A 72,089-nucleotide genomic window follows, 5' to 3' on the forward strand; every position below is an offset into this window, starting at 1 on the left:
GTTTTCTTATTTTTTTTTGGGAAAACTAAGGCCGTCTTGAACATTTTGAATATCAAGAGCCTTCAATCTACACTAGTTTTATGGCATATATTTTTTTCAGGAAAATTTATTGATTAGTTTGGCCACAATTTGTCGACAAAAATCGCCTTAATTTGGCTCTCACCACTGGCGTATTCTTCCCCTTAAATTGTCCAAGGCTAATCACAAAAATATCGCACTCACTATAGTTGCTATTGAATAATGTGCAGGCAGTATAAAGAGAGGAACGATACAGTCTGAAGCTCTACTTAACACAACAAATTATGATGGATAGATATTTAAAACGGTGAAATGTATTCTGTGTAATGAAGCCAGATTTGAATGTTGCATTTATTTGGTAATATTTATTTTGTAATACAAATAAAAAATATACAGGAACCTGGTCCGCACAGTATAGTCTTAACGCAGAAAATTTTTCATCTGGACGAGAAAACACAACACAGTATAAACCACTTTAACAATCTGAAAAGGTTGTAATGATTTGAAGACATTACTTTTTCCGCCAAATATTTGAACCTGCGCAAACGGTAACAAATGTGGTCGTGATCGTCATCGAATCGGAGGAGCCCTACGTTGTGTCTTTCTTTTGGCGGAAAAAAGGTTCGGAATGCAAACGATGAGGGTTCCAGTTGGAAGAGTGCCGCAAATAAAACACACATGTGAGGGACGCCAAACTTTTATTTCATTTAATTATTTGATCCGCAATGACTTTGAATTTTTGAAGCGAGCAACGCAAGATGGCAACAAAACAAAATAAAAGGTATACACAAATAAACAGCATTAAACGATGCAACACAAAATACATAATTTACCAAAATCGAAATAGCAAACGGTGAATTTTTAAAGAAATAAAGACAAACAAGAAATTAGACACAATGCCAAATCTCACGTTGCACTCGCATACGCCAAACGAACCGACAAAGTGGATTTTTGAATTAAGGTGAATGAACGAATTTTTCCCGACAAAACACAAAAATAAACAAATTATAAAACGCGGTTATTGCAAAACGGGACCGATAAAACCCCCGTAAACGGTATCCCAAAGGCGGAATCTTTTCAAACTTCATAACAAATTTTTCTTAAACACGAATTACAATAAAATATTTCATTTCGGTACAGTTGAGATACGGGGACGCGCGGTTTCGTCACAAGTCGTTTAAATGGAGAGACAACAACTACAGAGTACATGTGTGAACATTACTACAACCTCTAACGCATGCGACACCCCCGCGCCCTATTTCTACATCCGCATGCCGGTCGGAAGGGAGATGACGGGACACACAACTTCCATGTGTGGACGTGAATCTCACGCGTAGGTTCGGAGGGGACGAGGCACACAACTTCCATGTGTGTACGTGAATCTCACGCGTAGATTCGGAGGGGACGAGGACAAAAAAAGGAAAAGAAATTACGCTGAGCGAACGAAACTACAACGTGCAGTGATCTACATAGTCCCAATCACCAATCAATGTCTATCGAAGTGCGGAACATTTATTACAACCCGTGACGAAACGAACGCTGATGTCACTCTAAACTGCTTTTCCAATTACATGACACAAACTTTTCTTCCGATACGAACAAATTATGATTTTAACAAATTTGTGAATTTAGCACGTCAGAATTTAATATTTACAATGCTGTTCTACCTGCAAAACATACCTGTAACAACAAAACACAGTCCTGGCTCGAACAAAGATTAGTGTAACGCGTGAGACAAAGGGAAAAAGTGGCGCCAAAATGGGACAGCTTCAATATCACTGATTTGCACCAAATCTCACGAGAAAACACTCCGTCTGTTAATTCGCGAATGAAAAGCGTTTAATTCAACAGCGGATGGCAGTAGCAAAAAAACACGAGATTTTTAAACAAAATACTCTGCACCCACAAAACACGTCTTGCCTCCGATGAGAGTGGAAAGCCAGCGCGCGCTTTTTTTTTCCCACCATCCCTTCAGTCACTTCTTGACCATGGCCTACTGGATTCCATTTTTGGTAAACGAACCAAGGCCTACTTGGTAGCCGTGAAATGGAATTTTGAATCGGGGCACTACAAGGTAATTAGTGAAACAAATACATGTATAAACAGAACGATACTAACCTTAAGTCCTACGGCGTAATTAATAATGAGATTATCTGAAAATTTAAGAGTGAACGGTTTTTTGAACACTATTGACATGATCATTAATAAATTTAAATTTTTTCGATTCAGACTGGTCCACCGTATTTCTGTATTAATTCTAAGTAACAGGTCTGTCTGTAATCAAATAAGTCTACATTTATCATAAACAAAATAACAGATGTATCTACCTCATTTTTCACTCTCTGTCCTATAAATATTAACGAACAAAATGTGGCCAAGCCGACAATTAAATACAGATGGCACCAACTCTGTAATATCTTTCCCTTCGGATTGTCTTCGTTCTAAAATAATCTTTGCTTATAGACACTTATGTCAGAATAAATGCAACTTACCAAGAAACAATAGAAAATACAGCATATAAATAAAAGAATTCCATTGAGAGCAAACAGAGGAATCCATTTTCGAATTTTTTTTACTCCTGCAGACGAGGCACTGAAACAAATTTTGCAGTAATTTACACAGCTGTAGAAATATTTACCTTATTAGCTCCACGTGTTTTTTGATACAAAATTTAATTCTATTTTCAACTTCCAATTGGTAGTGTTCATTTTTAAGAAGAGAACTATCATCTTCACTGTTATATTGAACAACGTTAGTGAGATTGGCAATATGTGTCACAAGTAAATACATTTGAAAGATCATTTGTTGTACATATACTATACAAAAACAGATGGGAACAATTCATCATCATAAAAGCTACTATAAAAAACGTGGATCTATAAATCCAATTCAAAAGAGAAGCGTACTCAAAAAAACATTTGTCAAAGAAGTACACTGCAAAAAACACATCTTCGTCATGGGTAACAGGCAGAACAAATAGAATTGCAGCTATTAGTGCCAATTCTAAATTGAGAATCACAAAAACTGTCCAAAACGCCGACTCGGTTTTAATTTTTGCCATTGTTTCTTTACCAGCACTATCCAGAGACCATGGTTTCGTGTTTTGTATACAGACCTCAGCCAAATCGCCATCTTGCAGTAGTGTTGTGATGCTGAGCATTCCCTAAATAATTTAACCTGTACTACCGAAAAAGGCAGATTAATTTAATCTTTTCCAAACCCTTTAAGAAAAGGTAAATTTCTTTTCCAGACAGTAAGCTTTCAAATCAACTTAATCTTTTCCTAATTATTTAATTTTAAGAAAAGATAAATTTATGGTCATAACGGTGAAAATAGTGTGTGGATGATAGTGTCAAGTCCATTTGTTATATCGTTGGAAGAAGAAGACTCCGACGAGTATTATTCGGACTCCGAAGATGAAAATTAATGTCATTAATTTTTATAAAATTCAAATAAAACCTATATTAAACTTACTACTTTAAATTTTAATTTTTAAACTTCAACGTGATCTACTGTTGGGTGCCGCTGAAATAACTCGGGGCGCTTTCTAATGTACCTGGCTTCAACCCCACCCACGATGGCCAAACTTCAACTGCAGTCCCTCCGTAAGATCCGTAGCAACGAAAAGTGGACTCTATTGTTAAAAATATAAGGTATACAATGTTTTCAAAATTCAGCTTATGGGAATTTGCCCATACTTGATGGCTTTACAACATATCGGACTTCCTTGGTTGAAAATACTATAGAATAAAAGTTTTATTTTGTCTATTTCTTTACACGGGAGAAGTTTGTTACCGTATACGCCAAAACACCCTGTATACGAAATGTTCTTGTTTTCAGTGCAGAAAACTCATCATCCGCCCCTGCCCAAAATTCAAAGCGTGATTTATTACTAAATTGTTTTTTTTTATTTCGCCATTTGCCCTGAAGTCTGTGAAGATTTCTTTTTCGGCAGTTGAGAGATCTTCGGGGATATTTTGAAATGGGTTCCTAACCCACTCGTATTTAATTTACTGCCAAAATTATCGTCAGCGATCATGCTTGGAAGCTGTGTAGGCAAAATGAAAAGAGATATTGAAAATATCTCACGTCATTCACTAGATATTGTTATGAATGTGACGCAGACGAAAAGTGGTGTTTCCTACTTGAATATTAGTTGAAAAAAACGAAAAAAATGAAGTCATTTCTCAACGTTAAAATTTCACGTTGTAGACAACCAACCCTACATGCTACCTGAGCTAACAGCTTACGGAAAGGGGACTATACAAGGGTACAAATTACATCGGCATATCACCCATTTTAATATTATGCAAATCTCTATCCTTTTTTTTTACGTGCAATAATAATTTCCAGTAATAATACACCATGAAATAAGCACAATTTTTTCCTTTATTTCATGTCAAAATTCACGATTTTTAGCTATTTACGTTACAAGACCGGTAGTAACGTTTTTATGGACGAGCTAGTGAATTACAGGTCGAGCCCGATAGGGCGAGACTTGTAAACTAGCGAGGCCATAATGCGTCTACCGGTCGTGTGACGTACAAGATTTTTTAGTATACTGAAACAATTATTATTCAACAGCAAATAGGTCATTTGGGATAATAATTTGAATAAAAAAAATTTGGCTTTGAAAAAGATTGCTATGCCTTGTTACTATGATAACAAACGATTCAACAAAATTCAGTTCATCGAAGTTTTTTTATGCGGTTTTTCATTTGCGCTGACTTCCTTCAATAAAATGAATTCTCACAAAGAAGAACCGAAGCAGGGTCAAGTTTTCTTCCCAGACCACCTTTTGAGGAAGGTAGATAGTGCGCGATCTAATTTATTGCCCCAAAAATCATCGGGAAGGTATTTGAAAGAGTACAAGGTGTTTTGCAATTGGAGACTAGGAAATAAAGTTGTTGGAATTGATGAAAGGGTAATGCTTGCCTTTTTTGAAGACCAATATCAGAATTCGAAACCCTCATGCTTGTGGTCCTATTATTCGATGATAAGGAGCTGCTTATTAATACACGAACAAGTGGATATTAAAAGGTTTGTTTCATCATTTTTTAACCTAAAATAATTACATTTATATATTAAACCATAGGTATGGAGAATTGCAGCAATATTTAAAACGAAAAACTGCGGGTTGTATGACAAAGAAATCAAAAATATTATCGCACCTTGATGTCACCAGATTTCTGAACCAAGCTGATGATGACACTTATCTACTTTTGAAGGTGATTATTAAAATCTATGTAGAACTTTTATGATGCCATTATTTCAAAATTTCAGGTTATATTAATTCTTGGTATCTTTGGAGGGTGCCGTCGGGATGAACTAATCAATCTTATCATTGATGACGTTAAAGATCACAATAATTTCATTAAGGTGTGCATTCCCAAAACAAAAACTGGAATTAGTCGTAGTTTTGTTATAACCGAAGATGAAGAAGGATGCGATCCCTGTGTTACAGTCAGAAAATACATCTCTCTGAGACCTGCCTATCTTACAAATAAGCGATTATTGATAGGATATAGAAATAAAAAGTGTGTGGCACAAGTTGTGGGAGTGCATACAGTCGGAAATGCCCCTAGAAAAATTGCAGAATATTTAGGACTCGCTGATACCAACCAGTACACTGGACATTGCTTCCGACGTTCATCCGCTTCTCTTTTAGTGGAAGGAGGAGGAGACTTAGGAACGCTCATGACGCATGGAGGATGGAAATCAGTAAATGTTGCAAGGGGCTATGTGGAACAATCAACACGAATGAAAACTAACATTGCAAAAAAAATTATGGGGTCATTTAATGAAACTCGAGAGTTTACAACTACATCCAGTGTTAGTACCCCACACACAGCTTGTGAAACTGTAGAAACTTCGGTAGAAAATAAGAACGATCAATTTTTGGCTTCAACGAGTTGTTCATCGTCATCTTTGATAAGAACACCTAGCTTGCCAGTTTGTAAAGAGAAAAAAGCAGAAGATTTGTTATTGGCCTCTGGAAACCATTTCAAAAATCTAAGTAATTGTACATTTAATTTTTATATAGGTAAATAAAAACCAATAAATCTGACAAATTATTTGACATTTGCTACCGGCCGCGGTGGAAAGTAAAACGGACTAGACCATAAACATGTGTCTACCGGACTCGTCGTCGAGCAGGTAGACATCTACTACCAGCACAGTATACTAAAAAATATTTTATTTTATACTGTCCGGTAGATGTTCGATTACATTATCCATTTGAGTCCGGTAGGGTAGTTATAACAGTATCAGAGACTGTTTTATTTATACAAATCAAATCTGACATTGAAAAGTGCAAAAGTCGAAAAACATTCACTTGAGTGCTTCGAAATGATCGAATTGTAATACGAAAGTTGATTAGCAACCACGAATGTCATTTTTTAAAATGGTTGCAAGTTGCTCGTCAGAAGTTGACGACTCATGTTGACATTTGATATAAAAATAAAAAAATGTGACACTAGTATTCGCCGTTGTCTTAAAAATTAAAAAAAAAAACATTTGAAGGACAATAAAAAATTATCGCTGTAATTCAAAAAATAAAGCCTTACGATTGGTCGAAAATGATGATGAATGAAATAATCACATACATATTATATCCCAAGTGCAAAATTTTTTATCGGAAATTTTTTTGCTAATGAACGAAAACATCCATAAATGAGGTCAGAAGACCAATTATTAGCAAATAAGAGCACGAGACGAAGTCGACCGAATAATTTATGGATGTTTGAGTTCATTAGCAAAAAAATTGCCGATATTAAAAATTTACACGAGAGGTATACGGCCGATTATTTCCTGAATAGAATGAAAACAAACGCATTATTTCCAATCCTTCTATTCAAAATAATTAAATTTAAAAAAAATCAGGTACCGGCATTTTTTATCAGATTATTGCACATTGCATTTTAGAGAAATTTTATCGGGTTATTTTTTGTTTTCTCGTTTTGATTGGTCAATATTTGTCACGCAATTGGTTGCTAAACAATTGAAGGAAATACTCATTGTAAAAAACAATAGCAACGGCCATTACCACAGGAAAAAAGATGATGCGATTTTCACAAAATACATAATATGATTTTTTATTTTTGCAATAAAATTATGATACAGAACAGACTTCTAGTATGAAATAATAGTATACTATTACTATTACATGAGCAAGTACAGAATAAGTAAAGAATAAAAATCGTTACTTGCGAGTACATAATACAGGGTTATTATAAATGTTTGTAGGCCATGAATTTGTGCCGCCTTGTTTCGATTCTGCACTGTATCTAGTGGAATATTGGTATGAGTGAGCTCCTGACCAACTGAAACGGTAAAAGTCGCTGTTAATGTCAAATCACTTGATTACCGCATTTTTTTCCTTCGAATCAAAATAAGTCTTTAGTAAAAGTTAAGAGTAAGAGTGTTAAGACCACAGACGACGACGATGAGTATACAACAGTGATCAAGGTTAGGTTAGTAAAATTCTGTAAGTTTCAAGTAAATTTATTTTCAGGTTAACTGTTCTCTTCCAAATTCTCTCTTCTAATTATCAGTTTCTCCTAAACACATTTTTTTAGGATAAAAAGGATTTTTAGGATTGCAATGGGGTACACCGTGGAACAGACTACTTTCATTATTATTTCATTTTATTAAAATGGTGTACGAGATGAAAACAGAATGCAATCATGTAAGGATCAATATCTCGCAAAGTTTCCTAATTTAGAGATAGAGGAACAATCTTTAATGACCCACATTCGATGGATTGTGAATAGACAAAACTAGAGATGCTTCAAAGGAAAAGTCATCGAGAAGGCTTCAAGTTGGTGAAGTTTTGAGAGAGAGAATGGAACAAAATCCCAGAACATCATTGCTGTCAGCACAGTCAGGTGTAGCACTGAGCACATGTCAGAAAATTGTGAAGAAAAGATTAAATTTGCACCCTTATAAAATGTCATTGTTTCAAGAACTGAAACCAGCAGATTATCCACGTCGTGTTGCATATTGCAGCTGGTTTTTAAACAACCTAAATGATAACAGAACTTTGGATTTGTCATTCTTTTCCAACAAGGCATGGTCCTGCAAGGGCGTAGCAATGATTTTTTGCTGGGGTGGGCCAGACTTTAAACCAGACAGATGATAGATATATATATTGCAGATGTATCTTGTTTTTAATGTGTTTTACTTTTATTCTGGAGTGGGCCAGAAGGATTCTGGGGTGGGCCGGGCCCACCTGGCCTCCCCCTTTACTACGCCCTTGTGGTCCTGCTGTAAGTTCATAACCTGATTGTACTCAGGGAGACGTTAGAAGTAATAAGTATACCTCCTCTTCCATATTTGTTGCTGATTTCATTAACAACTATTCCAGATTGGATCAACACATGCCCCTGTCTGACGTCGCCCATCTTGTGTATCCTGCTCCTCCACATTATAACATTGGAAATCATTTAATGCACATTAACAACAATAAAACCTTGCTGGACAGTTAAATAGCTTTAATTTGTTACCATATAACACATAAATAAAATGTCTATTTACAATGATTTAATTTTCTCATTTTCCATCAACAGTTTTGGAATCTTGTGGTACTTAACATTGTTTCCTCGAAACTTTTAAAACAAAAATGATTCAGTACCCATTGAATAATTTAACAGCAACAATTCAGTTCTACACACCTGTGGTTAAACACCAGTGGATAAGTTTACAAAACTGAAATAGAGAAAATTAAATTTTATTGTCCGTATGAGATGGATTGAACCATATGAACTTTAAAGTTCACTTTGATAACAAATCCCGTCTTGATGGATTTAAGTCACTGTTACTCACGGTATTAAAACGTTGGAACAATCTCTTTAAACGAATCTTCACTGTTGTGGTTAATAATTCAAAGAATTTTTTGAAGGTAAACATAACCTCCTAATGTCAAGAATAATAATCTACTTCGTATCATTTTCGTATTGAACTATGGAACGGCAAAAGAAAAAATTTCATTTGTTTTCATGGGCTCGTTGACTACAAACATTTATAATAACCCTGTATAATCCTATACTTTATCTATAGAAAATTTTTTTGACTAATAAACCGATAATATTCAATTATTCACCGAAGGGACACAAGATGAAACCAACCGTTTCATTGTAATTTTACCTTAAAAATATTTTACCATAAGGGTCATTTTTGTCTCATTCATAATTCTTGACTAATCAGGTAGAAACTCCGAACTAAAATTCATTCCCTCATCTGCAGGGAGTAAATGCAGATTTAATCGTAATACTTTGGGAAAATACTGTGACGTTCACTGGCGGCAGTGACGTCACGGGATTTGACGCCGTTCGGGTCGGTCGCGGTATGCCTCGAGCGCCAGTCCCTTTTTGCGGCTGTGGTGGGACGCCACACGGCCGGGGTAGCTTTTGCGGAGCGTACGGTGTCCGGGGGTCGGCTGTCAGGGCGCGGAAAAGGGGTAGTAAAACAAACAGGTGTCGCACCAAGGGGGGGCCTTTATTCAGACTATGCACAAAAAAAGGGGCGTAGGTACCTGGTGGCGCCGGAACCTTTCGGGGACGATGTCCGTGTGCTGGAGGAGTGCTCCGGGCGGGTGTCGGAGGAGAGCGCGGCTGGTACTTACTGTTGTTCCGGTCGGACCTGGACTCTGCTGGCTCTTCTGTCTTTCCGGTCGGACCTGGACGCTGCGGACTCTTCCTGCTCCGGTCGGAGGGAAGGGAGGGCGAAAGGGGACGGGAGGGCCGGGGTTCCCTCGCGATGGGAGGGAACGGGCCAGGAAGACGGGGAAAGCGGGAAAGCCGGGGTTCCCTCGCAATGGGAGGGAACGGGCCAGGAAAGCGGAGAAAGCGGGAAAGCCGGGGTTCCCTCGCAATGGGAGGGAACGGGCCAGGAGAAAGCGGGAAGGCCGGGGTTCCCTCGCAATGGGAGGGAACGGACCAGGAAAGCGGAGAGAGCGGGAAAACCGGGGTTCCCTCGCAATGGGAGGGAACGGGCCAGGAAAGCGGAGAAAGCGGGTTGTTGGTTAGGTCGGAAGCGGAGTCGGAGTCGGTGCTGGAGCTAGGCTAGGAGCTGGAAGAGGACCGGGATCGGAATGAGAATGAGCTCTGCAGGCTCGGCGCGGTCCTTTTATTGCCACGGTGGGACTGCGCGCGGCCCGCGACTCGCGGCTGGGGCGGTGGGGGAGCTCGGCTCAGCGCGGAGTTCGGGTGCTGTCGGCCGGAAGAAACACGGGTTCCGGAGCGGATTCGGTCGACGCGGTTCGTGCAGTTGGTTCCGCGCTAATTTTCTGCACTGGCTCGGCGAAAGAGCGGAATTTTTCCGCCACCGGGAGCGTTTCTTAGTAACTTCGTTACAATACAACTACACAATGCTGCACCCTGTATTTGGTGAATATTATAGTTTTATTAGTAGGACCTTCAAAGTCAGAAAAATGTCCTATACGATCAAATTGTAGGTATATTATGTACCTACAAAAAAATACTAAAACAAATTCTTAGCTCAATATTTTTAATTTTTTACAATTTAATGTTCCTTTTGTTAAAAAAAAATCGGGAGAATTACAAAGGAAAGTCGGAAAATTAGGGCAAACTTCAAAAATTATAATTTTTGTAAGTGTTACGCCCAAACATCGAAACCGCTCAGTGAGCGAAAAAAACATCCACAACGCGTTGCGGACGGTGCTGAACGAACAAATATCGAAATCTGATCATTTTTCGCGTTGTGGTCGTTTTTTCTGACCACGACGCGTTGTAGTTAATGCTGAAACGGCCACAACGCGTTCTGGATTATTCACAACGCTCATAAACCGATCGTGCTTTTGAAATTTAACTACATAGATTGACAAAAATAATAATTGAAAATATTTTTGTTTAAATATGTTTATTTTAACAGGAAACTATAAAAAATGGAACACTAAATAAATGAACAGCAGGTAGTTAAGAAGTAAAATTGAAAATTGGTATTCATTTGTTCTTGCAGGCACTACTATTGTGGCATTTAGAATTGCACAATACCTCATTGGCCCTACAGTTGCACTTTTTAGTGTTACAATAACATTTGCAATGGCACATGACAAATCCTTGTTTTGACCCAGACGAAAGTGCTGAAGCTTTTCTCAAATTTAATGAAGAACTCGGAACATCCGATGAGTTTATAAAATTAGAATCCGCGAAAGTGAATTCAAGTCTTTCCAGCACTCCTTCTTTGGTTCCCAACTTGTACAAGCTGGATTCATTAACGCTTAGAACTACAGCTACAACACTTCTAGGGGCAAGCCGTCCTCTGTCGACATCCGGAACTTTCACTACGACATTTTGACCGACCTCAGCAGGAGGTAGTTTTTCACGGGACAAAGCTAACATTTTTTCAGCTTGCTTCATCAATCCGACTTTAGCATTTTCGCGTTGCTCTAAGATTGCATCACGTCTGCTGCAAAGGCTGCATACAACTTGACCTTCAATTGCAACACCACACTTCATGTGAACTTTTAAACCGCATTTTTTACATGGATGAATGATTCCAAAATCTTCGCAAATGGAACATGCTACCGCACTGGCTCCTGCACTGATTACATTTTCTTCCCTCTCGACATTTTCATCTCTTTCCATATTTTCTTCCATTTCCACATTTTCTTCCCTTTCCTGGTCTGTTCCGGATACCATCCCATCCAAGATTCTTTCTAAATCTTCTTCGCTTTCCAAAATTTCATATGTTTCCCTTTCCAGGGAAGAACCTGCCAGACCGATTCTTTGCTTGCTACCAAACATTGCCTCGTAAGGACTTTTTTTAATTCCTTCATGCAGGGCACGATTTTTTTTTGCTTTGAATTAACCGTAAACCCTCTGACCATTGTTTGGTTTTATTGTCAAGCATCCATGCCACCAACATATCTCTCACGTCCTGATTGGATCGTTCTACCGATCCTTGGCTTTGTGAATGGCGGGGCTTACCGTGTACAAGTTTGAGACCTGGCCACAGATCCTTAAAAGCTTCTATTATTTTATTAGAAAACTCTCTTCCGTTGTCGCTTTGAAGTATAAATGGAGCACCGAAAATGCAAAATATGTCCATTACATTATATGCGACTTCTTCAGCTGTTTTCGTTTTAAGTGGTTTTAGAATTGTAAATTTGGTAAGATGATCCTGATAGTTCAATATGAAGCGATAGTCTCGGTCTGGCTCGGTCTGCATATCGATCAAGTCTATTTGACATCGGGAATTCATTTGATTTGATAGGATTGGTGCAACAACTAACCCCTTCTTCTTCATTTTCTTCTTTCCTTGACATTGCTCGCAGAGAGACAAATAGATCTGTATAGCTGTTCTAGTGACGTTGCAGTATTTTTTGTTAATTTCAGCCTCCATAACTAAAAGAAATAATTCATTAGGTATATTTTATAATAATAGTGTTTAGGTAAGTACCTCTTGTTCGTTTATGTCCAGTTGCTATGTGAGCAGATTCAATAATCTCAAAAAGATCATCCGTTTTATAAAAATATCGAAAATGTTCATCTTGTGTTTCTCTGGTCTTTTCAATTAATTTTTCATATGCCCCAATTATTATTATATCGTACCTCTTCAGCCTTCTATACTGTTTGGATGACAATGACATTTTTTTTCAAACGTTTTGCTTCATTCACCTCATCGACGATTTCTTCATACCGTTCATTCGTAAAATAATCACTTCGCTCGTTGCTATTATCAACGATATTTTTAATTTTTTCATTAAATGCTTCCCTCATATTGTTTTCCGCTAACTTCACACACTTCACACTTCAAAATTTTACTTGATTTCGCTCATCAACAAATAGAACTTTACTCAAACGCAGTCGTCAAAACACTGACTAGTGACTAGTCTGAACAAGAAAGATCGGTTTATGAGCGTCGTAAATAATCCAGAACGCGTTGTGGTCAGAAAGAACGACCACAATGCGAAAAATGATCAGATTTCGGTATTTGGTCGTTCAGCACGGTTCGCAACGCGTTGTGGCTGTTTTTTTCGCTCACTGGGCGCTTTCGATGTTTGGGCGTAACATATACACTAAATTAAATGGTTGTGAATAAGCTACAAAATGACGTACTAAATTCACGTAAACCCAAAGTGCTTCAAGGTTAAACTGTCAAAATATTTTTTTCAAATAGGGGCACATACTTTTTTTTAGTAATTCTGATAGAGATTTTTATTCTGAAAACAATAATGTATGACATGTGTAACCTAATATAAGAAAAAAAAAAAAACACTACCTGTTAAAAAAATTATGTGTTCGCATTTGAAAAAAATATTTTGGCAGTTTAGCCCTGAAGCCCTTGGATCTATATGTGAATTTATTAGGGCCTTTAGTAGCCTATTTAGAGCCATTTAATTTGGTGTATATATAATTAAAATCCTCTGATAAATAAAGGAGTTATGAACTCATCTTCTTTTTCGGGGAGACCTGTGAGTTACAAATATCAAAACATTCATTGTTTACGTTCATACACTGTAAACAATTAGCGGGGTAAATGCGGAGTGAATTTGGAGCGAATGCGGAGTGGATGATTTGTAATTGATTTAATCCCCCCGCAGTGAAATCCACTCCAAGAGGGAGTTTATTTAGATTATTCATAAAAACACTCTTCGGAGTGAAACACAAAATTCTTTGACTATCAGTGGTTTGCCACCACATAAGTTAGTATTGAAAGTTAATTGCACGTTTTACTGATCAGAAATGCAAAGGAAGCATTAGTCTATGGAACAAGAATACGCATCAAGTTTATGCATCGCAATGCTATTGATTCCGAAGATTTAATTGGAACCGAACGCAATAAGAGAATTTTGATTCCACGTATAAATTTAACGTATTCAGGTACTATTTTACCATTTAATTGTCAAAGAAGTCAATACCCAATTATAGCTGCATTTGCGATGACAATAAATAAGTCTCAAAAACAAACATTCGAAAAAATTGCAATTTTATTGAGGCACCCAGTTTTCAATTGTACGTCGCAGCAAGTAGAGTTCGATCATTCAATGATTTGAGATTTTATACTTCCGAATATAACTGCCAGGGGCATTTACCAAACGATGAAATTTTATTTTAAGTTCAATGGACATTTTATTTTTTAACCGCCCGGTTTTTTTGTTTTAATAAAAAATATAGGTACTGTTACGATTTAAATTTCGCGGCAAATCGTAAATGCTAGAAGGTTCGCGAACGTTCCAGAACGGGCTCTCGGACCCCGACTTCCGGTGCCGGCCGCGACAAATTTGCGAGAGGAGGGGAAAAGATATAAAGGTGGAACTGACGCCATTTTAGAGGTTCTCGACTAGTTCTCGTTAGAGGTTTACGACCGATCCGTGTGTGAGTGTTTGTGCTCAAAGGGGGAGATTAGGGGGTGTTTTCTCAGTGCAACAGGTGCTGGCGAACCCGTGGAGGAAGACCGAAGCGGCTGGGAAATCGTTCAAGAGGAGCTCCAACCGTACGTTGCGGCGGATTTAGGCTTCCTTCACGAGGGTCATCGACCCTACGCGTCAGCGGATCATTTTCGCCACCCTGTTGGGCCGGCGTCATCCCCCAGGATCCCACCAGAGAGCAGGATCTCACACCGGACTGTCCCTGGCCGAGGAACCCGAGTCCAGGAGCAACTCGTATCTGGCAAGGTCCTTCAGAGTTTTTCCTCTGTCCGCCATTTTGGCATTTCTTTTATATAGTTCGCGCTATCAGACCTGAAGTGACGTCGCCAGAAACGACGCGCCAGCTGGCTCTCGGAGGGTTTTTATCACTTTTCATTATCTTTTTTTTTCACCGGGGCTAACTCTCACTTACTTTCGCTTATTCTTAGGAAAGGTCGAGGGGAGGAAGGACCCGAGGACTTTCCGAGGATACGGACGGCGTGATAGACCAGCGGCGGAAGAGGGACTCGGAGGACCTTCCTCCAGCTCACTCTTCCCGGGACTCTCCAATTGGATTTCAAGCCTCAGACCCGGCGTAAGGGATGTTTCTATTTTAAATTCATTAAATTGTTTAAACTTGAGTATAGCCTGGTAGAACCGGCACTTTTTGAAAATTTTACTAGTTGCTTAAGCGCCTTCAGCGTGTCATTTTGGATTACTTCTGGACTTCATTTCCTTTCATTTCACTTCTTGCCATTACATTTTGAACCTTTTGAATTGTTAATTTGTCTTTGCGGAAATTGTTCACGGTACAACCTTACTGCTTCACGTGCATTGTTCCCACATCGTGCAAAAGTAAGAATCATATCTACGTACTCAGAGGAAGAATACATGTTAAATGATACACTTGAATTAAATATCGCAGCGAAATTGTATAACAAATGTCAAACTGACGTAAACAATCATTCTAATAAATGTAGTGGACCAAATCTAATGGACAGAATTATAGAGATTTACGGATAAAAAGGAAACCTAGGCAACGCAAAATTGCGATTATTCCACCTTAATGGTGCTCAACTCTGATTGGTCAACTTCAGAATGTCTTTTCGCCGTTATCATTTGAGATAGGACTTTTTTTCTTCAAATTACACGTTAATATATTCGCCCTAAGGCTCCCTTTTTTCTCTGTCATATGTAAGTACAATCGCGGAAAAAGAATACTGGTACAGTATATTACGATAGACACTTCAAAACACAATCAAAATAAAGTTTCTATAGTAATATACTGTACCACTATTCTTTGCCCGCGACAGTACAATTGCGGCCACGGAATTTTGGCCGTCACTTTCATGTCAATTAAAAAAAATTGATGTAGTCCACGCTTTATTGTCATTATGATTGACTTTTGGAATTGACATCCAAAAATTTGTCTATGTCATACTTCATTCGTAATTGCGAACATGCTACCAATACCCTATTTCAATAAAGTGCAAATAGTATCCCTGTTCCAAAATTGTACGAAATCAGGAAGCGCGTTTTCTTACAAGTCAGTCAGCATCCAAATGACAAGTCTTGTAATAGTAGAAAGTGAGGTTACGAATTAGTAAGGGCCGCTTTACATCTCATGTCAATGGAATGACAAGTGACGGCCAAAATTCCGTGGCCGTAATTGTACATATGAGATACCAAGGAAAACGCCCTGTAAGTTTCATCCGCGAGTTCTGGGACACCTGTATAAATCAATAATTTTACCACACTTTGATTTTTGTGCCTCTGTTTTGTATCTAATGGATAAAACAAAAACTGGTGTATTACAAAAATTACAGAATAGAGGCATGAGAATAATACTTATAGTCTATTTTTTTAAGAACGAAGCGTTGCGGGAGATCGGGACTAAAATTGACAAATCAGATTACTCTATTTTGCACCACGTGACAAGCCTTATTTACATTGAACTATAATTACCAAATTATTTTTTAAAATATCTAATCTTTGACATTATTTTTGAAATATGTCATAATTTTTGCGTCACCGTCAAATTCTCGTGCACAAAGTTAAAGTGTCGTTTGTTGGTGCACGATTTCAGTATTTTGGTGTAGCATAATGGCAGAACAACAACCTGGTTCTGTTGTAAAAAAAAATCGAGGGGAAAGCCAGTTAGTAGTGGTCAGAAAATAATGATACATAATATCTACGCGAAAATTAGAGAGTAGAATGAAGCGCTCTCCAAAACAGAAATGGTAAAACGGGTGTCTGAAGCAGCGGGAATTGGTCTGACATTAGTTTGGCAAACCATTAAGGAAATGGAAGAAACTCATGCAGTGAAATCGCCACCAAGTAAAAGGAATCGCAAAATACTTTTTGATGAAGGTCTGGCAGAGGTAGGTAACAGCCCAAAAGTGGCAAAATTACATAGGTCATGTCATGTACTTCGTCAAGAAGAAGACATGTATCAATTAGATAATATTGCAGACGAAAGGGAATTGGAATTCACCGTCAACACAGGCTCGAGTGACGAATCAGATGATCTTGAGTGGGAATTAGAAACAGGAGATGTTTCGACCGAGAACGATGTCCTTACTGATTACGTAGGTAATTCAACTTGATGGTGTATTTTTCCACTGAATAAGTTGTGGATTATTATCTTCGACCACTTCTAATGAATGCAAGTTTTCACTGCATTTGTAACAAAGGATTATGTTGTTGTTTAGTTTATTATGTATTCCAAAAGAAAATTTAAGTCCTTTTTTATGTTCTTGTTTAATTTTCAAGTAAACGTAAGATTCATCGAATGTTGTTTTTGTTCTTAATTGAATTTGTAGACAATAATTTATAATAAAATGCCAAAAAACAAATAACATTAAAATTTTCTTCGTTTTTAAAATTACCCCTCTACTATAGACAACCAATTTTACACAATTCTAAGAATTGTATTGTGTAAATGGGGCGGCCGATGCTGATGCCACCTACTTCGTTCTTAAAAAACACACTATAAATGTAATTACATGACCAACTTCATTCATATCCGCTTCGCTTCTATATGGCCGTCTCAATTTTGAATTTTACATGCAATCAAATGTTCCCGTTTGATGGACATCTACTAGCGACCTCCACTCAACAAACAACCAAACTACAAATTATGAATTTGACATTAACATCAAGGTCAATGACCTCATTTTTATGTTATTACTGTTATTAGCCCATTTAACGAAAACACGAAGACGAAAATGTTTGGTTTAATTTAACTACCTAGATGACAACACTAACAAAACACATTTTTAAAGGTAAGAGCAAAATTTATAACCATTTATAACTTCAACACTTTTCGGTTCAGTGGTTTACTGTTTAAGCTCAGAGTCTTCAAAGAATCCGTTTTTTCTACACAAATATTATTGAGGACTGGTTTCACAGCCGTTTTAATAATAATCTTGCAGACTGCAGCTTTGTGTTGTGAACAGGAAAACACAGAATTTTGAAAGAGGTGATCATATAGCAAGTCATGCAACTGAAGACATGGTTTCTCATACTGTAAAAATGGTAACAGTTTTTGTGCTATATTTGCAATTCTTTGAATAATGCCCACAAATGCATTATTGGGATATATCAATCGACCCCGATCTTGAAGGGCTATTAATCTTAATAATGGTCCTGGTATGGTGGTAGATAAGAGTGGAACAAGACATTCATCACAGTGAAATTGATCTTCTAACTTCTTATGTATCCTGAGAGAAATGCTACTGATGCAGAAAAAATATTACTTGCAGGTGTAATATTTTGGCTGAGACTGTGTATGCTGGTTCTAACATCAATAAGCAATATTAGTTCTTCAATATTTGTAGTCACACATTCTCCGTAAGTTTTAGAAGGAATCTTTGCTTGACTAATGAAATTAATGTTTTGAGCAGTATTTGCTGATGAAGATGCTTTTACAATTCCACAATGAAGAATTTGTTTAATAGTTCAAGCTTAGTCTTCAAAGAATCCATTTATTCTACACAAATATTACTAAGGACTGCTTTCGCAGCCATTTTAATAATAACATTGCATAATGCAGCTTTATGGTCTGCACAGGAAAACTCTGAATTTTGAAGGAGGTGATCATACAGCAAGTCATGCAAATGAATACATGGTTTCTCATATTGTAGAAATGGTACCTAACAGTTTTTGTACTATATTCGCAATTCTCAATAATGCCTACAAATGAATCACTGGGATACAGCAATTGACTCCGATTTTGAAGGGCTATTAATCTTAACAAAGATCCTAATATGGTGGTGGATAAAAGTGACATAAAAGATCACTTTGACAAATATGTATTGTATATGTATTGTTTTGCAGGGAAGAAGCAGGTTCATTTTCATCTAGGGACGGTCAGGATATGAATTCGTACAAACAACAACAGGGTTCTAAAATAACTAAAGAAAACATTTTGCATGTTGTACATTTGAGATCTGAATTCCTACAAATACGAATGGGACAGCATCTTTAGTGAGTGTCACTTTTTTTGAAGATGATCTGTAATTTTGTTGAGATTTATAATACCATTTAATAAATTACCTTCTATAAGAAATTTTATTATTCAAAAAATACTACAAAATCTTTTAAGAGACTAACAATTTGTTTCTCTGATCGGGATCGCTTGGAAATTGGAAAAAAGGTTTCAAATTTCCACAAATAAAACACTTTCTGCCCATTTTGTTAAAAAAACAACTTAACAGTCCCGAATTTATTTAAACTTTAGAATGAATAAGTTGTCAACTTGACGGAAGATGGCGACACATGATGCACGTTTCATGGACTACTTTGCAGGAACAAATTTTCGCTAAATTGAGACGGCCATATAGAAGCGAAGCGAATATGAATGAAGTTGGTCATGGTAATTATTAATAAATATCAAGGCCATCTGAATCAAAAAGCTACGCTTATAAGGCCGTTTCAATGTACATAATAATTGTTTCTGCAGAGTGGCCATAAAACAAAAGAAGGCAGAACCTTATTGCGCGCCCTCGGTGGCCGATTAACGAATCAAAGCTACAATATTGGCGGCAATTTAAAATATTACCCTTCTATTTTACATGAAATGGTAAAAGCGTGTTTCATTTGTGGGGCAAAAGATGTTCGCTTATTTGAAATTCGCAGCAATATGAAACAAAGACGAAAATGGTTCGAAGCTTTTGAAACGTTTTGCGGGAAGCAAATTTATGGAGACAATGATAAGCACAACCTTTTAATTTGTATTTGTAATATAAAAGACTACAAAAATTACGGATTACTCAGAAATTTGTGAGCAGCATTTTCAACAAGACTTTATAATTACAAACCCCAAAAGACGACGCTTATGTAAAGATGCTGTTCCTTGTCCTTCTATTTTTGTAAGTATCTATAATTAAAAAAGGGTTGTGGTGTTTATTGCTACATGAAATATACATAGAAGTGAAGTCAACCACGAAATATGAGAAAACTTCCTCTTCTCATTTTTCGACCTCCAGTTATTAATTACTGTCATCTTATTAATGTTTTTGTTTTTTAGACTTTGCCCACTGAAACTCCGGTTGAAATTTCTGTACCCCAAAATCCTGTAAAGTCTTTCACCATTCCAACTGTTCCAATGACGTCCAAATGAATTCAAGTAAATAGTATTTCTGCGGAGTATATGCCACCAAATGGTTGAGATAATGGGCCCTCATTTGCTAGAAATTCCAATACTTTCATTTTGTCTGGTACATAAAAATCAGATCTGCGAGCTGATAATAACCGCAACGCTGAAACCAGTTTTAGATAATACAAATTTGTCAAGAAAAAACAGATTTATTAAAGGAGAAATGTGCAATCCAGAACAAACTCCTTTGCAGAAAAATATTAAAGTTATAAATTGTTTTAACCTACCTTGTGTTATGATTTCATGTTTTTTTTGCAATTCTAATTTATTAGTATTTTGCTAGTCCAGAATGTATCCAAAATAAGCTCGGATCTTGGATATTTTATTGCATTCATGTTTTAATTGACGTTTTAAGCACTTAACCTCAAAGTAAAAAGTCTCAATCGATTGCGTTCGAAATCGGTAGATGGAGCGCAAAAAGGTTCTGCCGCCCGAAATGTCACAGAAACAAAGTTTATATGGAAAACTCGAAAATTGAAACGGCCTTATAAGCGTAGCTTTTTGATTCAGATGGCCTTGATAAATATACACCTATTGGACTCATGCTCAACACTCTACAGTGGATGTCAGTGGAACAAAGATTACATTATATGACAATGATTTTTATGTTTAAGATGGTACATAACATGTTACCGGTATACTTTAAATGTCTTATTAAATTCAATTATCAAGTTCATCGGTACTCAACTAGAGACAAGCCTGATTTAAACATAACTAAAGTCATGTTGAGCCGAACAATGAACTCAATTTTCTATAAAGGAATGAAAGAATACTATGAATTACCGATGAATTTGAAAATGTTAGGCAATGTAGGTGAGTTTAAAAGACAATTATCCAGATACATGCAATCTTAGAGTATAGTTGTAAATGAATAATGGTACATAATGTAAAAGTATATTGTATCGAGACAATAATAATAAAGTTCTTCTTCTTCTTCTTCTTCTTCTTCTTCTGAGTACTGACATTGAACCTTTGTTAAATTGTAAAAAGACCATGTGATATTGAAGTACGCGATAGTATAAATAATAAAAAATGTACTAAGGAAAATATACGGAGGGAAAAAGATAGGATAAATATGAGGAAGAAGAACAAACAAAGAAATATTGGAACTGTATGGCGAACCGTCAATAGATAAGTAGTGTAGCAAGGGTGCAAAGGATGAGGTGGTTAGGTCATATTACAAGATTAAACGATAACGTACCGACCAAACAAGCTTTGATGAGGGGAATTATTGGAAGGAGAAAAAGAGGCAGACCCAGATCACACTGGATACAAATGGTGGAAGGAAACCTGAAAGAAGTGGAAATGGTGGACTGGAGAGGACAAACAGTCAATAGAGCAGAATGAAGAAGAAAATGCAACCAAGCCATGAGCCTACTTGGCTCGCAGAGCTAAATATAACGGGTGACAATTAAAATTTTCACTTGGAGTTGGCTTTGAACGAGTTTTTATTTTTTCTGTTACTTTAGACACACGCAAGAACGAACGACAAATGTCAGTCAGTACAATTGAAACATAACCAAATTAAGAGAAAAAACATTTATTGACGTGTCAAACTTGTCAGTGTCTAAGGTGCAATGGAAAACAAAGAATGATCCATAGCCAACCCTAAGTGAAAATTTTAATAGTCACCCGTTATATACAGGTGTCCCAGAATTGCGAAAAAGCTCCATAACTTGTTTGTTATTAAAGGTATCCACTTTCTCTTTTTTCTAGATGATAGCTACGCTTCTACTACATATTCGGAAAATATTGCGGTATACATACAGGCTGTCCCAATATTATAAAAACACTAAAGTTATGTTTTTTTAAATGGAACCTACCCAGTTTGATTTCATTTTTGGATTCTATACTAATTTGTGAATCAAATCTACAAGGTCGTTTTTACTTATCTGCCATCGTTTTTGATCAGTGGCGCTTTTTTTACCAGAATTCCGAATTGCAGGGGTCCCTTCGAAAATTCGTACCTTCCAAATAGTTACACATAAATTAAAATAATTGACGCTGTTTGATTACTGAATGTTTGCCGCATCTGCTAAGTGTTTACTCAATAACATGCTTAATCGCATGTGCCTACTGCGATTTTTTAAAAATAACAAACTAAAAATGTCAAAAACTCATTTTTTTCAAATGGCACACCGCATTTATTATTGCACTGGTCGAAAACTTTTTTGACAATCTTTCCAACGGTATAGGATTTGTATAGTCGAATGTGAAAATTTAGGGTGCTATCTTAAAATATCTAAAACAAGATAAAATAAGACTTCAAATGTGTGTAATCAATTAACACTTATCACTTAATTCAGAGCCATACAATTTAAAAAATCGATTTTGAGCAAAAAAAAAATATATTTTTTCTATTATTGATTCAAAAAATTGAAATTCACGCATAGTTATCGGTGCCTGAAGTGGGTCATTTTCTAACGTGTATTTCTTTTTGCATTGTTAGTAAGATCGAAACCATAGAAACGATACAAAACAGTGTGTGAAATGCGATTTCACGCACACGACTATTTCTGTGTTTCACTTCACGCACTGTATTTTATTAGTTACCTAGCAACATGGTCACTGCATTGAAACTTCAGAGTTCCTTCAAAAATTTGAATTTTTAATTTCAATTTTTTGAATCAATTATAGAAAAAATATTGTTTATATTTCGTGCGTGAAGATGTTTTTGTGCATTCAAAGGCTTATACTGCCTCGACCTTCGTCTCGGCGTAAAAGACCTTTTCATGCACAAAAAACACTCTCTTCACGCACTTAATATAAAAATAACTATTTTTTCGAACACGTTCATAATTCACAATTAATTCAAAGAAATTTACGAAATTCGCATCAAAAGAAAATTATTCGTTTTTGAATTATGTTCAAGCGTTTTTGAATAAGTAACTGATAAACAGAGAACGAATCAATGACTGAATAAAAGACGTGTGGCTTCTACGAATCTCTATTTACAAGTCTCTAAATTCTCAGATTTTTTTTTTTTCAGATTCAACTTCATTTATTTCTTTGCTTATTTATTACATTTCATTCGTTCTTAGGGCTATGGCAAATTTTTTACAAGGGGGCGCTGCTGAGGCTTAAGGCCTTTTCAGCGCTGGGATTATTCTAATTACAATGTTATACTTAATGTTAGACGATGATATGGGTATAATACAATAATGATACAATAGAACGGAAAAAAAAACAAAGCTGAATACAATGGAAGTTAAATAACGTTTGATGGTAACAGTGAACTTATGCTAGGTGAAACAAAATCTTATATACTAGGTGAGGCAGATGGGGCTGGGGGGTACAGATGGTGTCCTGGGCGTCCTTGAGGTTCCTGTGGGTGGATGGTTCTGCTACTGGATTGTTCTTTTATCTTCTGGGTCCTGTTGTTCAGTATCTGGAATGGAGAAAGAAGAGCAGAAAAAGAACAAGGGGGGTTAGAAGGGCTTACCGGGGTAGATGTCCTGAGTCCCGGTAGTCCTGGCGTCGTCGACGGCTACCGCATGGTCAAGGGGGTTGAGTCCACAAGCTCCTGGAGGTCATCTGGTAGGTCGGTGTAGGCTGGTGAGAGGAGAGCTGTTGGGGGGTGTTTTAGCTTGCGCTTTGGAATTTTCGGGATTCTGTTGAGGAGGCGGCCGTCTCGTGACGGGTATTTAAACGAGGTGGACAGGGTTTGGATGGCGAGGGCGTTGTTGGAGTTTAGGGTGCGTGTCACGTAGCGGCTCTGGAGTTCTTTGAGGCGGAATTGGATCGGGATTGTGTTGGTTTCCTGGTGGAGGTTGTCGGAGGGGAACCTGTCGGGGAGTCGAAAGATCCTGCGGAGCATTCTTCTCTCGCAGGCGGAGATTTGGTGGAGGAGGGCCGGGTATAGGGTGGCGTAGATGGGCCGCGGTATTCGATGACGGGACGGATGTAGGATTTGTAGGTGTGGTACAGGGTTTTCGAATCGCACCCACGGATGCGCCCTCGAATCCTGTACAGGAGGTTGGCTCGGTTGCGGGATTTTTTGAGGGTTTCTTTGACGTCCTGGTTGAGGGTGCAATTTTTGGAAAAGGTGACGCCGAGGTAGCGGATGTGTTGAAGTTTGGGGATGGCCTGGTTGTTGAGTAGGAGATGGGGGGCTTGGTGGCGGGACCTGGCTCCGGAGTAGGACATTAAGATGGACTGGGATTTGAGCGGGTTTGGCTTGATTCTCCAGGTGTTTGTCCAGGTGGTGATGTTGTTCAGGTGGCCCTGTAGAATCCTGGCGGCGATCGCGGGGTTTCTCTGGCTTGTCCACACGGCGGTGTCGTCGGCGAAGAGTCTGGTCTTCGTCCGGGGGGCATCTGTAACAGGAAAATCTCTGCAGTATACAATGTAGAGAAGGGGGGAAAGGATGGAGCCCTGAGGGACCCCTGCTTGAAGAGCGATTGGGCGGGACTTAATGTTTTGGATTTTGACGCTGCAGGTACGATTTGAGAGAAAGGAGTCGATGAGTTGGATGAAGTTGGGGTTTATTGGGATTTTTATGAGTTTCTGGACCAGCCCGTCGTGCCAGACCCGGTCGAAGGCCCTCTCTATGTCCAAAAATACGGCAAGAGTGTGCTCCTTTAGATTGGCATGTCGGGTGGTGTCCGTGTGAAACTCAAGGATGGGGTTGATGGTGGAGCGTTCGGAACGAAATCCGAACTGCTCGGGTGGGAGGAGGTTGTTGATCTCTAGGAAATTTTTTAGGCGGGTTGAGAGGATTTTCTCAAAAACCTTCCCTGCAATGTTCAGGAGGGAAATGGGGCGGTATGAAAGGGGGTTGGTTGGGTCTTTTCCCGGTTTGGGGATCATGACCGTGGTGGCATGTTTCCAGGCCGGGGGGAAATGGTGGGCGCGCATGCAATTATTAAAGATAACTGTCAGGGCAACAATGGCAATCCGAGGGAGGTTTTTAAATATGGGGGCTTTAAGTTCGTCGGGCCCCGGGGCCTTTTTGCTCTTCAACTGCCTGATGTGCGCTTCCACCTCGTCCGGAAGAACCTCGACGACGAGAGAGTCGTCTTCCGGGAGGAGGCGGAGGGGATGGTTGGGGGGGTTGCGACGGAAGTTGTTGACGCTTCTTATCACTTGCGCGAAAAAAGCGTCGTCGAAGTGGGGGTCGTTGGGGACTTGGTGGATTTGTTCAAGGGTTTCGGCGAAGCAATTTGCTTTTTCAAGGGGCGTGTTTATGATTGCGTTGTTCCGAACGAGGTGGTGGACAGTGGTGGTTTTCTGTCCTGTCAGAGTTTGGAATTGAGTCCAGAACTTCTTTCCGTTCCGGTAGTCGAGGAGTCGACAAGAGTCGATCCACTGCTCCTCACGGAAACGGTTCAGGTCTCTTCTGACTTGCGCATTGAGTCTGTTGAAGATGGTTTTTAACGCGGGGTCTCTAGTTTGAATGAAGCTGCGGTAAACGCGACGTTTTTCGCGGATCAATGCTAAGATTCGCGCGGGAATCGGACGACGTTTGTTGATGGGGATGAATTTACGCGGAACTGATTGCGATTGGGCTGTTTTGAGGACTTCGGTGAATTGCGCGACTTGACGGTCGACAGTCAGGAAATCGACTGTGGCTGCGATGACCGGGAGGTTGTCAATCGGCCTGTTTGAAGTTGGTGATTGGGATGAATGCTGGGGGGGGGGGGAGGAGGGCCATCTAAAAGGAAGTGTGTTTTTAATGGGACGTGATCGGAAGTGACGGTTGTTCCTATGCTGCAATGGGGGTACAAGAAGGGGACGAAGTTTTCTGTTGAGAGGATGTGATCTGTGATGGAACAACCCGTGTGACTTAAAAAAGTGGGATCGGTGTTGTGCAGACGGCACAGCGGAAGAGTGATTATAAGGGAGTTCAGTGACCTGCCGTTGGGGTTCGTTTGGGTGTCACCGAAGTCTGTGTGACGAGCGTTAAAATTTCCGAGGATGATTGCAAAGTTATGTTGGGCCGCGTAGCGAAGCAGATCAGCGGAAACTCTGTCTTGGGGGCGGTTGTAGTAGGAGATGATTAGGATGGACATGTTTTGGAGGTGGAGATTGACTGCGATGGCTTCTAGGTGGTTGAGGTGGTTAGGTAGTGTGTGGGGAGTGGAGGTGAGGTTTTGAGCGACGAGGAGGGCGACGCCGCCGCTGCGGGTGAGATTCCGTTGATAGCAGTGAAATTTTGGAACGACGATTGATTTTACCGTGTGGGTTTCCGAGATGGCCAGAATTGAAATTTTATCCTGCGCGAGAAAATTTTTGAGGTTATTGAATTTTCGATTTATGCCGCGAATATTTATGCATCCCATTTGTATCGGAGCCATCTATGCGTGACAGTTGAAAAAAGGGGGGGGGGGGCTTGGGGGCCACTTCACTGGTCGAAAGTGAGTGAAAGTGATTTTGTGTCCGGAGTGGGACACTTTGGTCACGACGTTGAAAACCGATTTGGAAGTGTTTTCGAGGATGGTTTGAATTTTCGACCGCTGCATGGGGAAGAGGTCGAACAGAGTCTTGGTCATGAAGGTGATCAAGCTCTTGATGATAGTGATGGTGGTGTCGGTTTTCGAGGTCCGAATCGGAGTCGGTCGGTTCGGCGATCGCCGTCGGGGGGTCGATGATTTTGACGGGGAGAACGGGAGTTTCATCAGTTACTAGGATCTGTTTGAAACTCGGGCACGCGCGCGACCATGCAGGGTGGGGGCCGTTGCAAGAGGAGCAAGAGGGCTCTTTCGCGGGGCATCGGTTTGGCGGGTGGCTTTCGGGGCATTTGGGGCAGATGGCTTTGTTGGTGCATTCGGCCTGACCGTGGCCAAACTGAAAACACCTGGGGCACTGCAAGGGTGTGGGGGTGGGGGGGTGTGAGGTCTTGCACTCGAAGGTGCGGCCGTAAAGAACGATACCGTTGATTAGCATGTAATCAACGGTAAGCTTGTCGGTCGACAGAACGCGGATGAATGAGGTGAAGCGATTAGATTTCCTGGAGACGATTCTCCAGGCCTTCACTATCGACAGTGGAGGGTAGAGGGCGGCGATCTCCTCGGCGGAGATATCTTGGGGGACGTCGCGGACGACCACCGAGAAGGTGGGTTTTTTGGGGGCAGACGCGGGTCCGGGCGTTTTCCGATTTATGGGGGCGATGGTGATCGTTGGGCTGTTCGCGGCGACCTGTTAGGGTCTTTACGAGGTTGGGGGTGAGAGGGGCTTTGGTGATGACCAACGCGGTTTTGTTATAGTTCACCCTCAGCTGAATGGATTTCAAGCCGAGAGTGACGACCAGAAGGTTATAAAACAGAAGAAAAAAGTGGGGGTTCCCATTTAAAAAAATTGGTGATGACGTCATAACTCAAAAATGGATGGAAGTAGTTTCCACACTGTATATCACAATTACCACAGGCATCATGTAAGGTTCATTAGAATGATGCACATGTTTATGCCGTTAACAGAAAAACTTCCAACAGATTTTAAATTTTGTTTCTTATTTAAGCAATGTTTAGGTACGTGGTACTATCGGCGCCATCGAAATGTGAACGAATTTCTGGTGCCATAGAAACGTCTTCTGTTTTGGTTTAGATTAAATAAAACTTTGTTCAGGGGCGTACTATATGTATGGGAGATAAGAAAAGATTTCTATCACCTATAACTTTCTATTACAATTATTACAAGTTTCCCCGAGTTTGGCTACAGCCCTCGCTTTTTCCGCATCAGTCAAGTGTTGTGGCATGTATATCGTTTAAAAATAAATTAAATTTGCTGACAAATTATGTTTGTGAAAATATGTCACAAATCTGACACATTAACGCACGCCTATGATTCATGTTTCAACACACACTAGGAAAATTTGGCGTTCACATTTCGATGGCGCCGATGGTACAAACAATTTATAGTTTGATGTGTAATTGAGCCAGATTTGAATGTTGCATTTTTTTGGTAATATTTATTTTGAAATACAAATAAAAAATATACAGAAACCTGGTCCGCACAGTATAGTCTTAACGCAGAAAATTTTTCATCTGTACGAGAAAACACAACACAGTATAAACCACTTTAACAATCTGAAAAGGTAATTACTAATTAGTAAAACAAATCTACCTACGAGTATATACAGTGTGGAAACCACTTATGGAATAAATTCAGTAATTTCAAAACTAATGACATTTGTCAAAAACGCTGAAACAGGTCGATTTTTATTTCTCATGGTGCTTATTTTAAGTTGCTTCACTTGTTCATGACGTCATCCATTTTTGAATTATGACGTCATCACCATTTGTTTTTAAATTACAACACTGACTTTTTTCTTCTTTTTCTGATAGACCATACTACTACCTAAACGATTAATGAAAAAAATTGGTACCTTAGATAACAATTTTTTTGAGAAAATGACAAATTTTACTTCAAAAATTTAATTTAATTTCTAATGTAAAAATTTTAATTGACCTTAAACAGAGACAAACAAACTTCTAAGGTTAACAATAAAATGTAACACAAATGTTGAAATTATCCCCCACCAACTTTTGGCACTGTACACCGCGCTCAATAATGTCAGGGCTGATTTGTTCCATTTCAGCGCGAATTCTCTGTCATAAATCTTCTAAATTGTTTGGTCTATTAAAGTAAACCCTCGATTTTAAATAACCACATAGAAAAAAAAACAAGTACATTAAAAATTAAATTAAATTTTTGAAATAAAATTTGTTATTTTCTCAAAAAAATTGTTATGTAAGGTACCAATTTTTTTCATTCATCGTTTAGGTAGTAGGAAGGTCTATCAGAAAAATAAGAAAAAAGTGGAGGTTGTCATCTAAAAAAATTGGTGATGACGTCATAGCTCAAAAATGGATGACGTCATGAACAAGTGAAGTAACTTAAAATAAGCATTATTAAAAACAAAAATCGACCTATTTCAGCGTTTTCGGCAAATGTCATTAGTTTTGAAATTACTGAATTTATTCCATAAGTAATTTCCACACTGTATATTAAACTGAATGTCTGTTTGCATATTTTGTATGCAAATCTACAGTTTTACTCCGATCTTGATGAAATTTTGTACACTTGATCTTCAAAACAAGAAGAAATTTACTGTCTACTTTAATTTTACAAAAACCAACACCTACTACCATTTTCAACTCTGTTAAGAAACAAAGACAGTTTTTTCGAGTTGGAAATACCCTCACCTTCGCCGCTTCACCCCTATTTCATCCTCTGAGTATATCGCCACCTTCGCCGCTTGACACCCACAAAAAGCAACCCCTATTATCATTTTTAAGCCTGTTAAGAAAAAAAATGTTTTTTCGAGTTGGAAATCGCGTTTGCATGATATGTTCAGGTGTCATAGTTACATTTGATTGTTTATAAAAGTAGCAATTTCCAAAATGTGTTTGAATGATTGTGTTTTACCGGAAGATGTCTTAAATGAAGCAGAACAAGCTTCAAATAGCTTAATACCGGAAAAATCAAAAGGTATCTGAAATCAAACGAGACAATCAAACAATAGGAGGATCAAAATAAGGTTACAACTGAAAATCAAAGTGTTATGTTGGCGTATTTTCATGAATTGGTAAGTGATCATAGTGTTAGTTTCTTATCGTATTGATCTTTTTATTTATATAGTCGAAGAAAAAAGTAGTCTACAGTAAAGTTTTAATTATTCTTCGTAAAAAGACAAACTTCATATTGAAATTACTGCGTTTATCACAATACATGAAAGTAGAAACATAATTTTAAAACATTCTGAAATTTGCGAGCAAAGCCGCGGGTAAAAGCTAATATATTTATAAACAGAACGATACTAACCTTAAGTCCTACGGCGTAATTAATAATGAGATTATCTGAAAATTTAAGAGTCACTATTGACATGATCATTAACAAATTTAATTTTTTTCGATTCAGACTGGTCCACCGTATTTCTGTATTAATTCGAAGTAGTAGGTCTGACTACTACCAAATAAATCTACATCCATCATAAAGAAAATAACAGATGTACCTCATTTACCACTGACTGTCCTACAAATGTTAACGAACAAAATGTGGTCAGACCGACAATACAAATGGCACCAACTCTGTAATACCTTCCCTTCGGATTGTCTTCGTTCTAAAATAATCTTTGTTTGTCGAAACTTATGTCAGAATAAATGCAACTTACCAAGAAACAATAGAAAGTACAGCATATAAATAAAAGAATTCCATTGAGAGCAAAGAGAGGAATCCATTTTCAAAGTTTTTTTACTCCTGCAGATGAGACACTGAAACAAATTTTGCAGTAGTTTACACCGCTGTAGAAATATGTTCATTTTTAAGCAGAGAACTGTCATCTTCATTGACATATTGAACAACGTTAGTGAGATTGGCAAGATGTGGAATCGAATACAACTCCCAGATCTTTAAACTCATTAACACGCTGTAATGCCGAATTTTCAATCGAGTAGTTGAACTTGATAATAGTGTCCCTCCTCGAGTAACTTACTACATCACACTTATTAATATTAAGAAGAAGGTTGTTAGTTCTTGCCCAGTTTTGAATCAGATCAATTTTGCGCTGTAGTTTAAGACAGTCTTCGTTAGTTTCTATGACATTATAAATTTTTAGATCATCTGCGTATAGTTGAAAAGGCACATCCAGGAGGTCAGTCATGTCGTTGCTAAATATAACAAAGAACAAAGGACCAAGGACAAATCCCTGAGGAACTCCAGAAAGTTGCTGAAACAGCCCGGAACTAAAACCTCTGTACTGAACGAACAGGGCCCTGTCACTAAGATGAGACGCAATAAGTTGAATTAGATTGTCCGAAAAACCAAAACTATCCAGTTTAGTCAAGAGCAACTTGTGATCAACACGATCAAATGCTTTTGAGAAATCCATGTAGATGACATCAATCTGTTTACGAGCGTCCAGGTTTACTTGGAGAAAATGCGTCACCGAAAGTAAATTTGTAACCGTAGATCTTCGGGCCTGGAAGCCGTGCTGAAAGAAGGATGTCATATGTGCAACATGATTGTAGATGCGATGAAAAAGTACAAGCTCAAATATTTTTGAAAAGTTGTTAATAATGGCAATAGGTCTGTAATTAGTTATCTCACACCTGTCACCATTTTTATAAACCGGAGTAATTCGTGATTCCTTCCACTTAACCGGAAACGCAGAACACTTAATTATGGAGTTGAAAATTACTTTTAAAGGAGGTGCCAACAGATGTCTACAGTCACGAATCAGGAAAGAGGGTATCTGATCAGGACCGCAAGTTTCATTGTTCTTTAGCTTACTTATCGCTAATACTATTTCGCTTTCTGTTAATCGGTCAACATACAAAACATTTTGATTGACTGTTGGGTTGTGTGTACTATTACTAGAATTGCTGTTTCTATTAAACGACTGAGAAAAGTAATTTGCAAATTTGTTCACAATATCTTTAGGATCTTTGATTATTAATCCTCTATAATTCATAACAGCCGGAATTGAAGTTGTTTTTCTCATTGAATTCAGATACCCCCAGAAACATTTAGGATTCGTCTTGATTTTATCGTTCATATGTTTACTATAAAGTTCCTATATGCAGCTTTTATTTTAGTTTTCACTTCCGATCTAAGGCTCTTAAAACAAATGTAGTCTTCAATTGCCCTGGAATGTTTGTACTTCTTTAATGCTTTATGCTTTCTTTTTATCAGACCAATGATTTCCCTATTAAACCACAACGGATATGAACCAAGTGATTGACGTTTCTTGGGAACGAACTCGTCGAAAATCGAGAATAGTGCTTTATACAATAAGTCAACACCTTCATCTGGATTAGGAATACTGTCAAGAACCGTCCAATCAACATTAGACAATGCCAGATACAATCCACGGAAATCAGCTTTTTTATAGTTGTAGCTGTCGCAAGTAGAAGTGGGAAAATTTTCACAAAATTCAGCACAAACTTTGATGTATAATGCAGGATGAAGGATATCATTAGCTTTGGTGACGCAACATGAACCATTACTCAAAACTAAATCCAACAGTTTTCCCATGTTATTAGCTACATTATTGAATTGATTCAAAGTAAAAAGAGACCACAGAATGTAATCAGGCATATTGAAATCTCCCAAGAAAATCACGTCTGTATCGTAGAATAGATTGTTCGAAATTAGGAAATCAAGAAGTGTTGTGTAGCAGTCAACCTTAGACCCCGGGGGAATGTACAATGCGCAGATAACCAAAGACTTGTTACCAAGAACAGCCTCAACAGCTACCAAGTCTACACAATTGACTTCAGACAAATTACCGATGTTGCTAGTGTCCAATTTCACAGTCTTTATGTTACTTTTGATAGCTATCAACACCCCACCACCCCTTTTAATTTTGCATGTGCCAAAGTCTCTGTCACATCTGAATACATTGTAGGAATTTATGTCAAATATTTCACCATCCATTACAGACTGAGACAGCCAGGTCTCAGTCAACACAATTAAGTCATAGAGGGAGGAGTTACTAGATAGGGACAACTCTTGCAATTTAGAATTCAAACCTCTTACATTCTGATAATAGATGTGTAAATTTTTAGTCCGCAGGGAAGTATTACCTACCCTATTTGAGTAAGAAACTGTTAATTGCTATTTTATTAGATCACCAAAAATGTCATCCTTTAATTTCTGAGCATTCCTCTTGTAACATGGGCAACGATCGTGATACCAAGCTGCATGAGCAACCCCCTCAGAGTCGGTTTCCTCCCTATTCATGGTGTTGTGAGTTAGGCAGTTTACACATTTTAACATGTCATCAGTGGCTTTACACTCTTTAATCTCATGTTTACCAGCACATCTTGGACAACTAACTTGATTCTTACAATTTTTTATCGAATGGTTATACCCATTACATCTGTAGCATCTTGTAACATCTAAAGCATTATAAATAGTACACCCATCCAACCCAATCATACAGTGCCCACTCTTCAAAGCCATATTATAAGTAAATATATCCACCTCCAACACAATTTGGTAGACGTCGTTTCGTTTCTTAATGGGCGAGTACTTAATTAGTTTACAATGGGAAGTAGTGGAGAAAATATGTTTATTCTGTTTAACCAGAAGCGACGGGATATGATCTTCCTGGATGTCTCTCGATATACCAGAAATACGCAGACGTGGCTGAATAACTTTAACATCATGAATGTCATAATTCTCTTTCATATTTTCATTAGAAACTAATTTCTTGAATTCCTCCTTAGGGTCTGAGCACTTCAGTAATACTCCTCCATCTTTTATTGATTTAACTTTAACAACATCAAGTTCGGAATCAACGATAGGGTTTAAGTTGGATAATATATCCGTTTTTGTTTTAGCAGCTGATTGAGCAATATTTTTCGGTTTGACTACAATTGTTTTTAACGTCTGAACATAAGTAGAAGAAGGAGGCTGTTGCCTAAGTGGGACATGAGCAGAAACATTCTCAGGAATTTTTTTGATGAGGTTACCGATTTCAGTTCGCAGAAGTTGATTTTCATGTTGTAGGTTGGAAACCTGATTACAAAGTAATGCAAGATTCTCCGAAATCCGTTTTGAAAAATCTGATAACACATCTTTCAATCTGCCCGGAAGATTATTTAAGTTCACATCAATTAACAGAGGCGGCACAATAGTAGCTCCCTTGACAATTGTAACAATATACAGCAGAAGTATGAAAGAAACGAAGAGAATAATAGAAGAGCGAGTAAAAGAGCAGGAAGAAGGAACTCTGGTGATTGGGGGGGATTTTAATGCAAGAATTGGGGGAAAAGGAAGGCGGATGGAAGAACAACAAGCAACAATAGAAAGAAGACCAACAAAAGATGGAATAGAAAACGCAGAAGGGAGAGAACTGGTTAGCTTAGTAGAAGAAAGAGGATGGGACGTACTTAATGGAAACTGCATAGGAGACGAGAAAGGGGAGTACACGTATATTGGATCGAGAGGGGAGACAGTTATTGATTATGTTATGGTGAATGAAGAAGCATGGGATAAAATAGAAGAATTTAAGGTGGGAGAAAGAGTGGAGTCGGATCATATGCCATTGGAAGTGAGGACAAAAGGAAGAGAGAAAGAGAGAAGTATGAAGGATGTTAAAAGAAAAATTGTGAAGAATATTTGGACGGAAGAAGGAAAAGAAAAGTATAGAGCAAGACTTAGGGAGGCAAAATACGAAGAAGGAGAAATAAACGAAAAAGTGAGGGAGCTGAGCGAGAACGTAAAAAATGCAACAGAAAAAAAAGAGATAGAGATAAGAGAGAAGATGGGGCTGTGGAAAAACGAGTGGTGGGATAAAGAATGCAGGGAAGGGAAGCAAGCAGCAAGAAAGAAACTAAGAAATTGGAAAAAAGAAAAAGCAACGAAGGAAGAGTACAAGAGAGCACGCAAGAGGTACAAATTAGTATGCAAAGAGAAGAAGGAAAAGAAACGGATGGAAGAAGAAGTGAAGATGAAAGGTATAAAGACGGAAGAAGAGGTGTGGAGATACATAAATAGGGAAAGAAAGAAAAAAGGAGAAATAGTGAGTGATAGAATTACTATGGAGGAATGGAGAAAGTACTTCAGTGAGTTGTTGGGGTGTGAGGAAAACAGACAAGAAAAGGAAAAGAGACAACACACAGTGGGAGAAATAGAAGAGATAACAAGAGAAGAATTAGAGCAACAACTAAGAAAACTGAAAAGGAAAAAGGCACCGGGGAGGGACGGTATACAGAACGAATCGTGGATATATGGAACTGAAAGGGAAGTTGATAGGTTGTTAGAGATAATGAATGGAGTGTGGAAGGGAGAGGGCTTCCCCCAGGAGTGGAAGGAGGGGATAATATGCCCCATATATAAGAAAGGAGAAAAGGATACAGCCAGCAATTACAGGGGGATCACGCTCCTTAATACGGCATATAAGGTATACGCGATGATTGTGGAAGAAAGACTGATGAAGGAAATGAATGAGCGGGGTGCGTTACCAGACGGGCAGGCGGGATTTAGGAAAGGTAGAGGGACTATGGACAACGTATATATCTTGAATCATATAATAGGAAATGAGATAAAAAAGAGGGGTAGCAAGATATATGCATTTTTTGTAGACCTGAAGGCGGCTTTTGATAATGTGGAAAGAGACTTACTGTGGGAATACTTGAGAAAGAAAGGGATAAATGAGCATCTGGTAACAAAAATAGAAGAGATATATGAAGAGACGATAAGTAGAGTGAGAGTGGATGGAAGAGTGAGTGAATGTTTCAAGACGTATAAGGGAGTAAGACAAGGTTGTCCACTAAGCCCCAGCCTGTTTGCAGCGTTTATGGGAGATATAGAGGAGATGTTCAGGAAGGGGCAGGCAGGGGGGGTCGTGGTGGGCAAAGAAAAAGTGTGGTCTTTGGCATACGCGGATGATTTGGTGGTGCTAGCGAGAGAGGAGAAAGGTATGAAAGAAATGTTGGGAAACATGGAGAAATATATGAGGAGGAAAAAGTTGACGGTGAATGTAGAGAAATCCAAGATGATGGTGTTTAGAAAGGGGGGTGGTAGGAGAAAAATAAATGAGTGGAGATGGGAAAAGGATAAAATTGAAGAAGTGAAAGAATTTAAGTATTTAGGTTATGTGATGAATGAAAGAAACACAGCAGCAGCACATGTGAGAGAGTTAGTGAAAAAAGCGAATAAGATAATAGGAGCGGTATGGGGGATAGGAGAGAGAAAATTTGGACATGACTTTAGAAGGAGAATAATGATGTTTGATAGTCTGGTGAAAAGCGTGATGATGTATGGAGCGGAAATATGGGGATGGAGAGAGCAAGAAGGGTTGGAAGGGGTGCAAGGAAAATATTTGAAATGGGTGCTAGGAGTAGATAGAGAGACACCGGGCTATACAGGGTGGTCCCGATATAACCTGCCAAAAGAAATCCAGTAATAGGTGACGATGAGTAGAACTCATACACAAAAAATGTTTCTAATAAAAGTCTTTTCGTTTTCGAGATAAAAATAATTGAAAATTTGGTCAAAATTTGCTGTACGCTAATGAGTTAATCGGTTTTAAAAAGGTAATTCTGGTTACTTGGCTGCAATTTCTTTAGCAACGGTACCTGTAACGCCTATGACATTTGTCAAGTTTAATTTTAAATTTGCGAATCCTTCAAAAAGTTATGAAATTCACAAAACAAGAATACGCCGATTTGCATTTACTCTATGGCAAAACACGTGGTAATTCAAGACCGGCAAGGTGACCATACGGCGAGCGTTTTCCCGAAGGAGTCCTTCCGTTCCGTAGTACTTTTGTGGAGCTACATCTACATTTATGTGAGGTTGGTTCTGACTGATTCCAATACGATGGCGTCCACGATCCTCCATTTAACCCCTCTGAAATGCTGAATTCTGTTCAGTACCGGCGTACTCAAATGTGCTTAAATGCCAACGGAAGGCACACAGAACATTTATTATAAAATATTTTTTCTACTCTAGTTTACCTTTTATTATTTATTAGATATTCTCAGTTAGAGTTGAAAGTACGAATATGTAAAGTGTAAATAAATTTATTCAATACATAATTTTGACTATTTAACCACAATTAAGACGATACTCTTATTACACAGTTCTTCCACAATTTTGCACACACTACCTCTACATTTATTTACACATTGAGGAACACCACTTTATTTATTACTCATTCATCTCAGTCTACAAAATCAGCTTTTGTACTTAAATAAGCTGGTGAATTAACGCACACAGTGTGCAGCGTTTTCAATAAATGTCATTAATTTGATTTAGTTTGTCAGATTTGAGATTTGTCATAAACGATTCAGGTACCTATGTTGCTTAGACACTGTCATACTTACAAACACCAACAATTAATTCCTGAGTAGGTACGTATTTTTGTGGTCAGCAGCGTCGAATGGGTGTGGATAGGGGTTAATTTTTCCCCATTATTTTGGACCTAATGAAAAGGTGTTTTTTGGACTTGTTAGATCTTTCTAATGACCCAGAATTTTTTTGGCAGGTTATATCGGGACCACCCTGTATAGTGATGGAGGAAACAAAAAGGGATGGAATAAGAATAGAAGCAGGAAAGAGAGCAATAAGATTTGAGGAGAGGTTGATAGAGAGAGGAGAGTGTAGAATTTTGCAAGAGTGTCTGAAAGAAAAAAGGAAAGAAATAGGAAAAGGGGTATGGAAAGAGAGGGAGGCATATTTCGAAAGAAATGGGTATGCAGGAGCGGAGATAGAAAGAATGCGAGAGGGAGGCAGAGCAATGACAGATGAATTGGTGCAGAGAGACAGAGATGTACAAGTGCAGGAAAGAAGAACGAGAATTAGGGAATGGGAAGAATGGGAAGTATGAAAAAATAATAACGGAAGAACTACCAAAGTAGCTAGGAAGAGAGAGTAGAAAGGAGAGAGTGATAATAGCAAGATTTAGGTGTGGAAATGAGGAGAGAGAGAATAAATATTGGAATGAGGATAGGATTAGAGTGTGCAGGATGTGTGGAGAAAAAAAGGAGACGATAGAACATATGTTGAATGAATGCGTAGAATTGAGAGAGAGAGAGAGGAAAGTAGAGAAGAAATGTTGAATGAGGACGGAAGAGGTATCGAATGGATGAAGAAGGTTGAGTGGAGAAGAGGGACAATATGTGGGGAGGGATAATTGTATTTGGAAAGCTGCTAATTTGTTATTGTTTTGAATTATTGTCTTATTTAGTTAGTTAGTTTTAGTTATTATATTATATTTTATTGTATTTTATTGAGTTAGTGGGAAATGTCGAAAATCGGATAATTTATAAACCTGTATAGGTATTAAATATACATACAACAGTAGTAGCTCCCTTATCACCATCATCACCAACGTGCTCAGACACAGGAGTGCAAAAGCCACAGCTCCAAGTTTTTACATCCCCCGATTTTTTCATGGTAGCTAACATCGATTTAGCAACTCCAACGCAAGTAACATGATAAGAACCATTGCAACTTTCACGTCGACAACTCAAGTATTCATCATTTTTCCCAATGCATTTGTTACATTTGCGACACTTCACCGCCATGCTAGCAGACAAGAAACCCGACAAGTTCAGCAAAAACGAATTTAAAAATAGATAAGGTTGCTGTGATAGCAAAAAATGCTATCAGCAACAACAAGGAAGATAACAATCTGCCAAGAGCAGCAAATGTTTCCACTCCCAACAAATTAGATAACAGTGAAATATATTTAATGAGAAAGTACTTATCTTTGCAGTAAGCAGGATGCAAATTTCACAAAAAAAGACCAGCAATTTACCAGGGAAAATGTCGATAAATCACGGATAAGCACACCACGGCACGGCACCATCGAACATCGAATTAAAATGGTTGTTATACAGGCTGTCCCAGAACTCGCGGATAAAACTTAGAGTTCGGTTTTTTTAATGGTAATGAAGGTAAAAAATGTTTAGAAAAATATTTAGGGTGCAACAGCTTTTTGGTTACGAATTAATCAAATTGACCAATAGAGCTCGATCTAATTTTTCCTTTACGAGGAAATGGAGTACCTTCCCTCAATTGTCTAGCAACGTGTAATTTGTATGAATAATAAAATTATTTTCAATATTTATCTGGTCGACTTGTCGGAATAGACATCAAAAGTAACTACTACTTTTGAAATAACCAAAACTGGGATAATTTCGCCAAAGGCAGGCGAAAAAATATATCGAGTCTTCACCAGGGAACGCAAGACGTTTCGTCTTCCGGCAGTGAATAAAATATGGTTTGTTATGACTGAAAATTGCTTTCAGTTATCACCAAGGAAAACGCAAAGTTGAATTCGCGAGTTCTGGGACACCTGTATAACGCTTTGTGTTTTGATTATTGCTTATTATTTATTGATAATTTTAAGTTGAATATTATATACTTCGTCCGCCATAATAAACAGACCTGATTCTAGGAAATCGAAAAAATGAAACCAGAAATTCAAACCAGATTTTATTCTCATCATGGAAAAGATTACGAGTAAGTACATAGTATATTCAATGCTTTAAAAAATATTACATTCACAAGTAATGCTCTCGTTTATTTAAAAGAACACAGTAGTCAATATTTAACCTCTTACTCGTAACAACACATTCAGTGCTAAGTGAAACTAAGTTTTTCTTCAAACGTCCGTAAATTATGACATTATCCTGCTGCATTGATAATGCAAAAGTGACACTTCATTGTCATGGCATCTAACGAGCTGACGAGCGGCAGATAAAGTTATTATCTCCGCTGATGAGCGGCAGTAAAGTAAACTAGCTAAATCATTTGAAATTCCTACCTGGTTTCTTAACATGTCTTAAATAATTTGTTATGAAGGTTTGAAGAAAAAATAGTATATGTTGTTCGGAGCAAAAATGGTTTTATATGCTATGGCTGGTTTGTCTGCCTCACTGCGTTCGGCAGCCAATCTACCAGCCGCAGCACATAAAACTTCATTTTTGCTCCTCATAACATAATATACTATTAGATGCACGGTGCGATAAAAAAAATAAGTCAAAGTGCACCATGAACAAGTCAACAGTTTTTCGAATAGCTTCGGCCGGAAAATGAAATTCTTCATAACAGGCCATAAAATTTCAATTAAGAAAAGCCCATAGTCGACGTTGTCTATTTTTTTAATCTCATGTTATTTTAATTTTATTATCACATCTTATCAAACGGAAAAATTAATGTATTCAGTTAAATTATTCTACAGTGTATTTGAGTATTGAACTTATTCTATAATTTGCACAGTGAGCATCTAGTATACATCCTTTTGCAAAATATACCACAGAATATACCTAATTTTAGCGTAGAATATTTTTCATTTGTACGAGAAAACACACGACAGAATAAACCAGTTTAATAAACTGAAAGGCCAATTAGTCAAACAAATGTATAGACAGAACAACACTAACCTTAACTCCCAATGCGTAATTAAGAATGACATTATTTGAAAATTTAAGGCTGAAAGGTTTCTTGGTCATTAGTGCCATAATCATCAATAGATTTAAATTTCTTCGATTCAAACTGGACCATCGTATATTTGTATTAATAAGATGTAGCACGTCTGACTGTAATCAAATAAGTCTACATCTATAATAAACAAAGTAACAGATGTACTTCATTTTCCACTGATTGTCCCACAATCATGAATGAAGAAAATGTGGTCAGGCCGGTTAGAAGGGCGGCACCGACTCGGTAATATCTTCCTTTCGGATTGTCGTCATTCTAAGTTTAACGTCTTTGTTTCTGAAGATTTATGTCAGAGTAAATGCAACTTACCAAGAAAAAATAGACGATACAGCATATAAACAGAAGAATTCCATTTAGGGTAAAGGTGGGAATCCATTTTTGAAGTTTTGTTACTCCTTCAGTACTAATCCTGTAACAAATTTTGCAGCGAAATATATTGCAGTAAAAAAATTTACCTTATTAAATCAACGTGTCTTTTTACACAAAATTTTATTCTATTTTCAACTTCCATTTGGTAGTGTTCATTTTTAAGCAAAGAACTTTCATCCTGGCTGCCGTACTGAGCCACATTGGTGATATCAGCAATACGTGTAAGTAATAAGTTCATTTGAAATACAATATGCTCTACAATATACAAGAACAGATGGGCACAATTCACCATCGTAAATACTATTATAAAAAACGTCGATCTATAAACCCAGTTCAAAATATAGGCGTACTCAGAAAAATATCTATCAAAAAGGTACAGAGCAAAAAATACATCCTCGTCATTGCGAACAGGTAGGACAAATAGACTCGCAGCTATTAGTGCCAACCCGAAATTGACAAACACAAAACTTGTCCAAAACACAGACTCGGTTTTAATTTTTGCTGTGGTTTTGTTATCACCGCTGTCCAAAGCCCATGGTTTTAAATTTTTCAAAGTGATGTCAGCAAAATCGCCATCTTGCAGTAGTGTTATGGTGCTGAGCATTCCCTGAATAATAAAAAAAAAAAGATGATTCTGTTTCGGTAAAAATTATTTTCCATTATTACATAAAACATTCCAAAAAAAACGGGGCTGTATTTGACAAAATCCATAATAGTCAGAACGCAGCAGAAGAAGTAGATTTGAATCAGTGTCATGGCCATTTGAAAAATTAATGTCGCTGTAAGAAGGATTCTAACGAATCTTAACTTTAAAATGTCAATTGACATACGAACTATCCGTAACGAGTCGTCTGAAACATGTTTAATAAAAATCTGGTTTATTTGCTAAACGATGGTACCTTTAAGGGGTTTCTTCGTAAAAAAAATCATTGTATCATAAGAGTTTCAACACACTGTGATACAGAATTCTGGAATTTTTAACAAGGACTATAAATTAATAATGTTTTTTTACTCCTATTGTAGAATACTGTAATTATGAAAGCGTTTTATTATTAGATAACAGGGTTCATTACCCACGGCCCGTTGAATAATAATTTGAAAAATCACTCCAAATATCATAGGAACTAGTTTATGAAGTCCAATCGCAAATTTTAATGCAATGGTGTACTTCGTCCAGCGGGAGATTGGGAGATTTTAAAAGTTATTTACGAACCAAGTGCGGGAAGACGATGTATCCGCATGAGCGCATTTTTTAAAGCACGAGCGACGAAGGAACGAGTGCCTTTAATTAATGCGCGAATGAACGGAAGATGTCTTCACGCAAGTGGTTCGTACAATATTTTTTGTTTTAATACATTAAACATAAACGAACATAAAACCAAGTAGCCAGTAATCTTTGGTTATTGGAAACAATTGCTTCACTTGATATTTCAATTTTTGCAATAATTTGTGAATTTTGTAGGAACAATTTTCAACGATTATAAATCTTTCCGTAATTTTTTAATGGAGGAAAACCCAGGGAAGTTGTATTTTATGAACTAAATTTTATTATTGTCAAGACAGATTTTTTTTGAATGCCTCAAAGAGCCAGTGTTTTTTGCAATTTTTACATTCGAGTCGACCGGGAAGCACTCGTTTCGGAGCGAGCGTTGGATGTTGGAAGCGTTGCTTTCAAGGCTATGCGTACATTAATTAGAGCATAATTTCAGGGCGAATATGTTATTATTACTTGAAGGGTATATTTCAAATTTTACGTGCACTAGGTATTACTTTCTCTACGTAGAATTGAGTAATTTTTATGTCAACCAATCGCTCGCTGGACAAACTTTATCAAGTAAACAAAGTAATAATTGTAAAACGTCAGTTTTAGTTTGTCTAATAATGAAACTTATTTATCAATTTCTCTTTATAGTCATAGAAAAAGTATTGAAACGTATCAACTGTTCGTTGACTTTTCCTCGATGAAACTTTCCTCCCTTATTTGGTGTATTGTTGGTTGTCGCATTCCCTCGAAGGATATTTTTGCGGAAAATAACGAAACAGAAATAATGGAAAAAGAATTATTTATGTGATCCTACGTAGTGTTTTGTTTATCATTTAGCTTCATTAGGTTCTAACGAGAGGCCGTACCTTTGGAAGGTTTTCAAGAATAAAAATTAAAATAATTGAACACACTTCACTTAAATTTTATTGAACCAATAATCGTGTATGGTGGTGCTTAGTCCCAACAAATGGTAGAAATAAATCAATGAATTTAATAATAGAAGTTGGTGGACTTTAGACTCAAATAGAATAGAATAGACTCGCGGCCCGCGATTGAGATCTGACTCATGCATTAATGACTAAGCCCGGCAAATACAGAAGTTTCTGGCGCGAACAGCATTATACGAGTTTGAGATGCGAACTATGTAATCCGATTTCCCCAATTAAATTGAACCCGACGCGATGCCCTGGATCCTCTCCGTCTAGCCTGGTCTACTCCGGTGATTGAAAATAAAAGGGAAAATTGTCCTAACAGACTTATAGGGTACCTCTCTTCACGTGTCAGCTGGCCTAGTTTGGTCACTGTCCCGTTTACGGGTGACGCGGCTGGTTGTGCACTTATTCCGGACCACAGCTAATTAAGTGCGGCGGACACTAACGGTAGCTTCCCCGACGGCAAAGGCTCCCAAGTAATGAATAATTAATGAAGATACAGGGTGATTTTGAAAGTTGTGCAGATATTTTAATCACGAGCTACTGGCTTCATATAGAACTCGGAAAAAATATTTAAGAAATTCTATGTCAAAAAATAAAATGACATCAATTTTTTGAGCTACAATTTTTTTAAATTGCTTTTAGTTTTCTACGTTGTCCTACAACCTCGTAGGTAAAATTTTGGCACATTTTAAAAATACACCCTGTATATCATGTTTATACAGGGCTGTCTCAGAACTCGCGCGTCAACCGTTAACTGCTAATTTTAATATTTAATCCGACAAGGATTCTACAAGAAAACACGTCAAAAGCATGTTAGTTTTGAAATGAAAACGATTTTAAGATAACCAATCACACACGCCTTCCTGAAGGTAACTCTACTAAATGTATGCGTTTACCAGGAAATGACTTTAGATGTTGCTGCTAAAAAACAATGATGAAATGTTTGGACAACTTTTATTAAATTCTGTCACTTTGACATTTAACAGAAAACGGAAACAACATTAAACGAAAAGTACATTTTTAAAGTAAATGTTCAAATTGTGGATTTTCTCCCGACCATACGTGAAGATTGTGACTATTAAAAGTCGCTTTGCGGCAAAAATAGGATTCATCCGTAAGTAACACATTTGCAAGAAAGCCTGGATTCTCTTCGTGTTCCTGGAGCTCCAATCGAGGTGCAAATTCGGGTAATAAATGCTGAACTTTGATGTAATGATTCGGGTGCATGTGGTTACCTTTTAAAATGTTTTGAACACTATTTTTTGATTGATTTAGGATGTCGGCCACATTTCTAACACTTCTCGTTCCATCTTCCGTAAATGATCGAAGTACGACTCCTTCCGTATCAGAAGTGCGAACCGTGCGGTCAACACCACCAACTCGTTTTCTATCGGGGACCAAAAAACCAATGGTTCTTGTTCTGTTCACGAAACCTAAAAATACGTCCGAACTAGGATGCCGACGATGTGGAAAGCGTTCACGATACAACCTTGCGGCCGCTTTAGAATTCCTGCCAATTTTCCCGTAGATTATCATCATTTCGGTGTATTCATATATTATACAACTAGAGGATTGAAAATTTTCAAATGTACTAATTAATGTCACTTTGACGTTAGTATAAAACGTTTGCATAGTTAACCAGACAAATATTGACTTTTTAACATTAATTTTGTTACCTGGTAACAACAGTACATGGAATAATTCACATGATACACTTTATTAATCATTCTTCTGTGATTGGCTAACTTAAAATGGCTGTAATTTAAAAACTAAATGGTTTAAGACAGAAAATCTTGAAAATCCTATATCAGATGGAAGAACAGAATTCGTGGTTTACGGCTGACGCGCGAGTTCTGGGACACCCAATATAACATATGCCAATGCGAAGTAACCTATAGAAAATATTTTTTAAAACAAGGCAACCGCATTTGTGTACGTTTTATAAAATATGATATTCAGGGTGTATTTTTAAAATGTGCCAAAATTTTACCTACGAGGTTGTTTGACAACGTAGAAGACTAAAAGCAATTAAAAAAAATTGTAGCTCAAAAAATAAATATCATTTTATTTTTTGACATAGAATTTTTTAATTTTTTTTCCGAGCTCTACAAGAAGCCAGTAACTCGTGATTAAAATATCTGCACAACTTTCAAAATCACCCTGTATTTTATAATAAGTTTATAATGTTCTCGCTTTGGCGAGAACACGCTTCCCCAATCGATAAATGCAAGCAGGTCACATACTTCGCGATAAAGAGTTCAATTCAAGATTCTAAAAAGCCACGTGGTCATCAAATGCTCAAAGAAAATAATATCATCTTTACTTTAGCACGATAAAGAATTAAATGCTGTTTGACTAATTAAATCGCGACTACAGGGTGCTTCAAGTTTTACCGGCCGCACGATTAACCCTATTAAAAAATTAGTAAAAATTACGAAACTTTAGGGTTACATTCCTTTCACATAAGACTTCAAACGTGTGCAATCAATTTTTCCGTATCACTTCATTCAGAGCCATAAAATTTAAAAAATTGATTTTGACCAAAATAAAAAAAAAATTCCGTGCACGCTCATAATTCACAATTAATTCAAAAAACATATTTATAAAATTCGCATCAAAAGAAAATGATTAGTTTTTGAATTATTCCAATTTTATATTAACACCGAAAAATGATCAAGTTTAACAACTGCAGTGTCATAAATAAATACTTCATTGTTGGGAAACATCTGTTGAGAACTTTTCCAGTAATTCTTTAGTCCCTTTAAGGTACCATAAATAACCCATGTCAACTTCTATTGTGGAAGTGACCGCCCAATTTAATAATAAATCATACCTAAATTTTGCACTTTAATATCGAATTCCATTTATTTCAAAAACCGGTGATGCTTTCATGATTTTAATAACATCAAATTTTTACTAAATGTTTGAAAGAAATTATGTAAATTAATCTAGCGGTTATTGAATTAAAACGAAATATTTACTCGTTTCATTAAAAAATTTGAAATTTTTACAAAATGTTCTACAGCGTTACACAATCATTCCTGAATTTTTAGAGAATTTTAAATCGATTAGAAGTGTGTGTTCTCGCTTGGGCGGTAAAACTTGAATCACCCAGTACAAATAATGTACAAGAATTAAAGAAATAATTTACCTTCTATTTGTAAAACACGTGGTCACAGAACTAACTGCAGGAAGTACTGAACGTACCTCCGGCTACTTTGGAGATCAAACCCCGAGTGAATCAAAAAAGCCTTGTTTCCCGTTCCGCATTCGGTTTTATCATTTCTGGCGCACCCCACTTTCGCAACCCCTACTTGACCACAGTGATCAATAAAGCTCGGAACTTTAGGTACTAAAAATTGTTAAAATAGGCAGGTTATTAGGTTCTCAAAAAACACAAAATAGGTTTTTAATAGGTTTTAAAAAATAAAAAAGAATATACGGTAGGTTTTAAAAAATTAAACAATGTGAGCTCGTATGTCATAAAAACAATGTAGCCTTAATAGTAATTTATGGAGATATGTTTTATTTTGCACAACAAGATATTGCAGTAATAAAAAATAAATTGTTATACTCGTATCCTATAAACAATTACAAAAACAAATCCTCGTATAAATAAACACAAACATTGTGAGTTAAATGGACATAATTGCTATTATAAAATGTAAATGGAAATTAAAGCAAAAAATTATAACTTAATCATTTATTTCACCATCATATTTAATGTTGCAATAAACTAACATAATTTTTTCGGTAATTGTTCACTTTAACTACTTCTGGAATTTTCGCGTTTTTTCTGGCTAGACAGCCTCAGGGCGTCCTCCTACATTGTTTCCCACTATTCACACCTTGTGCAAATGCCTTTTTTTCTCTCTTGTTGTGTTTCAAGGTCGCGCCAATGTCTTAGTATAACTAAGGGGTAAGGAAAATTCATTTGCACAAGGTTTGAGTGGTGGTTAACGATGTAGGAGGACGCCCTGAAGCTGTTTAGCCAGAAAAAATGCGAAAATTCCAGAAGTAGTTAAAGTGAACAATGTCCATTTTTTCTAAATTTTCCAGTGCAAGGCTGTGTCGTCTGTCGGATTGTACCATTTTATATGCCGAAAAAGAACGTTCAACGTTGCATGACGTTAGAACAAGGCACCTATAAATCAATTAGAAAGATACATTAATTTAGAACAGACACGTGCAGCACCCACAGTTACCGTTAACCGATCCTAGTTTTTGAGGTTATATTAGTATTTGCAAAGGACTTGCGCAGAAACACACACTTGTTCCAAAATATCATAAAATATGCTAACAATTTTTAAATTAAACTTTATCACTTTAGGTCAAAAATAGGTGCTAAAACAGCGCATTAGGCTTTATTAGGCGTCTTTTAGGCAATAAAAATTTAGCAACATAAGCGAAATAGGATTTTTAAAATTAGCGTTAAACAATAGAGAATCTTATGATGTCCTATGTATACGCATAAGACTTTTTTGTCGCACTTATTTAAAATGTTTATTCGTGTCGGGTTATTATTTAAAACCCTCGTATTAGTCTGGCTCTTTTGCACATATTTTTAATATCATTTAATGAATCTGCCATAAAAATTTCAGACTGCCTAAAGTATATTTTTTGCGTATACTAAAAAAATGACTTTGGGGCAGTCGGGTTGTACTTTAAAACCGTCCAAATAATCTGGCATTTTTATCTCTGTAATCTATAAATGCTAAACTAAAAAATCAGTATAATTTCAAGTTGCCTAAAGTATGTTTTTTGGGATAAATTTTTTGCAAGTTTCATATGCTGCAGTAGTAAAATAACCGCAAACGCCCTTAGCGACTGTCGATTCCAGATTCACTAACATTCAAATAGTACATTTTTTTTAATTTCTGATTGCCTAAAATACCTTCTCCAAATTCGTTATCAGCTCTCGGACTACTACTTCTAATAATAATTGTTCTACATTGGTGTGATTCCCCACAACTGTTCTAATTTACTAATAATCTTCATTCTCTCTCTCTCTCTCTCACTCACACATCTACTTTCTAGAACTACCTTGGTTTACCGTTACCTTCTTTCCTGTGTTCTCTACCTACTCATTTTTTACCTTTGTTATTTTTGTAACTACAAGTGCAAACGATTTTAGTTATTTTCTACGATAAAGCGCTCTGTTTCTAATTTGCAATTCTCGCCCTTTAATTACCAATATGCCACAAATTTGAGAATGCTAAAAAAGGTAAATTAACCTAATGAACATTGATTTGGTAGTCTTCTCAATTTGAAACCTGCTAACATCAAATTTATTAATTCAATTATCCCCTTATTTTTCGAATAATTTTTTGCAATGTTTCTTTTCCCATGAAAATTCGTTACTTTTGTGTTGCCTTTGAACCCGACGCGTAAAGTGCTCGTCGAAAAATAGTCAATTTTGACAAATTGAAAATCATTTTACAATAGGAAAGAAAATACCTTAAATAATTCCATTATACTCTCTAATTTATTGCCCCTTTGTTGTGCAATACCGACTCAAGGAAGGGCAAACAACAGGTAAACAACAACCCCTCCTTATTTAAGGAATTATTTATAGTAGTTATAGACAATTTTCTCTTCTGTTGTAAAATTATTTACAATTTAAGTCAAAATTGACTATTTTTCGCCGAGGACTTTACTTGCATTTTCAAAGAAAGATTAGCAGATTTTACTTGAGGTATGTGGTACCACGTTTGCCGACAAACGCAGCAATAAAATAAAATTTACAACTGACTAGCATTTGCGCCCCAAAATGAAAGTGTTTAATATGCCGAAAACGCCCGAATGGACATCAAGTTGTGACTAATGAACAATCGTATTTAAAGTGACGTTTCATACACTATTTGTCAGTGCAAAATGTGACACTTTAGAGAAGGGAGTAGAAATAGTATATTTCAAACCAAGGTAAGAAAGTGGTTTCTTGCAGACCGCAGGCAAAGATTATAAACCGAGTCGTAGACGAGGTTTGTAAGTGCCTAAGGTCTGCAAGGACACTTTCTTAACAAGGTTTGAATACAATTTTTGTCCCTACCGGCACAACTTTGTTGAAAAAAGTCAAAAAAGATGGTTATATTCGTGATTAAAACGAAAATTTTGAGAATTGAATAGTAGGCTGTGTTATTTGTTTAATTAACTTGTCATCGCATTTGAAGATTTGAGGTTTGTTCGAAAATTTGATATAAAGTATATAAAGTGGTAAAGTAATCTACCTACCTAGCTTATCTGTTTATTTTCCAGATTATATGATTGACCTACCAACTTACTTCATTGAATTGGCTTTCATTTATCAATAACTTATTTCACTTTTGACACTTTTGACATTTGTATTTTGGTACAGTTTTACCATAAACATTTCATGATTATCTTTCTTACCTTAGCGAGAAAGTTGAATTTTCTCACCTCAAATGAGGTATCCACAGCCTACATTTCTAACCGGTAGGGAGAAAAACATTTTTTTCTACTTCCTTCTCTAAAGTGTCACATTTTGCACTGACAAATAGTGTACAAAACTCTGGTTTCCCTTCAAAGCGAATAAATCTTTCGCCTTTTACTTTTTTCTATAGCAGATGTTAAAGTGTGCTTTTATCTATTCAAATCAAAAGGTTGTAACGGGCTAAAGCGCTCCATTTTTGACAAAAAATCCCAAAGTCGTGATTTTTGTGTTGAGGGTTCCTTTGCGCTACGTGCTGAAAAACAGTTTTGACTCTGCCTCAGAAACAATTGTTTAAAATACTCATTTCCGGTAATTCGATGGATACTTGATATAATCACACCATCAACCTCTTTCATTTCCGCATTTTTCTCTTAAAGTTCCTCATCTTCATCGCCTTGGATGAAGGGCTGAAGAATATCGCCACCCTTTGTGATTTAGGGGAAGTAGGAGTCTTCTGAAAGTCAGAACAAAATTTTACAGTCACCTACGGAAACAGCTTTACTAGCAGGGTAGTTTAGCCACCTTGTTCCTTTCAACTTTACCCTGGGGGCCCACGCTCGGGCACCGTAAGCCTCAATTTGAGTGCCTTCGTTCCTTCGTGCCGCGAACTAGTCCGTGGGCGAAACTAGTTCAATTTTAATGCCCATTGTCCTCTACGTGTGACTCAGCGAGCAAAGGTTTGCTGATTTCTCCATTTTCCACCAATTTCATTTAACTAAACCTCACTTCTTTGTTTATTTTGGTCAGTCAACTGTCTTCTCTCATAAAAATCCAACACCCCACTTTTCCTCCGACCGCAGCATACGGCAGTACACCATTGGCCCACTCAATTTCACGTGGAATTAACAAAAACACCGAGTTAATAAAAGGGAGAGATAAGAGATTTTATCTCTCTTCCCGTTTTGCGTGTACACCAAGCTTGTTTACGTGGTGAACGTACCGTCTGATTACCGTCAAGTGCCACAAAAGGGAAGAAGCTGCTACAATCTACTGCTACAGTCGCAGTCGAGAAATCCAGGACTGGACATCTCGCAGAACAATTTCCCGAAAGGCCAGAGTAAAAGCTCAGGTGAGACCTCCAATCTTCTTATCGTCGACCTTCCGTCTTTTTTTCTTCAGCTGGGTAATTTTCTATTGTCTTCCCCAGGCCTTTTTTTTCTTATCTCGTCATTCTCGCATATTATCTTCGATCTACAAAAATAACACCTTCGTGTCCCGGACTCTCCAGAGGCAAGTCCGTGTTCCCACAGGAGCTACCGCCGGATCCTTGAGGCGAGCTACTCACAACGCTCCGCGTAGGCGCATCCATCCCCGCCAAAAGCCACCCTCAGCGGAGTCCCGGAGTCCAGCTTCCGGCAGCGACCAGCACCGCAGCACCGCAACTACGGTCAGAGCTTTTCATTCTTAGCGGAAATTTGCCATCAGGAACGGACGCTTTGTTCCGTTAATCTGCTACCTAGTTGACGCGCCAGTGCGCTGAATTTTAATAAAACAACTTGCGATAAACTTTGTGAAGGGCTAGCTACTACGCGTGATTGTTCGCTCGTATCAGTCAAATATTTTTTAAGTAAATCAACGCCCTGTACGACACGTGGCCACGCGCTCCAATATAGGACAAATTCCCGGGTCAAAAACCGAATTGAATTTAATTTTTACATTTAAATGGTAACGGCTTGCTAAATTAATTCAATTTTATTTTTACAACTCCAATTATCAATCCAAATACTTTTTTCATGTTCATTTTTTCCATTTTTTATCAATACACGTTTTTTTTCAATGCGCTTGTATCATTGACTTGCCGGAATTTCCCTCTGAGGTTTTCGGATTTGGACCCAGAGTCAAATTTTTAAACTTTTTTTTCAACCAAATCCGTGGCGCCCTATTTTTGTCGAAAAGGAACCCCCCAATACAAAAATTGCTCTACGACTGATGCCGAGGCAGTGGACCATCCCTTCAGGTAGGTTACAAGGTCAAGTAGCATTTTAACCGCAAGGGTAGATAAAGTGCTACTTTAACACCAAGGGATTTCTTCCCCCCTAAGCCCTAAACCGATCAAGATCAACCACGGGCGTCGCCTTCACCACAGCAGCGCTGCGGTCTGGTGTTGCGTTAAATGTTCTGGTAGCACCTGTAACAGCCGAAGTTTAGGATGCACAGCCGCCCGCAGTCTCCTCAGAAGGTAACGAGAAAACAAAATCCGGAATATACATACTTAACAATCTAAAGAATATTTTGAAGTGAAACTTTTTATGGGAGGGTCTTGAAATTCTGATCGGCAACCTTTTTGTGTGACGAAAAGTGGTGGGGGTAAACACTGTCTCGCACAACGGTTGCGCCAATATTTCCATCTCACTTAATAGTGGAGTAAAATCACATATCTAGCTCGCTTATTTCTGAGGGTAGGTGATTCCAAGGTATAACTAAATGAGACCTATACTATCTTGTAGAGGACATTTTGGGGCATAAGGAATGGCCATCTACAAATTTTTTTAATAGGACGGAACTTTGAAAACGGCCTTTATACGTAGTTGAGGTGTAGTCCGAAAAACTACGTTTCTCGTAACATTTAACGTTGTGTTAATTCAACCATTGAAGCTATAATTATGATTTTCTGTATATTTGTAGTAAAAAGTACAGCGCTTCCAATAGTGAATCGGAAATTTCGCAAATATCGATAGTTTTGAAAAAAATAATTAATAAATTTAGATTAATCAAAAATGCGCATCGTAAACTTCACTCTGCTGGGACCTATGTGAAATGTTGAAAATTTCGATACACATGCAGCGAGTTAAATGTAACTAAGATATTGTAAAAGTTTTTAAAAAAAGAATTAAGTCAGTAGCCCGTATACTTTTTGAGAAAATAATTTTTGAAGTGAAACTTTTTATGGGGGGGGTTTGAAATTCTGATCGGCAACCTTTTTGTGTGACGAAAAGTGGTGGGGGTAAACACTGTCTCGCACAACGGTTGCGCCAATATTTCCATCTCACTTAATTTGGAGTCTAATTAATTATGTAAATTATAATAATCTGTTTAAGACGATACAAACATCCCTTAAAATTGTGTATACATACTTCTGTCTTTGTCACACTCACGGCATTTGTCGATAATGTCCTCTCTTTTAATTAAAAATGAACAATGAGTTACGCATTTTGATAGATATTGTTTAGTGTTATCGTTAAAATATACAATTTTGTTGTAAATATGCTTAAGTCAGGCGCAGAAAGAACAAGAGCGTGGCGTGAGAGAAAACGTACGAGTGAAGTGAAAACGGTGTAAATAATAAAGACAATGAACCAGCAACTAGCATCTCGGCTCAGCCACCGCCTCTTGCATCTATCAGTGATAATTTACAATATTCTGATTTTCCTGTAATACAAAAGTTTCACTTCTATCGTGCGTCTTTACGACACACTCTTTTTTTTTTTTTTTAGTATGTAAAACCCTCGTAAATCGATGAAATACCTTTATAATTTACACTAACATTTTGAGTAAAACAAATCCTGCAAGGGTATTTAGAAATTAAAGTTAGTATCATGAATATGTTTAAATTTCTTCTGTTTAAACTACATCATCTTATTTGGGCATTCATTTACAAAATAATATTCGACTAAAACTCAAGGATATACAACAAATAAATAGTGAATAACATATAACAGTAATTACTGCATTTTCCACTGGTTGCCCCATTAACATTATATGTATGATACGAGTATGTGTCTTTGTGAACTTCACCATACTGAAATAGTTAAAACACGCTGCTAATACTTCTATACTGAGTACTTAATATAATAATTATGTAATTAATATATTAATACTAATTGTCCTTTAAAGATTGGATTTTTTTTCCACAATAAAAACATTCCTCTGGCAAAAGTTTTTCACTTTTTGTAAGAGTGTGACAACAAAAAATTTAAAACAAAAAATTTTCATAATTCGTCTCCCATACGCCCATTTTCAAGAGCTTTCACCCTTTAAAAGTGCATCTTATTGAATAATTTTTTTAAGGTTTATACTTTAGATTGAACTAGTAAAGTAATCTTTCTAGTTAACACAGGAAAAGATACTAGGTTTAGCACGAAACAACTATTAGATTTTTCTAACTGCATCAAACTTTTATACACAGAGTAAAATGTAAATAATATGATAAATTAGTTACTTGTTGACGCGAGGCAAAGGGGATATTACTTATTCAAAAATGAATTAACCGATTATTGGCTGCTTCTCATGTGGAACGTTTCTGGTGGATTCCATATTTTTCTCATTTCTCATTTATATAAAGGTCAGGCCTTCTAATTATGTTTTTCTAAAATCGACATATAAAGTTAATATTTAAACTGTCACTATACAGGGTGTCTCAAAATTGGCGAATTCCGAATCGAGAGCGTTGTAAGGGATCACTTCACTAGTCCAAATATGGAAATAAAAAAAAATCGGGACTCCCTCCACAAAGATACATTGGTCTGAAGGTGCACTCTTTGAACTGCGTTTTCTTCAAATACGGGCTGACAAGTTCAGTGTTATTGTTATTTATGGTGTAGGTGATTGTGAAAAATAATAAAAATAATAACGTAATAGTATATTATGTTATGAGAGGCAAAAATGAACCAGTCAAAGCACATAAAACCATTTTTGTTCCCAATAACATATACTATTTTTTCTTCAAACCTTCATAACAAATTATTTAAGACATGTTAAGAAACCAGGTAGGAATTTCAAATGATTTAGCTAGTTTACTTTACTGCCGCTCATTAGCGGAGATAATAACTTCACGGACGCCCTCAGCGGAAATAATAACTTTATCTGCCGCTGTCAGCGGAGATAATAACTTTATCTGCCGCTGTCAGCGGAGATAATAACTTTATCTGCCGCTCGTCAGCTCGTTAGATGTGTGTGTGTGTGAAGAATAGCTTTACTTTGGAGTAAAATTTTTTTACATTTTTGTAATTTTTCTTAAAAATGAAACGGCAAGAATAGAATAGTATTTTGTTACTGTGGATATGCAAGCTGCTATGAATTGAACAAAATTAAAGTGCTTATATCTTCTTCAGGAAGAGCGAATTTTTGTGTTTACAAGCTCCACTCGCTCCTTTCCAACCACGCTCTGAATACGGAATTCGCCAATTTTTAAACACCCTGTAGTTTCGAAACAGTGGCGGCTCGTGACTCGTTGACGAGGGGGGCTCTGTCACATGTAAGTACAATCGCAGGCAAAGAATACTGGTACAGTATATTACCATAGACACTTCAAAACACAATCAAAATATTGAGTTTTGGAAGTGTCTATAGTAATATACTGTACCACTATTCTTTGCCCGCGACAGTACAATTGCGGCCACGGAATTTTGGCCGTCACTTTCACGTCAATTAAAAAAAAATGGATGTAGTCCACGCTTTATTGTCATTATGATTGACTTTTGGAATTGACATTCAAAAATTTGTCAATGTCATACTTCATTCGTAGTTGCGAACATGCTACCAATACCCTATTTCAATAAAGTGCAAATACACTAGGCAAAAATGAATAGGGAATTTTTCCATTTTTGAATTTTTTATAAATACAGTTTAAAATTTATAATAAAATGTGATAGAAATATATAAAAATACACATTAGAAGTAATGTTCCAAGTAAGTGCGTCTATCGATATTTTAAAACGACCTTTTGCTTCCTTCAGTGGTTTATTGCCGGCTAACAAAGATTGTCGTAAAAGTAGTGAGTAACCGATCCTCAATAATCCGCAGGTACCATCGAGAGTTTTTGTTACAGGGTAGGTAAATAATTCCCTAGTAATGAGACCATCATAAACGACCCAAAATGTTAACTAGTGTTTAAAAAGTCGTTTCAAAATATCGATAGACGCACTTTACTTGTAACATTTTAAATTTATCTAGTGTTTAAGAATACGTGGGAGGATTGGGGCAATTGTTTTGCTTTCTAAGAAAAATTGTGGAATTCCCTATTCAGTTTTGGCTAGTTTAGCATCCCTGTTCCAAAATTGCACGAAATCAGGAAGCGCGTTTTCTTACAAGTCAGTCAGCATCCAAATGACAAGTCTTGTAATAGTAGAAAGTGAGGTTACGAATAAGTAAGGGCCGCTTTACATCTCATGTCAATGGAATGACAAGTGACGGCCAAAATTCCGTGGCCGTAATTGTACTTATGAAATCCGAAATCGTCAGTAAAGTTACATAAAATCGTCAGTAAAGTGTCTAAAATCGGCACTAAAGTAGTTCATTAAACTACAATTTTGTGTATTGTGGGTTTAAAGGCTTCAAATCGCTGAAAATCTTTAAAAATAGCTTGACATTTAGTTTTGACAAGTTGTGACATTTATCAAAATCCGTTCACGCAGGAGAAAAATCTCAAATTCTAATGTTTTTTGCGAATTGTCAGATGCTGATGGTAGGTCATTTCGAATGTATGTGATAATGTGATTGCTTTTTTAAAATTATCTATAGCAATTTGAATTCTTATTCTTATCAAACCGGCAGGTAAATGCAGCTTTGTTTTTGTATTATTTCTGTTCATGAACAATATACAAATTCGGCCCTGGCCGACCGCTAGTTTCTAATTCATTTTCGCTTCTATAGTAAAAACACCAAAATTAAGTTTTTTTAAATCACTGGCTTTAATATTGTTCAACATTAAAAGCGTAAAAACTGTCGAGGCGCGTCAAAATTTCGTTAACAAAAGCCTGTGAACGCGGGGGCTCTGAATTCTCCGCCCAAGAATGGTCTGGTGAAACCTTTCGTTGTCATGGCAACGCAACTCTACGTTGCATTGACGCGGTATACGGGACCGCGGGCTCCGTCTTGGCCGCCCTCGCCTAAGAAAGGAGAATGAATAATATGAAATTTACCGCTGATAAGTTCGATTAGTGCAACCTTTGCATACGATAAATTTATATTGACATAAAATAAATAAATCAACTATGTAATTCAATAGGTGTCTTTAATAAAAAATTGAACACATTTTAAAAAAAGTTCTTATTTCTTTATAAATTTCTGGGGTCGCCCCAGAGCCCTCCCTTACGAGCCGTCACTGTTTCGAAATGACATACTTTTAGGCACAAGTTCCTAAAAGTAATGTCATGTAATGTCATTCTTTATTCTAAAAGAATCCGAACAAATAATGCCTAAAACACAAAAGGCACGGTTTATTGTTTTTAATAATTATGTATATCTATACAGGGTGGACCATCGTATAGGATATTTGCAATAAAACCTTTTTTTAATTGTAAAAAAAAATTGAAATTTTAAAGGCACAATCTTCAATTTGCGATGTACGAAATGGCCGAATCATTTTTTATAAAATAAAATAAATGTGAAATTTGACTTTGATAGCGATATATTATATATCAAAGTAATTAAGCAATCCGGACTTTTTTCTTAGGATCTCACCCACAGGACAATGTCGATTTTGATTACACAAAAGTTGGTATTTAAATCAGGATAATAACTGAATAAATCGACATTTAACATCTACGAACAAAGTGGTAGCATATTTATGGTAGTACATATTTTAAAATGACGGAAATCATCAAACGGTGGTAAAGTTTGATTTACAAGGGTCTCCAATACCATACAAATCCAGGACCGTACCATCAGTTATGATTTATACATAGCTGGTTGTTTGCGGTAAGCGACCATTGTCAATCAGGAATTATGACCCATCGTCGTCATAAATTACTCACATTTTGGTACCAAAAATTATTGGGTGATATTCAAAAAAATTAGTATCTACTTATGAGCCAATACTTATAAGCATCAGTATTTAAACTCCATTCAAAAATCAAAAAACCACCACCTGTTGCTTTAGGTTGCTAAAATTTAAAAAACTCTATGTAGTTATTTTTTCATACTATGTTGGTAACTATAAATTATGACATTTATTTGATTCAAAATTAAACTCAATTGCTTTGAATTTTGTTCAAATTGTTTTATTATTGCTTAGCAGGTTTCATTTATGTATTTATTAGTTCTTATTATTTTTACGTAAGCATGCCCAGAACAGAATTCACACGAACCCCCGATAAATTTGAGTAATTTGACACTTAACGCTTAACCTAAAAATTACAATTCTCACCAAATTTTACACTAAACAGCGTTGCCGATAGTAATTATCGAGGAAAATGCGACGTTGGTGGTTTTTTGATTTTTGAAGGGACTTTAGTTAAAAGTATCAGTTCAACGTAAAAGTATACAGCCTGTGCATTCTCAAACTCGAACATAGGCTATTAACATTGTATTGAACGTTTTGCTGATTCCTGCTCGCCAATTGAACGTACAGGTAAGGTAATGGTATCAATAGAAAGATAAAATTATTGCGCTTGAAATGATACTAATAATAGGATTAAAGGTGTTATTTTTATTTTAAAATATTAATTTAAAACTTGGCGATTTTTAAATATGACATGCCATAATTTTCAAATTGGACAGCATTTGTCAAAAAATTTAGTAATTTGTTCGGTTAAATCAGCGAATTTCGGTAAATTACTGTCAAAATTATTTACGGAAAAATGAATAGTTACTCCATACAGATTAAGACAAATTTCTCTTGAAGTAAGTTTATGTAAATCGCGGATACTGAATATCCTCAGGAAGTATAAATATCATTCCTACAAGACACAGGTGTCATCAACAGATTTTTGCTGTTGATGAAGAAAGTAAGAGTAAAACCTGTTATGAAATACAGGAGCGTGCTAATGATCGTGGCTTTCTGTCGACAATTTGCTTCACAGACGAATCTACTTTTATACTAAATTACGAACCAAATGTTCAAAACACGCGATATTGGGCTCAAGAAAACCCTCGAGTAAATATTCCAAATAGAACTCAGTATCCTCAAAAAATTAATATCTGGGCTGAGATTTTTAATAACATTTGAAATAAAGGGAAATTTAAATTCAGCAAATTATTTAGATTTATTATTAACTAAGGTAGGAACTGCATTGTATTTTTTCCAAAAAATATCTATAAACTGAATGCACAGTGTTAATTGCCTATGTTCGACTTTGAGAGTGGACACCCGGTATATTTGAATCCATATTCATAAACAGATGCTTACCCTTATGAGCAGATGCTTACATCATATAAGTTCTTTGATTTTTTGGAATGACAAGCATAGTCTAGTTTAGTCAATTGACTTATAAGTGTAATGAACAGCAGACTTGTGATTTTATAAGGATATGCTTATTTTTGTGAGTAACTTCTCTATTTTAGTAGGTATTTTATGAATATAGACAGTGGTAGAAACTTATTTCTCTATGATTTTTTAAGCATATCCTAATGCTACATTAAGTACTAGCATCTCCTTAAAAATTCTGCAAAATTATTTACTTACATTTTATGAATTGTAAGTATAAGTATGAATATCACCCATTAGGTATGTCAATTAATTTGAAATCAATGACTCCTTCATAATTTTTAATATCAGAAATGAGTTCTCTGTGGTATTCAATCCAGGGAGTCGATAATAGTATATTATGATACGAGTCTTATAAGAAGCATTTTATCGCACGCACGGGTTTAGAGCACGACGAGCGTAGCGAGGAGTGCCCTAAAGGAGTAAGTGCAATAAAATGCCTTATAAACGAGATGTCATACAGTATTTTTTCTACTTTGCCACTTTTTCAATGAAAAAATAATAATTTAAAATTTAAAACCGTTAAAGTTGAAGGATTCCACCCAAGGTCACGTCTGCGGTCTGCCGCGACACCACAGTATCCGTCAAAATTAAAAAATTAAATTTCACTGTTTATATGTATTATGTAATTTTAATTTTTTCATTTCTTGTCGTCCTGACGCCATTTGGAGCGTCTGTTTGAAAAAATAAAAAATTCATATTGTAGTACTTTCAATCTAGATTATATTGACCGCAAAATTCAAATTTCTACGATGATTAGAATAGCATATTACGAGTATACGAGTTTAACAAGACGTTGTATTATCACATGAGTGTGATGGAACGAATTTGATAATACGTCTTATTAAACGAGTATAATATACTATTTTATCTACTTTGCTTTACTAATCCCTGAAATTTCGGCTACTCAAGCTTTCATATTAGACTAGGGACTTTCGCGTGGGTTCGTAATAGACATTTTTCACAAAAATGTAAGATTATATTTACTAAATTTACCTCGTAGCTTCATTCGTTACCTTGACGCCTAACTTCAAACGGCTGATATTACCAACATAACACAAGCTAAAAGTTACCAAAAATAGTTTAATAATATGCTTCATTATTAAACTGTTTTTGGTATAATAATGAGCCTATTTGTAACTCAAAGTAGATAAATTATATTTTTCTTCCTATTAGTGGTATTGATATTCGATTTATCCACGAATCACGAAACTTGGAATTATTCATAAACGTAAATTTTAAATTTAAATCTCACGTAAATAATGTGCTGCAGAGGGCTTAAGAAAATATCCACTATCTATGTTAAAACATTTTTTGACAGAACTTTAAGACTTATTCTTGCAAATTCACTGGTCCTTTCCCAATTTAGTTGTTATGATATTGCCTATAATCCACGTATAGATTGAAATGACGGGTGAAGAATTCAGGATCTTCAAAATGCTCGCTTGCGTTTCATATTTCACATTTGGACGATGTCATATGTCCCATCAGTGTATGACAGCAGTGCTACGCTCCAATCGCCATCTTGGGTAGAAAAATTGTCTCTGGGGAACATCAACACCTTGTTAATGATAAAGAGGAAAACAGTATCCAGAGTGCAAACACTGTCTTTACCACGGAACCTACTGATCGGCTCAGCTCGCTGGGGATTAAGGGCAATGACTGGTTCTATCAAGATTCTTCTACGCGAGAACACCCCCTATATGTCATCTGACGAAACATGTACGGAGTTCCAGACAATTGAAGCAGATTTAGAGAGTTGCGTAACAAGTCCCTTGTATAGCGGAATGGGCTGCCAAATATCACGAAATTTGAGATTGAGAGAGTTTTGAGTGGAAAAAATGTGTCTTCGCTGACGGTCGATGATAGAGCAACCTTATGTTGCTCAGTGCTCCTGGTGACATGACAACAAACAAGTGCAGAGCAACTCGAGATACAAAAAACTTCGATCCCGTATCATCCTAGACCTCACGTCACACCAGAGGTGTATCAGTTGCTTAAAATGCATCTTGCCATTAATTTTCCGACGAAATTGTAAGCTTCCCATAGAAACTGAATATAATCGTATAAGAAATTTGTTGCGCTTATAAACAACAACATCTCGACAGTTGCAGTTGCTTAGAACCTAGTTCAGCTTTGTACAAGATGTTGACACGTGTTGACAATTACACAGGTTGAACAAATCACCATTTTTCGCAATGAAGACTTTTCTAGTTTCCAACAACTACCGAGAGATGAAAAAGAATATTTTAATTATAGCCTTGGCTGGTAACAGTTCCGATTTATTTGATTGCAGGAAAATAAGGAAAAATCCACATTCTCTACGTTAAAACATTTTTATTAAAAACAACACAGATGAAATATTAATTAATTCTTATTTAATTACACAGGCCTGCAAAACAAAACTTTTTAAGCGATGTTTTGATTTTGATAACTGATTTTGTATAACATTGGAGCCCTGATTACAAAAATACAATTCATTTTTTTGTATCACGTCAGGTTTTTTCACAATTAACAAAAAAAAAATAAGCAATTTATTTAGGAAATTAAGATGTTTATGATAATTCTTGGTTAATAATCTAACTAAATTTTTTATTCCTTATGAGAATGGCATCTTTAACGCTTTGTGAGGAAACTTCTTTTAATTGATTGCCTGCTGTATATTTTTTTTGGGTACATCGCGCTGTAACATCCAGCAAAAGTCTACCATCATTGATACGCTCCATCTTCCTTGATATCACCTCTCCATTTGTTTTATATCTTGGTCAAGACGTTCCCCTTGTTCCTCGCTGACAGCATCAAGATTTTTAGGAAAAAGATTTAAGTGCGAAAAGAGGAAATTCACTTTCAAACTCATATTACATCCCAAGATGTGAAAATGTTTAAACATGATTCTTACAATATTTTCGTAGTCTTCATCTTTGTGATTTCCAAGCAATTTTTCTACGACGTTCTTAAATGCCGTCCAGGCATTCCTTTCAACAACATTCATAGCATTTTGAAAATCATTAGCTTTGTACAAAGATCTTATTTGAGGTCCTAAGCTCTTTTAATTTGGCATTGGAGAGATCTGGTAACTTTGTACATTAATACTTGAAACATTGTCCATTTTTATCAAGAGGCTTTACAAATTGCTTCATCAAACAGAGTTTGATATGCATTGGTGGTACCTAATACTACTTTTTTAGGATACAAATCTAGATACAAGTCTAGTTCTTAAAGGCCACTTCTTTTGAGTCCAATGCTTGTCTCGTGCCCGGCAGTCCCACTCGCAAATAAAACAAGGAAATTTCGAATATCCATATTGTTGTCCGATATTACAATATCGAAATTTTGAAATAATTCATTCATTCTAGGTGAACATTTCAATTTCGAGAAAAAACGATTGTGAAAAAACTAGACGTGATAGCCCAAAACGAAAATCATTTTCGTAATCAGGGGGTCGAAATTGTTCAAAAACTGTCAATTTTATGCAAACATCGAAATCAGTGCAGACCTGTGTTATCCAAGCATCGACGACACCTGAGGTTGCTTCATCTCAAAACTTGAATGTTATGCTTTTGTTGTTGTGCTGTGATAATACACTTATCGAAGAGGTGCACGACATCTAGGCTCCATTTATTTATCTTTCATTTCATTACCGATTCTTCTATAAGGTAATGGTACATTGCTCATTTTTTGACAGCACTATTAATGTAAATGTTATATACCCATTCGTTGCTTTTGTTTGGGGTTTTATTTTGCAATTGTTTTTAATCGTAAAAAGAAACAGAGAAAAGAATAAATGAGCTTTACAATCTGTAAAAATAAGTTTACTTTTTTGAACCAACAAAGTTTTGCGAATAACCTGAATTCCCAAATTATAGTTAATGCTAATATTTTCAGTGAATACTACTTGGTATGGTTTTTTGATGTTTAACACCACTATCATAAGTATTTTTAAATTCTTTTTGTTTAAACTGCACCATCTAATTTGTGTAGTTATTTGTGACAATAGATCAGACTAACAACAGATATGTTTTACCAAAAAAAAAAACACCATTAGAATGTTAACTTACTTCATTTTCTATCATCTGTCCCAAAAATATTGTAGCACAAAACAAAATAATCGAAACGAGACCCATAGGAACAAGACGAAAATATCTGTCAGTCATGTCTACCTCGCTCTGAAAGTGTGAAAATTAGAGAATTTGCATATTTAAAAACAAGTTGCTTACGACAAGATAAAAAAATATGCAGCTTATAAAGAAGAATATTCCGCTTATTGAAAACAGAGGTATCCATTTGCGAATTATGCGCAAACCGTACTTACCACCGCTGCAAATAAATTATTTCATAAAATGAAATTATTGTTATTTACTCACACCCACTGTAGTAATTCAACATGACGTTTAATACAAAATTTGATTCTCTGTTCCACTTTACGTTGATAATCTGTATTCTTGAGCAAATCGCAGTCATTTGTGTCGTTATATTCACGCAGATCTGTTACCAGTCGTATGTAAAATACTAACAAAAATATTTGAAACTTGATTTGTTCTATCGCATAAATAAATTGATGAATAGACGTTATCATTACAAAAGCCATCACAAAGAATGTTGATCTGTAAAGCCAGTTCAGTACAACTCCATATTTGGGAAACCATTTTTGGAATAGCATAAAGGCGAAAAAAACTTCTTCGTCGTTTTCCACCGGAATGAAATGAAACAATGCCGCCAGAAATGTTAAAATCATATTAAATAGGAGAAGAGCTGAAATATATTTAGATTCTTGTTGAATTTCTTGATGTGTTTCTTTCCCTGCACTGTCCAAAGCCCAAGGTTTAAATTCTTGCAAAGCCAGTTCGGCCAAGTCACCATCGAGGAGTAAGGCGATAATGTTTAAAATGACCTAAATCAGAATATCTGCTTATGTGTTGTTTACAAAAATGTTCACATTGTACATAAAATATTCCAAAAAGGCCAGGAGCGAATTTAATGGAATCCTCAAAATGGAGTATGCACAAGTGAAAGTAAATTTGTACAATCGACATTATCACGTGGAACGACAAACAAAATAAGAGTAGAATTTTTGTAGATTTTAATTTCAGAATGTCAAGAACGAGAAGCTTTATAAACCATAGTGAATCGACTGAAAATTATATGTAGCAAGATGTACATCAACTTGAAACAATCTTACCTGTTAATGGACTTCTCTGGCTAAACGGCATTTTAAAAATATAGATTCACTTCTGGAGTGCACAAGGTAAGCGGTTAAGAGAAGAAAAAATTAGAAATGTTTAAATTCGTTTGTGAAATTTCCAGTTATAAATATCGCATTAAGAAAGTATCAACAGTTAGCAACAACTTTGCTAACAAATTTTATTTGGGGAATAGCATATATTTCAAGGATGAGAGTCTAATGATAACTATCACTCATGAGAAGTGAGTAATAGCTATTACACGCGAGTAGAATACGATATTGATATGACATATGAGTATGAGGAAAGTGACTTTGGACTTATGCAACTCACCTAGTCGGTTTAATTTTCCACTTGTTTCGTACAAAGCCAATGGTTGTTACAAACTGGCATACAAAACTTTGAATAATTGCAATCTTCAAAGAAGCCGATAAATTATAGAAATGCAAGAAAGCCTTCTGACTTAGTATCTCTAATTAACAATTACTCAGTAGAGTAGTCAGTATTCTAATAGAATTTGCACTTTGAGAAATACGTGTTGGACAGACAAACAGTAATCAAATGATGAATATACATTGTCTTATGTGACAAATATCTGGATCAATACGGATTCAATGGTTATTTAATATCTTATCATGATCTTGACCCTTCCGCTACTTTACTAATGTGTTTTTAATCGATCTTACCATTAACAGTGCTAGATGTTTTTTCTTAAAGGGGCTGTGAGGTCGTTGGGACACTTTTTATGAAAAAATTCTACGAAAAATGTCCATATGAGCGTTTGAAGTCATCGTGCCTCCAGACTATGACGTCATAGGTGCCTACTCGGCCACCCGCACAAACATGCTGCTATGGAGTTTCTTGGAGTTCTACACAAAATTATCGCAAAAATGCCACGGTGGTGTCTATTTGGTTTTCTCTATTCTTTCTCTCCTCTTCCATTTCTCTTTCATCTATCTCCCTGCCGTCTTCGCTCCATACGTCTCCCCGTTCCCTTCTCTCCCGCTCTTTCATTTCGCCGCATGTATTCGATCTTCTGCGTCACCTCCTGCACCTTCTCTCTCTCTTCTCCTTCCGTCCCATTCCTGTTCTCTCTCTCCTCGTTCCCACCTCTGCATCTCGCCATCATTTTTCTCTCTCACACACACTCTCTCCCCTCCCTATTGTACAGTTAATTTCAAAATTATATAGTACACCTAATTTTCTACAGTGTGAAATGCACTTACATTTTTTGTCAATGATCAATGTCAATTTTGACAAACAGATTCCGAATCTAATCGAAAACGCGAAAGTGCTCATTCTTTCCAAATTAGAAGAAGATCCGGAGGGTAGCCCAGTATTATAAACATTTCGAAGGGCACTGTGCAGAGGATAAAACAGACAATATTATGGTGTTCTAAAATATCAGCGACATTTTATGTTATCAAACTTACCTAACCTATATAAAAAATATGACGCTTTACATGTGGAAAAATCTGTAATAAATTGACTTCTTGATTTTTGAGGTGTACTCGATAATTTTGAAATTAACTGTACTTCTATTCTCTTATTCTCTCTCTTTTCTCTTACTTATCTGTCTTTGTCTCTCTACCTTTTTATTCACCTTTTCCTTGTACATTTTCTCGCCGGGTCGTCTTCTTCTAGAAAATTTTCTTCAGTTTCTCCTCTCTCTCATCCCTTCTAAACCACTCCCCGTTTATCTGTATTTTCCAGTATCCTATTTTCACCCTTTTTCCTCTATCTCTCTCTTCTCTGGCCAACTCTCTTAACTTCTTTTGTGTTTCCCTTTCTTCTTTTGTCAAATCGTCATCTATATACATCCTCTCGTCTTTTTTTCCTTTAACTTACTCTTATTTAGCATAATGTTCTTCTTCTGCTCCCAACTTTCTATTTTTGCCAGCATCATCTTATCTTTATTTATTTTAAATGCTTCCTTTACATTCACTTTCACCCCTATCTCCCTTTCTAACCATTCTTCCACCCCCCTCTCTATATTTCCACTTATTGCCCCTATTACAGTTATTATAACATTATTTTTCCTCTCCTTCTTTGTTCCATCTTTTCCTCTATCATTTTCATCCTTTTCATCCAATCTGCCTTCTCCATCTGCCCTTGTTCTTCTCTTCCTCTCATCTCCTCTCTCACTGTCGCTAATTCTTAACTTAGCTCCCCATTCTCCGCTCTCATTGCCGCTAATTCGTTTCTTAGTGTTTTGATCTCCTCTCTTATCTCTCTAATTATGGTTGTTTTCATTTCCTTATCCATTTCCTTGCTTTGATTTTCTTCTTCGCTTCTATTTGGTGATCTTCTCGTTCTGGAACTATTTCTGAGTGGGTTCTTGCCTTCTTTCGACGTCCTACCCTCTTCTCTGTCTCTCTTGCTGCTTTCTTTCCTTACTTCTGACGATTTCGGCATGTCCTCTCTTTCTTGCTCTCCCTCCTTCTCTCTCGCTGCCGCTAATTCCTTTCTTCGTGCTCTGCTCTCCTCTACTATTCCCGCCATATCCTCTTTTATCTCTCTGAGCACTGTTTCTATTTTCTCCTCTATTTCTTTGCTTTGATTTCTTTCTTCGCCTCTACTTGGGGATCTTTCGGTTCTGGAACTCTTTCTGAATGGGTTCAGACCTTCTTCCGACATCCTACCCTCTTCTCTTTCTCTCTTGCTGCTTTCTTTCCTTGCTTTCGGCGATTTCGGCATGCCTTCTGTTTCTTGCCCCCTGTCTTCTGCTTATCACCTCTCACTCACTCGTCGTTGTTTACGTTTGTTATCGCTGAACTTTTTCCACGTCTGCTCGCTATCGCCGCCAAATCAAGAATCCCCGTTTATAGATATTCGGGGTATTAATGAACGTCAGACTAGTTCACCGACCAAGCAAGAGTGACAGAGCGTCTCGGGGTCGTACGATTACCATCCCTAGACCGCATCCGCAAAAGCCTATGTCCGCCGTCCACAACCAACCGTTTCCCGACAAACCCCGAAGTCTCTATAACCTCGACGGAAGCTTCACGAAAACATCCCAGAGCCGTGTCCGCAAAGACTTAGGTCCGCCCCCGCTAACGGCGCTTCCTAGCCGTAGCTTCCACAGAAATTTACTAAACAACCTCCTGAATGTCACCTAGCCCCCATAGGATCGTACTTACAACATTTTAACTTTAACTCATCCGAAATCTAACGGTGCTTAGCAACAACACAAAGAAAGACCCGAGTTTAATGCAATAGAAGAAAGCGTAGCATTAGACAATGATAAATTCAACAAAACAAAACGCAAAATGGATCTTGGATCGCTCTCAAGACTGTGGATTCTTTTCGAAAAACAAAAGCACCAACACATCCTCATATGTGAGAACCCGCCAAAAAGTGCCTCCCCCCCACCTATCTACCCTCTATCTGCCGTGTTGCCAATTCCTCCCTTAGTTCCTCGTCTGTCCTGTAGTACTTTCGTTTTTGACGCACGATTGTGGCGGTGGTACCGGGAATTCAAATTTAAATTTTAAACTGTGTCACTACAACAAGTTTGGTTTATCGGCCATATATTTATTTTATATTAAAAACTAATGCAAATAATTACACCAGTGCTGTCGTAGATTAATAGCACTATAGGGAAATATTTTTCCAACTGTCTTTTTTGTAGTTATAATAAATATTACTAACTTGATTTACGCTAGCTGGGTCAGCAGTATTGCATAAAACTATGTAGAGTCGCAAAAATAATAAGCAGAGCTCATATTCAATTCAGTGAAACCTTCAGTGCAGGTAATCTCAGTACACTATTAAGTGATGGATAGGAGAGGATTTCAAAATCATTGAATGACCAACAAAGTAATTTCGTTATTTAAGTGAGTTTTATTAATCGCGAATTTCAGAATGTCTTGCCACCGAAATCTATTTCTCTGGAACTGCGTAGTATCCCTGATTACAAAATTGCTTAAATAAACGAAGTATAGATCACTGGATTATTAGAGATATTTTCTTGGAAATTCTCGCTAGACAGTGTAAATGTAAAGGAGTAAAGCATTGTTCAAACACATAATTCGTGCTTCAGTTTGAACAGACTTAATCTACAACAATAAACTTGGTTCAAAAACAATAATTTGTAAAACAAAATAGGTAGGTATATAAATAATAACTCGTCTCAAAGCATTTGTAATTAATTGATTATTATAGCCACCGTTGCCTGCCTACATTTACTCAGCATTGATATTCTCCATTACAAATTACTTAATGCGTAATTTATTGACTATATAATTGATTATGTAATCACATTAATATATATTCTAATTCGAATATAAGATATTAGATACTTATATACGGTTATAATGAAGCTCGGCTACCGCTTCTTGAATATGTATCAATACCCCTAATATGAGTGTAGTGACAGTATAAACTACTTATACATGACCATAAATATGCACACAAATAATACAGAGTTATTCTAAATGATCGTAGTCGAAGTAGGCGTGAAAACCGAATGTAAAATTTATGGTTTCCGCTCCGCATAAAAAAAACATCAAAATGATGTGAATAAGTGAGTACACATGGGAGTTAAATTGGGTGCAAAACAACTTAATATTTCTAAATTCAATCGGTAATTTAACCAAAATAAATAAAATTCTCAACACCGCACTTTTCATCTAAAAAAGGACAGTGACAGCGGCAAAACTGACAGTTCACATGAAAGCGGCAAAAATGTAATGACACGGGCATGGCCTACTTCGACTACAATCATTTAGAATAACCCTGTATGTTGTATACAACAAAAAATTCATTAGAGAGTAAGATAATTGTAAGTTTGTTTCCCTTAAACAAATCTTATGTATCATACAAATCTTCTTTCACTTTTGCATACTCGACATTGATGGCTTCATTAAATTTGGACCGGCATTTTTTGCCATGTTTTATGTAAGTCTGATGGTTTACTACAGTTAAAACATAACTGGAATTAATTTAGGTTATGCTGAACATTATTGCTCTGCTTTGCGACGGGGACTCCGTAGACCGGATCTTGCTCGAATTTAAACCCTGGGCCTTGGACAGTGCTGGAAAAGAATTATATCAAAGAATTAAAAAAGAGGCAATGTCTACATCAGTTATCGTTATCGTTAATTCCCTCATTGCATTACTTACGGCGGTTTTATTTTTTCTTCCGGCCGAAAATGACGAGAATTTGTTTTTTGCGTTATGTCTGTTTAAGAGGTGGTTTCCTGTTTAGGGATTTGTGCTAAGTTGGATATACAGATCAACTTTCCTTGTGTTATCTTACGTGTTGATTACCTCAATTCACGAATTTATTTATACTGTACAGCATACTAAGTTTCAACTTTACTTATTTTTGTTTCATTTGAAAAATATAACCGACCTAACCGAATACAACAGTGTGAGCGACCACAACTTGCTTATAAATGAATATTTTCAACGTATAATTACAGAAAGACTTAAATTTTGTGTCAACCGTCATGCAGAATTGCTACAGTAAGTCTGCACAAGTTTACAATATTTGAAAATATGGATTCCTTTGTTTTCCTTTTTTTTTCGTAAGCTGCATTTTTGTGTGCTACTCAGTCAGTTCATTTGTTTTGCAATACATGCCACTTATAATTTTGCTCTTTAGCATACTGAGCATCTGCAAGGAAGTTATCTTCGTTTTCTGGCATTCGGTGTGATTTCCAGTATTATATTTTGTATTTCAGTTATTTTTGGTCAGTCGGTCGAAAATGAGGTAATTACAAATAATGTCTTGGCGCTGTTCAATCTATTTGATTTTAGTCGGACGTGATATTTCTAATGAACGACCAAATACGTTGGTGCAGCTTGAACAGAGAAAATTTGAAAATATTTGATGTGATGTCATTAGTCCTAAAAAATCCATTTAAATTGCAATTTACTAGTAATGTTAGTGTTAACTACCAACTAGGGGTCAAGGTAATTTTTTGCTGGATGGTATTTGTGTTTTTAATTGTTCTTTCCAGTTTGCCAAGTTCATCTATTCTGCACTATGTTTTCTCATTCGTATAAAGTGACTATTACACTTGAAGAAATTTTTCTCACTGCTATATCGACAAAATTGTCTGAGATCGGTACATTGTCATTAACGTTCGTGATGTGCGTTTGTGCGCAAATATCGCCAGTTGTGTTGAAAAACAAGCAGTAAAATGAGTGATATTAGTGATTCCGAAAACGAAGTGGATGTTGTAGAAGAAACTTTCAATGTGGGGTGCGTCACAAATAAAGAATTTTTGAAACTAACGACCTCAACGTGTAATTAAGAAAACAAGGAAAATTTGGGGTATGAAAATTTTGATAATACTAATGTCGCGGCAAGTTCGCTAATATTATTTCATTGCAGCGGCAAGGAATGCCGACCACAAGAGCCGTGTGAGTTTCCAGAAAGTGCTAACATCTTGTCTTCAATTTCTGTCCACATAAATAGAGAATTTCCGAAACCAACGACCTCAATGCGTAATTAAGAAGACAAGGAAAATTCGAGGTATGACAATTTTGACAATGCTAATGTTGCAGGAAGTCCGCTAATGTTATTTCATTCCAGCGCCAAGGAAGATCGACTACAAGAGCTGTATAAGTTTCCAAAAAGTGCTCCGACTTCTTGTCTTCAACTTCTGTCTACATAAAAATTATTATAATAATTGATTAATTTTGAATAAATTTACTTACCGTTCTAAAACACCAAAAATTACTTACCGTCGAGTTTATCGTTAGCAACGGGTAACCATAGCTTACCTTCTTGGAAACAGACGAGGTAAACAACCAATAGAGTACAATCGCGCAAAAATATTTATTATTAAGGTACAAAGAAAATGATAATGTCTTTGATGTTTTATTGAGTGACTGATAATAATCGATGATCTACCATTGATGATTGATTACAATGAACTTTATCTTCCATATCTGTAAATTTGGAGAATGAATTCCAAATTGTTATTAGTGTAATTGCCCTGGCATCACAAAGAAATTTGCAAGAATGAGTGACAAAATCATATTTATTTTGCAATCATGATGCATAGAAGAGGAAACGAGACAAGAATGTGGCTAAGATTGTAGGTTTTTTTGTAGATCAAACATTTTAAACTCGCATCACTAAATATTTTGTAATGCTCAACTGATAACTTAAATATACAGTAGACAGTTGACCTCTTCTGAACAGGCTAGAGTTACTTGTCAACAAATACATATATTTAAAAAAAAATTAATCAACTTAAGTAGATAACATTTTTGTTTTACAATACAAAAATTCCCGATAATAATGCGGAAATGATTTCGTCGAATTACATATTTAAAGGGCCTTTGAAACCCTAGGCCCTTGGTGCAAAGAAGCCATCAATTTCATTAATGCCATCGGAAACCGACTTATTGTGGAATCAGGCGATTCGAAATCAAAGAAATTCCTTTTCGAGAGGATTTACCTTGCCATTCAACGTGGAAACGCTGCAAGCATTCGGGGCACTTTTCCAGATTCGGCATTATTATCGGAAATTTTTGTATTGTAAACCAAAAAAATAATTGTTTATTCTATTTCTTGGTCAATAATCGTCTTTATACGCCCCCAGATGAGGGCATAAATTGGCCTTTATGGCCCGGATTTGTCAAAAATCTGCCAAGCAACGGTTGGTTTAATTATTCAAACAATGGTATCAAACATTATTTGATTAAAGAAAATCATACATTATATACACAGAAACCCAAACAACATCAAAATAGCTAACTAAATTTGCATGGATACAACTTTTAGTTGATTTCCTTCAAGGAATACTAAATATTTGTTTGAATCTTTTAGAAATTATAAAATAGAATAAAACGTTGTATGTACCACGGGCATAATTGTCGATTATGGCCCTCAGGAATTTAAAAACCCTCGTTTCTCGGGCTTTAAACATTCCCTCGTGCCATAATCTCCTGATTATGCCCTTAATACATAAATAACTATTAAGGCCCGGTTTATTCACCTTCAAGTAACTTTATTTGAAAGGTCATGGATCTACCAATAGCAGATTCTAAATCATAGCAACTACTGGCCAGATAAATTTACTTGAAGGTGGTGAATAAACCGGGCCTTAGTCTGTTATTTTATGAATTAAATATTTGCCTATGTTTTGTAATTAGGATTCAGATCTTAATAAGGAAGTATTGTCCATAATAAAAAAACACAAAAGACGACTAATTATTATTTTAGGTAAAATATAGTATAGGAAATGCCAAATGCTAATGTCCCAAATTAATCGTAAAATTGCCGACAATGAAGCAGCGATAATCACAACCAATCGATAAATTTGTTATCAAAACAACACAAATTCTAATCCAAGTCGCCGAGCCAATGAAACGAAAAAATAGCAGAAAAATATTAACAGTATGATCAATTATTGGTTAGCTTGTTTTAAAAGTAATTAATTATTTTTATTTATTTCTGTATATTAAGGCTGTATGACACGATGCTAAATTTTGTAGAAAATTTGTTAGACAATGAGAGAGGACCAATGAACGATCAGGATCTGACAAAGATAGACTATGATCCTGATCGTTCATTGGTCCTCTCTCATTTTCTAACAAATTTTCTACAAAATTTAGCATCGTGTCATACAGCCTTTATACAGTGTGGAAACTACTTATGGAATAAATTCAGTAAATTCAAAATTAATGACATTTGTTGAAAACGCTGAAACAGTTGAATTTTTATTTCTCATAATTAAAGCTCGCGTTATATGCACTGAAAAATGAAGAAAATATGCGCATATACCGGGTGTCCCAACGGTTTGGCAAAGTAGATTTACTAAGTTAATATAAGTTCT

The 72,089-nt window shown here is 36.6% G+C and overlaps 1 protein-coding gene and 5 long non-coding RNA genes across 9 annotated transcripts; 3 read left to right on the forward strand and 3 right to left on the reverse strand.

Moving 5' to 3' along the window:
* The first annotated feature begins 4,436 nt into the window (after positions 1-4,436).
* LOC138127425 (uncharacterized) lies at positions 4,437-6,159 on the forward strand. Its single transcript, XR_011158227.1, has 3 exons — positions 4,437-5,058; positions 5,114-5,246; positions 5,302-6,159. It is a non-coding gene; the product is annotated as an uncharacterized lncRNA (long non-coding RNA).
* Positions 6,160-7,265: 1,106 nt separating this feature from the next.
* LOC138125607 (uncharacterized) lies at positions 7,266-8,499 on the forward strand. Of its 2 annotated transcripts, none has more exons than XR_011157491.1 (2): positions 7,266-8,332; positions 8,384-8,499. It is a non-coding gene; the product is annotated as an uncharacterized lncRNA (long non-coding RNA). The 2 variants fall into 2 exon arrangements; XR_011157492.1 differs by having other exon boundaries at positions 7,266-8,325.
* LOC138125608 (uncharacterized) lies at positions 8,181-9,059 on the reverse strand. The gene is made up of 2 exons (XR_011157493.1): positions 8,842-9,059; positions 8,181-8,724 (listed from the first exon to the last, which is right to left on the reverse strand). It is a non-coding gene; the product is annotated as an uncharacterized lncRNA (long non-coding RNA).
* A 7,587-nt stretch (positions 9,060-16,646) lies between these two features.
* On the forward strand, positions 16,647-18,959 carry LOC138126082 (uncharacterized). 3 transcript variants are annotated; one of them, XR_011157611.1, is made up of 3 exons: positions 16,647-16,770; positions 16,862-17,673; positions 17,724-18,959. It is a non-coding gene; the product is annotated as an uncharacterized lncRNA (long non-coding RNA). The 3 variants fall into 3 exon arrangements; XR_011157613.1 differs by lacking the exon at positions 16,647-16,770 and having other exon boundaries at positions 17,407-17,673; positions 17,724-18,241; positions 18,295-18,959; XR_011157612.1 differs by lacking the exon at positions 16,647-16,770 and having other exon boundaries at positions 17,531-17,673; positions 17,824-18,959.
* On the reverse strand, positions 17,565-20,574 carry LOC138126083 (uncharacterized). The gene is made up of 2 exons (XR_011157614.1): positions 20,276-20,574; positions 17,565-20,151 (listed from the first exon to the last, which is right to left on the reverse strand). It is a non-coding gene; the product is annotated as an uncharacterized lncRNA (long non-coding RNA).
* A 19,068-nt stretch (positions 20,575-39,642) lies between these two features.
* On the reverse strand, positions 39,643-45,836 carry LOC138127345 (uncharacterized). The gene is made up of 8 exons (XM_069043384.1): positions 45,667-45,836; positions 41,216-41,284; positions 40,983-41,167; positions 40,403-40,923; positions 40,257-40,356; positions 40,095-40,202; positions 39,890-40,045; positions 39,643-39,841 (listed from the first exon to the last, which is right to left on the reverse strand). Exons 2-8 carry the CDS (start codon positions 41,244-41,246, stop codon positions 39,779-39,781), a joined length of 1,164 nt encoding a protein of 387 aa, XP_068899485.1. The 5' UTR covers positions 41,247-41,284; positions 45,667-45,836; the 3' UTR covers positions 39,643-39,778.
* Positions 45,837-72,089: the final 26,253 nt, after the last annotated feature.

Source organism: Tenebrio molitor, chromosome 3 (genome assembly GCF_963966145.1).
Source record: "Tenebrio molitor chromosome 3, icTenMoli1.1, whole genome shotgun sequence".
Lineage (NCBI taxonomy): Eukaryota > Metazoa > Arthropoda > Insecta > Coleoptera > Tenebrionidae > Tenebrio > Tenebrio molitor.

What these genes read in the sequence shown, in the direction of transcription:
- LOC138127345 (XM_069043384.1), bottom strand. Translation starts at nt 41,246, where the DNA reads ATGATTTTTTTTACGAAGAAACCCCTTAAAG. An exon ending in TACGAAGAAACCCCTTAAAG is followed by an intron (nt 41,168 to 41,215) that starts GTACCATCGTTT and finishes AACATGTTTCAG; the next exon opens with ACGACTCGTTACGGATAGTT. An exon ending in GTATCGTCTATTTTTTCTTG is followed by an intron (nt 40,203 to 40,256) that starts GTAAGTTGCATT and finishes CGTTAAACTTAG; the next exon opens with AATGACGACAATCCGAAAGG.